A 72089-nucleotide genomic window follows, 5' to 3' on the forward strand; every position below is an offset into this window, starting at 1 on the left:
AAACATTTCACAATGCTATAGTATTACTCCAATCGCATGTGTGGAAATGTATATAAAACACAGGGAAATGGTGTTTTTGACTGCACTGGAACTTTAATATCGCCTGCTCTCCTGCTGTTTCAGTCGGCGATGCTACAGGACAGGGCAGGACCTCAGGGAGTGCTCCACCTGTCAGAAGACCGCTTGTATCGTCTACAGGTGAGACACAAGAAGCATGGTCAGATCGGTTTGACTCGTTCCTCCTGTTCTTGCTTTCCTCAGTTTTCACCCTCCCTCTATCTCTCTGTCGCTGCAGTGTGGAGTATGACTTCAGGCAGCAAGAGAGACGTTTCTTGGCGGTTCTGAATCCTCAGAAGGCTGACAACAACCCTACAACATTTCTCCCCTCCCTGCCTCACAACCCCACCTTGCTGACGAATGCCATCACTAAGACCATGACCAAGTCCAAGGTTAAAAGCAAAAAGTTGTGCAAGACGCTTTTCCGATGGCTGCCTAGGAAAATTCAGCGGACAAAGTCCTCCTTTCACCAACTCTCTCCAGATCATTTGAACTCCTAGCATGCTATCCATGAGGTATCCCCTGTAATATAAGATCTGATGTCCCTATTACAGCAAGCAGCGCTTGTCATCGTGGAAGACAATGCCACTTCCTGTTCACATGATAGCTGTTCTGAAATCTGATTTTCTCCTTTAAGGCTGATTGACACCCTACTGTCCAATCAGAACATAGCATGAACAGGACATCCCCAATAGTAACTAGAGACATTTGCCCAGTCGAGCAAGAGTATATCGTAAAACTTCATCCTTCAGGTGAAAATCATAAACCTTCATCCAAAGCACACGCCATAGTTTTGTTGAACTAGATGAGACTTCCAAAGGTTTGCTGGATTGCAATCACCATTTTTCAGAGTAAATGTAGATGAAAGTCCACTTAGTTATGTTCTATAGTGTCTTGTAGCTAAGTGTTGCCGTCCCCTTACAGATTCCCCTAACCAGCTTATCCCAGGGTAAATGTACCTACCTGATTTTTTGGAGAAATAAACCAAAGCTACAGCACATACTGTAAACATGCTCTCTTTCATATGTAAGTAACATTGCTTATTGCTATCCATCTGTCTATCTTAGCCTGTTAGTAATTTAATCACCTCCTCTTACAGACAGACAGACAGACAGACAGACAGACAGACAGACAGACAGACAGACAGACAGACAGACAGACAGACAGACAGACAGACAGACAGACAGACAGACAGACAGACAGACAGACAGACAGACAGACAGACAGACAGACAGAGTCACAGTCCAGGGACCCACACATGGTACTACACAGGAATCCTCCCACAAAACTCATAGATACTGTAGTCATCCAGGCCTGCTCTGTTCTCTCACCTGACACAGTTAGACAGTTCACAGCAGCCAGCTGTCCCTGAAAGTGGAGAAACTTTCATTCTCTTTTTCCCAGAAGGGAAAGGCTTGTGCAGAAGGTCTCTAAATCCCCAAACAATCTAAAGCCTAACAGGGTTTGTTAAAAGGCTTCAGAGTTAAACAATGGCAGGACGTATTGCTGCAATGAAGCATGAAAATCCCACAATGCAATTTTCCATGGTCATGTGCAGATTACACACCCATGCACATACACACACACCGTATATACGCGCGCACACACACACACACACACACACACACACACACACACACACACACACACACACACACACACACACACACACACACACACACACACACACACACACACACACACACACACACACACACACACACACACAACCTCCTACACTGAACCTAAAAGCACCCAATGGCAGGCTTCAACGAAGCATGAATAACTTAAGCTCATGCTTCTAGTTAATGTCTCTGATAAGTAAGGAGCTGCCTCGGGGAATATGCCATTTTGGAAAAGTCTGATCTCGACTCAGAGATCATGAAAGACAAGGAGAGACATCTTTTTAGAGTCGTCCTGTCAGACAAGGGCTGTGTATTGTTGTGAACTCTTTTTTTGGGAAGCCCTGGCAGCTATGCCAGCCTTGCTGCACGACAAGGACAAATCAGTGTGCCCTCTTACCCCTCTCATACTCTCTTTCACACACTCCCCCTGCACTGCTAGCACTGATAAAATGGGGTGTATTTTTTCCTTGTTCCTATCCCTCAAGTTGTTTACCCAGGACATCTACATAAGGAATACATGTCAACAGAAAAGGCAGAATATTCATCTATTCATTTTCCATTGTGTCTGATGGTAGAGAGAGAGAAAGAGGAAGTGACTCAAATCGCATGCAAGGGTAGAGAGGAACACATGTTATAATTGTGTGTGTGCTTCAGGCTTATGCAGTTACACAGGGAAGCTTGCAACTGTGTTGAAGTTTTAAGTGTTAAGGTTGTTCATGTCCTGTTAGACGTAAAGGCAGAGAACAGTGGAGGAAGCTCATCCCTGTCCGTTTCTGTCAGCACACAATGCCTACGAACCTCCAGTGAGTTCCAACTGGCTTTGAGATGAAAGTTTGGTAAAAAAAAAAAAAAAAACTTTCTACTGGAAACGAGACAGCTAGCAAAGAGAATGTAATTATCCTAGTAGGGGCAGAGAGGAAGCAGAGTAACGGAAACAGGGCCATGTCTCTTAAAAATAACTCGAGACTAAACTGATCCCCTACTTATTGCTTGTATTGCTTATTACTGCATCATTTCAACAGAACATGACTAGAGACACATTTATTTTATACTAAGTATCAGGAGGTCTGTGCATTTAATCCTGCCTATTCATGAGTGACTTTTAATCGCGTGTGCTGTGTTGTTTACAGCGATGGCCTTTTACTTAACTTCTGACGTCCTCACGTGTGAAATTGAATTGCATGAACTATTTGTTTGCTTGCATGGTGTGCTGTGATCCCCCAGATTGGAATGGACTACATTGATTTGAGACAGCAGTTGCCAATTCCCTATCACCACCTCCCTCTCCAAACTCCTTTCTTAACACGCCCTCAGAACTAGTGTTAGAAGGAACCAGAATGTACCTTCAGTGTGATCGGCTGTTCGCCTGCTAACACCTGGGACACGCCCGATATAACTGTGAGAGGCTACACACCCAATGCTACAACCCAGCAGGCCCGGCGCACAGCGAGAGACCGCCCAGCAAGCAGCCACCGACAACTGAGCCATGCTACCAAGAGCTCAATTCATCCAACACTCTCTATAGTGTTACTAAAGGAATTGTATGTTTTTTATCCCCTGCGACTATAGTCACTGGGGACATGCCCGACTCAGCTGCCAACGCGGAGAGGGTGACGGCCACCGAACTGCTATTGACAACCGAACCAGCCGGCGATTAACGACCCCCGATCGAGAGGAAGAGCCAATCCCTGCTCTGGTAGAGACTAACAAACACTTCTCCGAAGAAACCGAAAGGACATTGAGTGAATCAACTGTTGTGTTAATTTGCCCCGGCGCTCATAGTTAGTCTATAGCCCTAAATGCAAGCCATTTTATTGGGCCGTAGGAATACTGTGTATTGTCAATGTTGTAAAAGCTTGAATTTATAATAAAAAACATTTGTACTTTGGCATGCCTCTGTGGTGTTTGACGTGGGATTTTAGAACTCTGCTTGTGACACAATGCATGGGCAGTAAACACTGTGTGTAAAGGGCAATACTGTGTTTTACTGAGACACAAAATAATGATGGCTCAACAAAGTATTTCATTTATGACTTGCAGCCCCATCTGCGGCCCAGGTCAGGAGACTAGAGAATGTGTGTGTCTGTCTGGGGGTGATTGGTTTGGGGGTGCATGCACTTTCTTTTGTAAGATTTCGTTTCCCCCTGCCTTTTCTCTCCTGTCTTTTTCCCTACAATCTCGCAGCAGAATCTGATGAACTGAACAGACTCTTCCACTCATTCTCCCCTAAAAATGAAAACGGTGCTGCCGGTTTGATTCAGCTGGAGAGGACTAGCGACTCACTTTGACACGGAGAGCTACTGGCGGTCTTCCCTGGGGACAGCGGGGGGTGTTGAGGGGAGCTTCTGTCTGGGGAGTTGCGAGGTCGGCGTGCCCCGGGACGAAGATGCGTTCTGGCAGAGGAGAAAAAAGGGAGGAAGGCACCAGAAGAGAAATCATTAAGTTAGAACTGTGATATTCAGTGCTGCTGGCGCACAGCGACACACAGGGGATCAATAGGGACCATGGATCAGTGGTCAGGGGGGTGATGCTGCAGATAGTGGGAGTGGTGGGGATCTCCCAGGTAGCTCAAGATTCACACTCAGGGATTGGTTGAAGTACCACATTCAAAAAATAACTTTTTATACAATTTTGCATTATGAGCCATTCTGTTGATGTTGTTGGGTGTTGCATTCATGAACATCGTATTAGTGGTTTTTAACTCTCGGGGTCTGACTTAGCTAACAGCAAATATGAAAGAGAAAAAAATACATTTGTCTCCTGTCAGCACTTTCTTTTTTTCATATTTGCTGTTATATAAGTCAGGCCCCTAGAGATTAAAACTAATATGACGTGGTTTTAAACCACATCAAGAGATACAAATAAAGAGGGGTCTCAGCTTTGTGTGTATCAGCTCAACATCAACAAAAATGTGCAGGAGCGATAGTTACAACAGATGAGCTGTTTAGTGAAAATCACCTCGGCCAGCGTTTGTCCGTTTTTGGCACCGTTTGCATTCTGCCCATTGCAAAGCAAATGCCCCCTTTCCATTGTACGCTAAACCTGGTACTTGAAATGAGTTCCACGTGTTTGTCCATTGTGTTGCCCAAAACAGCATCCTTCACCTCTAAAACAGGGTTTATCCAGATCCGGATTATTTGATCAAATATATGTTTTGTACTGTTTAGGTTATGAATGTACTGATGTAAGAGGACGCCGTGGCAACCCGGCATCTTCCAGAAAAACAATTTCGGATCAGAGTTGTGCCTGTTCTTCACATGCGTATCTGCTCTCTCATTGGCTAGAAGGTTCCCCTCTGATCCCGCCACCTCTCCACCTCCTTTGTGGACATGTATTCCCATTGTTACAGTGGTCAGTCCAGTATTTTGTCAGTATATATGTAGCCCTAACCTTAGCAAGCAGTTGCTTATCAACAGACAGTTTGATAGTAGACCATTTGAATTTAGAGTTTGTGTATTTTATTAGGATCTCCAATGAGCAGCTGCATTGCTCTTCCTGCCGGGGGTCCAAACAGGAAATAGAACACAAATAAAATACATAATGCATACTATACATAACACTATAAAATACATAATACATACTATACATAACACTATAAAATACATAATACATACTATACATAACACTATAAAATACATAATGCATACTATACATAACACTATAAAATACATAATGCATACTATACATAACACTATAAAATACATAATGCATACTATACATAACACTATAAAATACATAATACATACTATACATAACACTATAAAATACATAATACATACTATACATAACACTATAAAATACATAATGCATACTATACATAACACTATAAAATACATAATGCATACTATACATACCACTATAAAATACATAATACATACTATACATAACACTATAAAATACATAATACATACTATACATAACACTATAAAATACATAATACATACTATACATAACACTATAAAATACATAATACATACTATACATAACACTATAAAATACATAATACATACTATACATAACACTATAAAATACATAATGCATACTATACATAACACTCTAAAATACATAATACATACTATACATAACACTATAAAATACATAATGCATACTATACATAACACTATAAAATACATAATACATACTATACATAACACTATAAAATACATAATGCATACTATACATAACACTATAAAATACATAATACATACTATACATAACACTATAAAATACATAATACATACTATACATAACACTATAAAATACATAATACATACTATACATAACACTATAACATATAATACATACTATACATAACACTATAAAATACATAATGCATACTATACATAACACTATAAAATACATAATACATACTATACATAACACTATAAAATACATAATGCATACTATACATAACACTATAAAATACATAATGCATACTATACATAACACTATAAAATACATAATACATACTATACATAACACTATAAAATACATAATACATACTATGCATAACACTATAAAATACATAATACATACTATACATAACACTATAAAATACATAATACATACTATACATAACACTATAAAATACATAATGCATACTATACATAACACTATAAAATACATAATACATACTATACATAACACTATAAAATACATAATGCATACTATACATAACACTATAAAATACATAATGCATACTATACATAACACTATAAAATACATAATACATACTATACATAACACTATAAAATACATAATACATACTATACATAACACTATAAAATACATAATACATACTATACATAACACTATAAAATACATAATACATACTATACATAACACTATAAAATACATAATACGTACTATACATAACACTATAAAATACATAATGCATACTATACATACCACTATAAAATACATAATGCATACTATACATAACACTATAAAATACATAATACATACTATACATAACATTCTAAAATATAATACATACTATACATAACACTATAAAATACATAATGCATACTATACATAACACTATAAAATACATAATACATACTATACATAACACTCTAAAATACATAATACATACTATACATAACACTATAAAATACATAATACATACTATACATAACACTATAAAATACATAATGCATACTATACATAACACTATAAAATACATAATGCATACTATACATAACACTATAAAATACATAATACATACTATACATAACACTATAAAATACATAATACATACTATACATAACACTATAAAATACATAATACATACTATACATAACACTATAAAATACATAATACATACTATACATAACACTATAAAATGCATAATACATACTATACATAACACTATAAAATACATAATGCATACTATACATAACACTATAAAATACATAATGCATACTATACATAACACTATAAAATACATAATACATACTATACATAACACTATAAAATACATAATACATACTATACATAACACTATAAAATACATAATACATACTATACATAACACTATAAAATACATAATACATACTATACATAACACTATAAAATACATAATGCATACTATACATAACACTATAAAATACATAATGCATACTACATATACCACTATAAAATACATAATACATACTATACATAACACTATAAAATACATAATGCATACTATACATAACACTATAAAATACATAATACATACTATACATAACACTATAAAATACATAATACATACTATACATAACACTATAAAATACATAATACATACTATACATAACACTATAAAATACATAATACATACTATACATAACACTATAAAATACATAATGCATACTATACATAACACTATAAAATACATAATACATACTATACATAACATTCTAAAATATAATACATACTATACATAACACTATAAAATACATAATGCATACTATACATAACACTATAAAATACATAATACATACTATACATAACATTCTAAAAGTATAATGCATACTATACATAACACTATAAAATACATAATACATACTATACATAACACTCTAAAATACATAATACATACTATACATAACACTATAAAATACATAATACATACTATACATAACACTATAAAATACATAATACATACTATACATAACACTCTAAAATACATAATACATACTATACATAACACTATAAAATACATAATACATACTATACATAACACTATAAAATACATAATGCATACTATACATAACACTCTAAAATACATAATACAATGTAAAATGCAATATAAGATATATTAAAATGTCTGTGTCTCTTCACAGTCCCCAAGGTGTTATTTTTGATCTGGTTTTATCACTAGCTTGAGTTACCTGGAGTGGTAAGGTTTCATGTAGTCATGGCTCTATTTAATACTGTAAGTTTCCCAGACTCTTTTCTGGACCTGGGGACTGTGAAGAGACCTCTGGCTGCATGTTTTGTGTGGCATCGATGAGGGTAAACTGTGTGCCAACTGCTTGAACAGACAGTTCGGTACCTTCAACACATCAACACCTCAAACAAAGACCAATAGTGATGCGGTCCATCTCACCTCCACTTTGAGCCAGGAGAGATTGACTTGCATACCACTGACATTTGACCTCTGTGTACTTCTAAATGCAAAACGTGCAGCTCTGTTCTGGTCCAACTGCAATTTTCTTGTGTCTTTCTCTGTCGCACAAGACCACACAACTGGGCAGTAGTCCAGGTAAAAAAACTAGGGACTGTAGGACCTGCCTGACTGAGTTAGATCAAGAAAACAGAGCAACGCCTTATCATGGACAGACCTCTTCCCATGTGTATTAAAATACGTGACAGCTTACTATATAGGGTTAGACCTTACAGTTTAATCTCCTCAACTTGCTCAATCGCCACATTATTCAGTAACAGATCTAGATAGGTTTAGGGTTGAGTAAGTGATTTGTCCCAAATATTATGCTACATGCATTTATTTTTTGAGATACGTAGCACCAACCTATTGCTAGTTACCCATTCTAAAACTACGGGAGCTCTATGTCAAGGGTGTCAGTTAATTATTTGACCATAATAGCACGTGTATAAAATGATAATCAGCATACATAGATACACAGGCTTAGTTCAAGGTCAGTGCAAGGTCATTAGTAAAAACAGAAAACAATAATGTCCCAAGCCAGCTGCCCTGTGGTACAACACACTCAACATAATATGCATTAAGCGGCTTCTATTAAAGAAAACCCTGTGTGTTCTATTTGATGGGTAACTCTGAATCCATGATAAGGCAGAGGATGTAAATCGATAACAGTGGTGGTCTAAGACACTGCACCTCAGTGCATAGAGGCGTCACTGCAGTACCTGGTTCAAATACAGGCTGCATACACATCCGGCTGTGATTGGGTGTCCCATAGGGTGGTGCACAATTGGCTGAGGTAAGGATGTTATATTTTAAAATGTGAAATGTCAGAATATAGTATATAGTACTAGAGAATGATTTATTTCAGCTTTTATTTATTTCATCACATTCCCAGTGGGTCAGAAGTTTACACACTCAATTAGTGTTTAAAATGGCCATGTCCTGTTATAATCTCCACCTGGCACAGCCAGAAAGGCATAATGCCACACCTCATAGCCTAGTTCCTCTCTATGTTTCTTCCTATACTTTTGGCCTCTCTAGGGAGATTTTCCATAGCCACCGTGCTTCTACACCTGCATTTCTTGCTGTTTGGGGTTTTAGGCTGGGTTTCATACAGCACTGTGACATCAGCTGATGTAAGAAGGGCTTTATAAATACATTTTTTGATACTGCCACCCCCATGCTTCACAGTTGGGATGGTGTTCACTATACATAACACAAGACTCCCCATAATTTTTCCTCCAAACATAACGATGGTCATTATGGCCAAACAGTTCTATTTTGTTTCATCAGACCATAAGGACATTTCTCCAAAACTATAAGATCTTTGTCCCCATGTGCAGTTGCAAACAGTAGTCTAGCTTTTTTATGGCAGTTTTATAGCGGCCTTTCAGGTTATGTCGATATAGGACTTTATTTACTGTGGATATACATACTTAAAATACCTGTTTCCTCCAGCATCTTCACAGGGTCCTTTGTTGTTGTTCTGGGATTGATTTGTACTTAACGCACCAAAGTACATTCATCTCTAGGAGACATAACGTCTCCTTCCTAGCGTAATGATACATAATCCAATGGTGTTTATACATAACACTATAATGTTTGTACAGATGAATGTGGTACCTTAACTTGGAAATTGCTACATAGCATAAACCAGACTTTTGAGTTTGAAGGTAGGCCTTGAATTACATACATAGGTACACCTCCAATTGACTCAAATTAAATCAATAATGCATAGCCTATACATAACTTCTAAAGCCATGACATAATTTTCTGGAATTTTCCAAGCTGTTTAAAAGGCACATCATACTTAATGTATGTAAACTTCTAACCCACTGGAATAATGTGATACAGTGAACTTTAAGTTAAATAATCTGTCTGTAAACAGTTGTTGTTAAAAATGACTGTGTTTATCACTAGCTAGATGTTCTACCTGACTTGCCAAAACTATAGTTTGTTCACAAGAAATGTGTGGATTGGTTGAACAATGTATTTTTCTCCAACCTAAATGTGAAGTAAACTTCTGGCTTCAACTGTTTTTTTCAGCAATGAGGTTCTGATCAATGTTATCAAAAGCTGCACTAAAATCTAACATAACGCCTCAAACAAAATTGTATTATTATCAGTTTGAGCCAGGAGCATGTTGAGTGCCCTTCCTATAAGCGTGCTGAAAGTCTGTTTTCAATTTGTTTACAGTAAAATAGCTTTGTATCTGGTCAAACACCATTTTTTCCAAAATAAAACAGGCTGATTGTCTTTTTGAGCCAGTAAAGACCACACTATTCTTGGGTAGCGGAAAGACTTTTGCTTCCCTACAGGCATGAGGGCTCACACTATCTAGTAGGCTTCGATTGAAGATATGAGTGGCAATATCATCCGCTATTATCCTCAGTCATTTTCCATCCAATTTGTCAGACCCCAGTGGCTTGCCATTGTTGATAGACAACAATACTTTTTCACCTCTTCCACATTTCGTAATTGTATTTCATAATTGAATCAGTTAGGTTTGGATGTGTAGTGGCAGTGTTTGTTCCGGCATGTCATGCCTAAGTTTACTAATCTTGCCAATTAAAAAAATCAGTAAGTAAACCGATATCAGTACCCATTTTATGATGAATGAGTCATCTAATTCAGTAAGTAATTGACGATATCAGTGGGTTTTATGATGAATGAGCCATCTAATTCAGTAAGTCATTGTAAAAACGATATCAGTGGGTTTTATGATGAATGAGCCATCTAATTCAGTAAGTAATTGACGATATCAGTGGGTTTTATGATGAATGAGCCATCTAATTCAATGAATGATGGAGCTGAGTTTGCCTTTTTCTCTAAATGTAATTCAAGGTGCTCCAAAGCTTTTTACTGTCATTCTTTATATGATTTATCTTTGCTTCATAGTATGTTCTTATTTTTTTATTCAGTTTAGTCACATGATTTTGAATTTTCAGTACGTTTGCCAATCCTCTATGAGGCCAGACTTATTTGTCATTTATTTTTTTCCTCATCCCTCTCAACCATACATTTTTTTTCAAGTTTCCTCATCAAACCATCGTTTTTACAGTTATTTTCTTAATGGGTGATGCTGTTAAGCCCAAATATAAAAAATGATGCTGTTAAGAAAAGTGTGCAGCGCATCAACTCTTCTTTTCACGGATTACAGTTTGAATCGGACAGCAGACAATCAAATTGTGCCAGCTGGGAAAAAGTTGTGCCTGGCAGTGCAGAGGAACGTCGGCGGGTGAATTCAGATGGAGCCCTTGGAAAGATGACACCCAAAATTTGTATTTTCGGATATGAAGATGACGCTGTATCAACAAAAACGGATTGTAACAAAAATTTTACCAAAACAAGTTGTGTTAGTAAATCAGTTTTAATCCCAAAACAGCCCTCCACTGATTGTTTATAAATTCAGTTGTTTTTTGAGGGGGGTTCCAGCTCCGGAGAGGTGTGGTCTCTCAGTCAGGTTTAGGATGCACCCTGAAACTACTAATTACAGTAATGACAAATGTGCTCAGTGATGATAACCCTGGGGTGCAGTACCACCGTGGAAAGGATTTAGGCAGCAGTGTGAGTTAAAGACAGGAGTGACAGAGCTGGTTAGTCAGAAACATGACGTGGGAGCCAGTCCACTAACAGCTTGTTAGCACACAGCAGAAGATGAGCATGATGGACAGAGACAGGATCTCAGTGCCAAGAGACCTTTTTCATCCCTGTTAATTGGGCCAGAAAGTCATACAGCCTGAATAATCTTAGTGACATGACATGTCCTCCCGAGGAGCACATAGCCTTCACACACAAAGACACCCTCACCGTGCTGGGACACTTACGCACAGAAACTATGTAAAACACACGGGGCAGGATACAGCTAAATCAGCGTATTCAACCGGGGGTCCTCGGACCCCTAGCTCTGCAAGAGGTCCACGAATATATATATACATACTTACATATATATACATACTTACATATATATATATATACTTACATATATTTATATATATATATAAGTATGTGGGCACCCCTTCAAATTAGTGGATTCGGCTAATTCAGCCACAACTGTTGCCAGTGGCGGAACTAGAGTTTTCTACATGGGGTGACCGGGGGGTGGCCCAGGCTACTTCAGGGGGTCCATAGATCATGACAGAAAACATGTGTGTCACGCTAACCTGGTATCTAAGGATCATGAACGAATCCTATGATTGCTTCATAAAATGGGTTTCCATGGCCAAGCAGCCGCACACAAACCTACGATCGCGCAATTTCAAGCGTTGGCTGGAGTGATGTAAAGCTCGCCGCCATTGGACTCTGGAGCAGTGGAAATGCGTTTTCTGAAGTGATAAACCATGCTTCACCATCTGGCCGTCTGACCGACTAATCTAGGTTTGGCGGATGCCAGGAGAACGCTACCTGCCCGAATGCATTGTGCCAACTGTAATGTTTGGGGAAGGAGGAATAATGGTATGTGGCTTTTTTTCATGGTTCAGGCTAGGCCCCTTAGTTCCAGTGAACATTTGCTGCTCTTAGCGAACATGTGCTTTGAGTTACCTTTCTATCTAATAGGCTAGAGGTTAGAGTTTATACTTCCTCTTCCAATTATAATGTGGGGAGCTAAACATATTGAAAAACTATTGAAATCTATTCATTTTAAAAGATTGATTACTTCTCCTTGCCATTATCATTCATCTGATGATGAGAAAAGAAGTGATGGTGCTTCTGTGATGATGGTGTCTCTGGGTCGCAGGTTTGTCCCTTTGCAAGAAAAGGTTGAAGACACTTGAACTAAACAAGCACATACAGTATGTACATTCTGGACACTGTGGTAAACTGTGGGGTGTTGGTTTGAGCGTGCTAAGATGGACTCAGAAAACATGACTTTATTATGCAACAAAAATAAACAACAAAATAACTTAGGGTTGGCTCGGTCCTTCTTCTCCTATTCGCCTCCGTGCCTCCGGGGATGTGTTCCCCTCTGTAGGCTCACTCCTTGCCTCTCTCTTTGTCCTCTTCATGGTGTGCCACAGTGCTCCATTTAAGTGACCTGCACATTCAGTTGGCACGCTCCACTAATTACCTCTACTTGGGGCCATCAGTGTCGGGGTGCCCAGCCCGTGTACCCCTAGCAGAGGGAGCCAACGTTGCGGCACGTACCTCCTCTCTATCACCAACTCCTGGGGTAGACCTCCCGGGATACCACACACCTCCCCCTTAGCCCTGACTGGGAGGAGGGTGTGCTCAGGCTTAGGTTTGCATTATTCATGGGGAGGGCATCCGCATTGCCATGCTGGACCCCCGACCTGTGGATGACAGAGAAGGAAAATCGCTGTAATGACAAGAACCAGCAGGTGACGTGGCCATTCGTGTCCTTACCTCCTGCCATCCACTCGAGGGGGCATTGTCAGTAATCAGAGTGAACTTCCTACCGAGGAGGTAATACTTGAGGGTGTCCAGCACCCATCCTCTCCCTCATCTCCTCCACCTGTTCCACCACTCTGTGAAAGGGGGTGGGTTGGTCCTCCCAGACCTCCGAGGCAAGGTCCAGCAGTCCGTGTGGTTGACGGCCATACAGGAGCTCAAAGGGGGAGAACCCAGTGGACGCTTGGTGTTTCTTGCGTACCGAGAACATCAGGTGTGGCAGTAGCTGGTCCCAGCTCCTTCCATCTCTCTCAATGACCTTCATCAGCATCTGCTTTCGGGTCTTACTGAAACATTTGACTATCCCGTCCATTTTTGGATGGTACCCACTGGTCCTCACCTGTTTGATTTGTAAAAGATTGCAGACATCTTTCATTACACAAGACATTAATGTGGTGCCCTGGTCCATCAAGATTTCCCGTGAAATACCCACCCGGCTGAATAAATGGAAGACGACCTGTGTTTTTCAAATATCTGTTCGATAATATATCAACCGGGACAGTTGGCTTTTCACTAGGACTGGGAGTAACAATGGCCGCCTTTCTCTTTTGCGCACAATTCACTCTGAGGGCCCCCACCTATCCACTTACGCAATGTGGTAGTTCACGCTCATTCTTCAAAATAAAAGCCTGAAACTATGTCTGAAGACTGTTAACACCTTGAGGAAGCGATAGGAAAAGGAATCTGGTTGATATCCCTTTAAACGGAGCATTGGGAGGCTATGGAACATGGAGTTTTCAAAATAGAAGCTATTTTTATACTTATAGTTATACTCACATACAATATTTTGACAGTTTTGGAAACTTTAGAGTGTTTTCTATCCTAATCTGTCAATTATATGCATATTCTAGCATCTGGTCCTGAGAAATAGGCCATTTACTTTACTAGCTTCAAGAGGCAAGGGAACCAAAGGGTTTCTATAATGTGCCCTTCGAGCTTTAAACTGGCACTCCGGGCAGGTATGGCAGTAGTGCTCCACGGTGCGCATGACTCCGGGCCAGAGAAACCAATTCCCAACTGGTTTTCTGCATCCCGGGTGTGCCCCGAGCAGGTGTGTGTGGGCGATCACCAACCCCCAGGGTAGACCTCCCAGGATACCCCAACACATACACACAAACACACTTTCACATACATAAACTCGCACACATTGGCATACACAGTTCAAAGACATGTCTATTTTAACTCTGGATGTCAAACGATTTTTAAAAATTAACTAGATAACATGAAGGATTTCCAAATTTGCTCAAAGTAAACTTGTGATTTTTCATTTGTGGGATGTGGCAGGGCTTGCAAACTATTACAGACTACAAACGGAAGGACAGCCACGAGCTACCCAATGACCCAAACATTCCAGACGAGCTAAATTACTTCTATGCTCGCTTCGAGGCAACACTGAAACATGCATGAGAGCACCAGAACTTTAAACAGGTCAACATTCACAAGGCCGCAGGGCCAGACATATTACCAGGATGTGTACTTTGAGCATGCGCTGATCACCTGGCAAGTGTCTTTACTGACATTTTCAACCTTCAACCTTTGAGTCTGTAATTACCAACATGTTTCAAGCAGACCACCATAGTCCCTGTGCCCAAGAACACTAAGGTATTGTGCCTAAATGACTAGAGGTCCTTCCTGCCGTCAAGGACCTCTATATCAGGCAGTGTCAGAGGAAGGCTACCCTAGTCATGGGCTGTTCTCTCTGCTACTGCACAGAAGGCAGTAGTGGAGCGCTAATTGAGGTCCAAAAGGCTTCTTAAGAGCTTCTACCCCCAACCCATAAGACTCCTGAACAGCTAATCAAAGGGCTACACAGACCCCTATTTTACGCTGCTGCTACTCTCTGTTTATTGTCTATGCATAGTCACTTTAACTCTACCTACGTGTACATATTACCTCAATTACCTCGACTAACTGGTGCCCCCGCACATTGACTCTGTACGGTACCCCCTGAATATAGCCTCGCTTGTTAATTTACTGCTATTGTTTAATTATTTGTTCATTTAATTCTCAATTTTTTTCATATCTATTTTGTACTTAACCCTTTTTGTCTTAACTTCTTAACTTCTTAAAGCATTGTTGGTTAAGGGCTTGTAAGTAAGCATTTCACTGTACGGCCTACACCTGTTGTTTTCGGCGCATATGACAAATTAAAATGGATTTGATTTGAATATGTACGCATGTGAATTAGATAGTTCTGTATTTAATTTCCAATAAATATGGTAACATTTTTTTTTTAAACACGGGTATTGTGTGTGAGAAAACAAATAATAATGCATTTTGAATTCAGGTTGTAAAACAACAAAAATGTGGAATTAGTCAAGGGTTATGAATACCTTTTGAAGGCATTGTACCAATCATTAGTCAGTGTGATGAATGGGGGCTGAGCTAGAGTGTTTTTTGTGAGACAAGGGCGGATCCCGAAGGGTCCCAGGGCCGGGTCTTCTCTCAAACATGTCTGTAGAGTCCAAATCTGTTTTCCTTCATAACGCTGACAAGCCAGACATGAGAAGTTAAACTCAGCAAAAAAAGAAACGTCCTCTCACTGTCAAACACGTTTATTTTCAGCAAACTTAACGTGTAAATATCTGTATGTACATAACAAGATGCAACAACTGAGACATAAACTGAACAAGTTCCACAGACATGTGACTAACAGAAATTGAATAATGTGACCCCGAACAAAGGGGGGGTCAAAATCGAAAGTAACAGTCAGTATCTGGTGTGGCCACCAGCTACATTAGGTACTGCAGTGCATCTCCTTCTCGTGGACTGCACCAGATTTGCCCATTCTTGCTGTGAGATGGTACCCCACTCTTCCACCAAGGCACCTGCAAGTTCCCGGACATTTCTGGGGGGGAATAGCCCTAGCCCTCACCCTCCGATCCAACAGGTCCCAGATGAGCTCAATGAGATTGAGATCCGAGCTCTTTGCTGGCCATGGCAGAACACTGATATTTCAATCTTGCCGGAAACTCGAGCAGAATGGCTGGTGGCATTGTCATGCTGGAGGGTCATGTTAGGATGAGCCTGCAGGAAGGGTACCACATGAGGGAGGGGGATGTCTTCCCTGTAACGCACAGCATTGAGATTGCCTGCAATGACAACGAGCTCAGTCCGCTGATGCTGTGACACACCTCCCCAGACCATGACGGACCCTCCACCTCCAAATCGATCCCACTCCAGAGTACAGGCATTGGTGAAACACTCATTCCTTTGAAGATTAACGCGAATCCGACCATCACCCCTAGTGAGACAATAATGTGACTCGTTAGTGAAGAGCACTTTTTGCCAGTCCTGTCTGGTCCAGCCACGGTGGGCTTGTGCCCATAGGCGATGTTGTTGCCGGTGATGTCTGGTGAGGACCTGCTATACAACAGGCCTACAAGCTCTCAGTTCAGCCTCTCTCGGCCTACTGCGGACAGTCTGAGCACTGATGGAGCGATTGTGCTTCCCAGGTGTAACTCGGGCTGTTTTTGTTTCCATCCTGACCTGTCCCGCAGGTGTGATATTCGGATGTACCGATCCTGTGCAGGTGTTGTTACACGTGGTCTGCGACTGTGAGGACGATCAGCTGTCAGTCCTGTAGCGCTGTCTTTGGCGTCTCACAGTACGAACATTGCAATTTGTTGCCCTGGCCACATCTGCAGTCCTCATGCCTCCTTGCAGCAGGCCTAAGTTCATGAAGATGAGCAGGGACCCTGGGTATCTTTCTTTTGGTGTTTTTCAGAGTCAGTAGAAAGGCCTCTTAAGTGTCCTAAGTTTTCATAACTATGACCTTAATTGCCTACCGTCTGTAAGCTGTTAGTGTCTTAACGATCGTTCCACTAGTGCATGTTCATTAATTGTTTATGGTTCATTGAACAAGCATAGGAAAAAGTGTTTAAACCCTTTACAATGAATATCTGTGAAGTTATTTGGATTTTTAATAATTATCTTTGAAAGACAGGCGACCTCCTGAAAAAGGAACCTTTCTTTTGCAGAGTTTACATAGAAGACCATAGGATCTTTTTTTATTTAACAATGCAAGTCAGTTAATAACACATTCTTATTTTTAATGATGGCCAAGGAAGAGTGGGTTAACTGCCTTGTTCAGGGGCAGAATGACAGATTTTTACCTTGTCACCTCGGGGATTCGATCTTGCAAAATTCCAGTTACTAGTCCAACGCTCTAGCCACTTGGCTACCTGCCACACCATCCCATGACCTAATGTCTATAATACTGTTTTCAGCTCACATAGGGTAGTGGCTGTCACAAACTACAAACTCCACACAGTTGTCTCTGACTAGTTGGATATTCATTTCCCACTGAGCAACTGTACTTCTGCAACTGTACTTCTGCATTCTTTTAAAGTCATTTTTATCAGGTGTTTGCATGGCGGACCTTTGTTTTAAATTTACATTTGTCAATAAAACTCATGTTTATGTGAAATTGTTTTGTGTTCTACTTGTAGGCTGTCCTGAAAAGAAATTAGTAAAACACTTTATTGTGATGCTAAATATAAGGGACATGAAGATTTTTCTGTTGATAATGTGCGCTGTCTATAAATACCCCCCTACATTAGAGTCCAGATGACAGAAGACTTCACAGCTGAGCACAACACATCATGTCACATTAGCATAGAGAGAGTGTGTGTGGTTGTGTGGTGTGTGTGTGTGTGTGTGTGTGTGTGTGTGTGTGTGTGTGTGTGTGTGTGTGTGTGTGTGTGTGTGTGTGTGTGTGTGTGTGTGTGTGTGTGTGTGTGTGTTTGTGTGTTTGTGTGGTTGTGTGGTTGTGTGGTGTGTGTGTGTGTGTGTGTGTGTGTGTGTGTGTGTGTGTGTGTGTGTGTGTGTGTGTGTGTGTGTGTGTGTGTGTGTGTGTGTGTGTGTGTCCTTGTGTATGCATGCGTATGTCAGTGCATGAATGTGTACCAGAATCTACAAAATTAGAGCAGCTGTGGCTTTCATTGCGTCAAAACACGGTGTCAAAAAGATGACTTCAGTACTACCAAAGGCCACCAGAGATCAGCAGAGAGTAATATTGCACTCCATTTGAATCTTTCTCTTTCCGTTGCTTTATTTAATCACACACACAGGCACAAGCATACACACACTGAAAACACACACACAGGCACAAGCATACACACACTGAAAACACACACACACACAGGCACAAGCATACACACATTGTAAGGCACATGTTTGTTATGTGATAAGGGTACAGCAAGTGTGTGGTTTAATAACACATGGAGAGCCCATCTACTGTATTATGTTTACCCTTGAGTCAGTCAGTAATGTCGTTTGACGCACTACCATGATACTGGCAGTGCATTGATCGGTCCCCAGTTATCAGCAACACTATCATTGATTTGTGTTAGGTCTGTTTGCAGAGTGGACGCCTCACCTCTGGACAACTCCCGCATGTACGCAGCAGACAATGAAGCTCATGTGTACTTTAACTCATAATCAGCCACAACAATGTATTTGTCAATAAGAGGGTGATAAAACCAAGAAACACAGAAGCAATCCACTTTCAAAAACGTTATTTTGGATCACGTCACTGTTCCGTGTACAATTAATAAGAATTGCAACATTTACCTGGAGCTAACTCTGCAAATAGTGCTGCTCGGTGATTTAAAAAAGGTGGTCAATCGATTTTTAATATGATAATACTTTTAGCAAAAAATGTTATCTTTAATTTACAGTCTGTTGAAACCATAACAATAGAAAGGTTAAACACTTTAGTGAATCATCACATTTGAAAATATGTGGAAAATAGAATAGAATAGAATATAATCAAAACTGGATGGTCTTCAGAGATATAGGGCAGGGGTTAAGGATAGCTGAAGGATGGAACTAAAAACAAACAAAGATAACTATTGTAAAATATACTGTGTCTGTAAAATGTATATAATATTTATACTCTGGAAGAAGTCCATTAGTTTATTCCAATTAGGGGTGGTAGGGTTAAGGGAAATAACAAAGGAGAATATATTTTAAATATATACATATTTTATATATATATTTACAACAACAAAAAAAGATATAGGAAATTGCAAATGAGGCAGACAATTCCATTGATGGAAGCCACAATCTGTCTGCACAATTAAAGCTGATTTGATTTTTTGAAATGAAGGAGCTAATCAACCTCGGTGGACTGGAACATAAATGATGCTACTGTTCACCGAGGGCCAGGAATTTCCTCAGTTGGTCAATTGTTAGAAATGTCATGGAAAATACAAGACAATGTGTAATATCTACTATAAGTCTGTGAGATGGATATTTCAGATGTTTCATTGTCCACTGGTTATATACTTGGGATGAACTGTTCTCCCATGGTGTACTTTGTCTCCTGGAAGATATTTCAATAACAATGCTTTTCAGGGATAAAAATATATGTCATGTTTCATTTCTATGAGGTTAGAAGAGCAGTGACACAGAAAGCTTGTTACTGTTTCAGATCAATAAAACTGTATTGTAGACAGCTTGTCCACATCACACTACATTCTCATCATGTTCTGAAGGATATTCTCTAACCCAGTCAGCCTTTTTAGTTACATTCAACTTACCTATGCCTCTGGTGGTTCAGAACAGTTCTCTGCCAGCACCATTCGTCTCTGTCCTCCCCTTGACTAGGTCGGTTTTACGGAGCCTATCACGCCACTATTTCTGGTTAAACATACAGACCTTTCTGATTCTCATGCGTCCTCATCAGGGTTGGGGTCAATTCTAAATTCATTTCAAATGAATGAAGTGGTGAAAAAAACGTTGAATTCTATTCAAATGTAAATAATGTTTGAGTTATGGAATTGAAATTAAATTGTAATTAGACTTGACTGTTTGAATTGGGATTGAATTGGAATTGTAAAAAACTCAAACAAATGTACATTTCCCAGATAATTGAATGAATGAACTTAGTATCGAAAATGGACTGCAGGATTTATTTTCAATAATTTAAACTTGTATTTCTATATTTCCAGTATAGCTAGGCTATCTGTACAGTGACATGATCAGACTGAAAGCCTGAGCGAATTGAGTTCTAATTGGAATTTGTGGAATAGTTGGGGATAATATTGAATTGGAAATTGAATTATTGGAATTTACATAACATTGGAATTGAGAGGAATGTGTTATCTCTCAATTCAAAGACTGACCTGGAATTTGAATTCAATTTAATTTAAAGGGAGAGGGAGGGAGTTTAATTACAGCTCGAGCTGTTTTGCAAGGAGGAATGGGGAAAAAAATTCAGTCTCTCGATGTGCAAAACTGATAGAGACATACCCCAAGCGACTTACAGCTGTAATCGCAGCAAAAGGTGGCGCTACAAAGTATTAACTTAAGGGGGCTGAATAATTTTGCACACCCAATTTTTCAGTTTTTGATTTGTTAAAAAAGTTTGAAATATCCAATAAATGACGTTCCACTTCATGATTGTGTCCCACTTGTTGTTGATTCTTCACAAAAAAATAAAGTTTTATATCTTTATGTTTGAAGCCTGAAATGTGGCAAAAGGTCGCAAAGTTCAAGGGGGCCGAATACTTTCGCAAGGCACTGTATATTGAATTTGTGGAATTAACTTGTAAACTATTTAGTGCAAAAAGGGTCAATGCAGATAGTCCGAGTAGCTATTTGTAAACTGTTTAACTATTTAGTCTTATGGCTTTGGGGTAGACGCTATTCAGGGTCCTGTTGGTTCCAGGCATGGTGCACCTGTACCACTTGCCATGCGGTAGCAGAGAGAACAGTCTATTTAGGGCCTTCCTCTGACACCGCCTGATTTAGAGGTCCTGGATGGCAGGGAGAGAGGCTTCAGAGATGTGCCACGCTGTACGCATTACCCTTTGTAGCGTCTTGCGGTCAAATGCCAAGCAGTTACCATACCAAGCAGTTACCATACCAAGCAGTTACCATACCAAGCAGTTACCATACCAAGCAGTTACCATACCAAGCAGTTACCATACCAAGCAGTTACCATACCAAGCAGTTACCATACCAAGCAGTTACCATACCAAGCAGTTACCATACCAACCAGTTACCATTCCAAGCAGTTACCATACCAAGCAGTTACCATACCAAGCAGTTACCATACCAACCAGTTACCATACCAAGCAGTTACCATACCAAGCAGTTACCATACCAAGCAGTTACCATACCAAGCGGTGAAGCAGACAGTCAAGATATTCTCAATAGTACAGCTGTAGAACTTTTTAAGAATTTGAGGGCCCATACCAAATCTTTTCAGCCTCCTGAGGGGGAAGATGTGTTGTCGTAACCTCTAGCCTTTAGCTCAGTGCGGATGTTGTCTGTAATACATGTCTTCTGGTTGGGATATGTGAGGATGAAGACTTCGATGTACTTATTCATTAATGAAGCCAGTGACTGATGTGGTAAACTCCTCAATGCCATCAGATGAATCCTGGGACATATTCCAGTCTGCGCTAGCGAAACAATCCTGTAGCTTAGCATCTGCTTCGTTGGACCACATCTGTATTGTGCGGTTCTGGTTCTTCTTGTTTGAGTTTCTGCTTGTATGCAGGAATCAGGAGGATAGAGTTATGGTCACATTAACCAAAAGGAGGGTGAGCTTTGTATGCTTTTCTGTGTTTGGAGTAAAGGTGATCTAGCGTTTTTTCGTCTGTAGTTGCCAGAGGTGTGGACTCGAGTCACATGACTTGGATTCGAATCACAAATATAATGACTTGCAACTCGACTTTGACTTTAACACCAATGACTTGTGACTTGGACTTGAGCCTTATGACTTGGCCTGACTTGAATCCCTCCCCAAGCCCAAATATTAAAAATGATGCTATTAAAAACAGTGTGCAGAGTATCAACTCTTCTTTTCACGGATTACAGTTTTAATCAGACAGCAGCCAATCAAATTGTGCCAGCTGAGAAAAAGTTGTGCCTGGCAGTGCAGAGGAACGTTGGCAGGTGAATTCAGTCTGTGCGGGAACGTGACCATTGCACCCAAGATTGAGCTACAACTGGCTAGGCAGTTGGTAGCCTAAATCCTGCCTGATGTTACTGCTGTTCCTAAAACCATTAACTTATGTTAGCCTACTGTAACCACACACAGAGTGTGTATGTTAAGGTTGGGCGATTGTGTACAAGCCTACATCGCCCGATTGCATCCCATTGTCGATCACTATTGGGGGTGTGTCTTTCTCATGGCTACCCATGTATTTCCATGGAAATATAACATTTATTTGGAAAGTAATAATACATAGATATTTTTAAAAACATTCATGATTTGCGTAAATGTAATATACTAACTATTACTCTTGTTAAAAATATGAAATGGTGAAGAGCATACTTGCCTTGACTTGATACTTGCCTGTCTTGACTTTGGGACTTGACTTGGGACTTGAGTGCTAAGACTTGAAACTTACTTGTGACTTGTAAAACAATGACTTGGTCCCACCTCTGGTAGTTGCACACCTGGCATTCTAGTAGAAATTAGGCAAGATGGATTTCAGTTTTCCTGCACTGAAATCATAGGTAACTAGGAGTGTCTTCTCTGGGTGAGCATTTCCTTGTCTGTTTATGACCCTACATTGCATTTGGAAAGTATTCAGACCCCTTGACCTTTTCCACATTTTGTTACATTGCAGCCTTATTCTAAAATGTATTAAATAGTTTTTTCCTAATCAATCTACACACAATACCCCATAATATTTGCAAATGACTTAAAAATTACAAATAAAACGTACATTTACATAAGTATTCCCGAGCCTTTACTAAGTACTTTGTTGAAGCACCATCGACAGCAATTACAGCCTCAAGTCTTCTTGGGTATGATGCTATAAGCTTGGCACAACTGAAATTTTGGGAGATTTCTCACATTCCTTTATGCAGATCCTCTCAAGCTCTGTCAGGTTGGATGGGGAGCGTCGCTGCACAGCTTTTTTAAGGTCTCTCCAGAGATCGGGTTCAAGTTCGATCGGGTTCAAGTCGGGGCTCTGGCTGGGCATCTCAAGGACATTCAGAGTCTTGTCCCAAAGCCACTCCTGTGTTGTCTTGGCTGTGTGCTTAGGGCCGTTGTTCTGTTGGAAGGTTAACCATCCCAGTCTGAGGTCCTGAGCTCTCTGGAGCAGGTTCTCATCAAGGATGTCTCTGTACTTTGCTCCATTCATCTTTCCCTCGATTCCTACTAGTCTTCCAGTCCCTGCTGCTGAAGACAAGAGAATCTTGTTTCTGAGGCCTTTTGGCAAACTCCAAGCGGGTTCTCATGTGCCTTTTACTGAGGAGTGGCTTCCATCTGGCCACTCTACCATAAAGGCCTGATTGGTGGAGTGTTGCAGAGATGGTTGTCCTTCTGGAAAGTTCTCCGATCTCCACAGAGGAACTCTGGAGCTCTGTCAGAGTGACCATTGGGTTCTTGGTCACCTGTGTGCCTTCCAAATCATGTTCAATCAATTGAATTTACCACAGGTGGACTCCAATCAAGTTGTAGAAACATCTCAAGAATGATCAATGGAAACAGGATGCACCTGAGCTCAATTCCGAGTCTCAGCAAAGGCTTTGAATACGTATATTAAATAAGGTTTTTCTGTTTTTTATAATTAATACATTCGCAAAAATTTCTACAAACCTGTTTTTACTTTGTCATTATGCGGTATTGTGTGTGAATTGATGAGGGACATGCTTTATTTAATCAATTTTAGAATAAGGCTGTAACATAACAACATTTGGAAATAATCAAGGGGTCTGAATACTTTGTGAATGCACTAGCTTGTTGCGGTTTTAGTGCCAGCATCAGTTTGTCGTGGTAAATAGACAGCAATGAAAAAATATAGACAAACACTCGCTTGGTAAATAGTATGGTCTACAGGTTATTAATGAGGTATTCTAACTCAGGCAAGCAGAACCGCAAGCCTTGCTGAACATTAGAGATTGTTCAACAGCTGTTGTTAACAAAGAGTCACACACCTCCCCTCTTGAGCTTACCTGACGCTGCCCCTCTGTACTGCCGATGCATAGACAAACCAGCTTGATGTACATTATCCATGTCTTTATTCAGCCACAGCTCCGTGAAACATAGGATATTACAGTGCTTTAGGTCCCGTTGATAGGATAGTTTCGAACGGATCTCGTACAATTTGTATGTTCACCAATAGAACGGAGGGCAGACAGGGTTTATGTACTCACCTACGTAGTTCCGTCAGGGTGCCGGCTCATCGGCCTCTCTTACCAACGTGTGGGCTCGCGATGGGATATTAAGTTAACAAATAATGATTGACTGCTTCTGGATGTTCAGTTCCCATCAAATATTAGCACCGGTAGAGGAGTGTTGATGCACAATAATCACTAATCCCAGTTAGAGTTCTGTGTTTGTACAGTATGAGTATGTGAGTACAGTACATGGGTGCCTGCGTGCGTACGTGTGTGAGTGTGTGTGAGAGACAGAGAAACGACAGGGAATAGAGATAGGGACAGAGAGAGAGAGAAGAGTTGTCATTTCATTGTTTTATACGATTCATTTCTCATCCTATTTATGTAACTACAATCCAATTGAATGGGAGGATGTAAACAATAAACAAATAAATATGGCAATGACGAACACCAAAAGGAGGAGGAGGGAGTAAGCAAACAAAGGACAGGAAGAGAGGGAGAGAGCGGGAAAGAGTGATAGGGAGGGAGAGGGAGTAGACACCAGATGGAAACCGAAATTACATTTATAACCTGAGCAGAAGGTTAGGTTTGGCGAGAACACTGTCGTCATTCTGACTCCCATCAGCCAGTGTGAGGTGAGCTTCTCCTTCTGTAACTCCTTCACAGCTTTTGGCACTTTGGTTGTCTTTAAACTCGTTGCGTTTGCTGTGATTAATGTAAATTGTGAATGTGTATTTCTAAGTTTGTGTAGATGTCAGTCTAGGACGTTGTAATAGTTAACCACATTACCGTTGTGTGTGCTTTAAGTGGTTTCCTGGGGGGGGTCTTAGTCTCTTGCTGTATTCTGACAATCGTAAATAAATAATAGTCTCGAAAACCCGATCCTAGGCAACACTGTGACCAGGGTCCGGTTTCAATGATGGACTATTTTGGCATGGAGGAACTACTGCCTACGTCGTTACCTGCATCATTACTTTATACGCTTAATTAAAATAAAAAATAGTTTAAAATAGTAACTAGCAAGATGGAGATCACAGAGGTTCTTTTTAAAGAGTGCTTTTCTCAAGTGGCTCGTTTGCATCAACTACCTTCACTATAACCACTGCAAAAGTTCTGCAAACTTTGGTTTTGAATTGTGATGTTCTGGCATGTCTGCTTGGTTATTGGTCGGGAGGGTCCCACCATTTTTTCTCTCTCTTATCAATGTAGGCATGACAGAGTTCCTCTATGCCTATAGTGTCCATAATTGAAACCAGCCCCTTGTCACTGTGTTGCCTAGGGTTGGGTTTTCATGACAACGCAAATACACTGTAACAAAAAATGTGAATGATGCTATGTTTTGAACATACTGTGTATTTGGCTGGTCTTCTGCAGTTCGGAGAAGTCTCAGGCTCACATATGTACTGTTCCTTTGTGCGTTTGTGTGCCTGGGTGTGTGTCCGTCACAGGAGGCTGCTGAGAGGAGGACGGCTCATAATTAGTGTAGTGTAGTGAGTGAATGGTATGGTATGGAAACCATGTGTTTGATGAGTTCGATGCCATTCCAACTACTCCATTGCAGCCTTTGAGCCCACCCTCCCCAATTAAGGTGCCACCAACCTCCTGTGGTGTATGTGTATGTGCATGTTTGTTTACATGCACACTCTGTAACATATATGGAGAGGTTGATGTGTTTGCATAGTGATCCATCTGGGTTTTGCCGTCATTGGTTAGCATGATAATAGGTGGTTGTAGCTTAGCGGTGCTCTGTTCTGTTCTACTGTTCAATGATTTATCCTGCTGTTGGGATGGGCCCAGACTTCTGACTCTAGGCAGTGACTATAAAAACATACCGGTTTATACCTAACCCTGAGGAGATGTCTTATTTACCCAGCATTGACATGTGGGTATTCAGTGGGCAAGGTAGGCACAGGCTAGCCTACACCAAGCTCTCACCAGCCCAACATGGGCTAGACCAGCATCACCAGCCAAATCCACAGCATCACCAGCCAAACACATCAAGCCAACACCAGCCCAACACGACCCAGCCTAACCCCGGCCAATACAAGCTAACCCGCACCAATCCCACATCAGCCTAACATGGGCTAGCCATCACTAGCCCAAAACAAGCCGGTGTTGGGCTGATGTGGGATTGGTGCAGGTTAGTTTGTGTTGGCCTGGTGTAGGCTGGCCCGTGTTGTGCTAGCCCACACCAAGCCCAGCTACTTCATAATGTAGAGGTGGGGCTCATTTGAATATTTGGGGGCATAGTTGTACACACTCGTATGCACTTTTCGTGCAACTGTTTCTTTCGTGCTTCTACACCTGCATTGCTTGCTGTTTGGGGTTTTAGGCTGGGTTTCTGTACAGCACTTTGAGATATCAGCTGATGTAAGAAGGGCTATATAAATACATTTGATTTGATTTGATTTGATTCTTCCTTTTTTTGTACTGTACTGCATCGAACTACTCCAATGTACTGTACTATACTGCACTGTACTCTACTGTGATGTAGTCTGCTGTACTGTACTCTACTGTGTTCTACTTTGCCATACTGCGATGTCTAAAGCTGTAAAACATAAACGTCTATGATTGGTTCAGATTTGGTCTGGTCCAGAACAACCACATTTGTACTTGTTTGAGGGCTGAGCTCATATGAATATGAGCAAGTGTGTAGAATACCAATAATGATGATATTGCATATTGCTGCCTTTGTGTACCTGGTCAGGGTACATCACCATGAAGAGAATGACATTCCTATCCATAATTATGTGTTACTGAGTTGTACAGATCTTGTACCCGTGATGTTATTCCCATTACAGTAATTCTGTTACCTGATGTAAATCCACTTTACTTACTGTAGTTCAATAACCAAAATATATGTTTTTAAACTCAAGGTGTCATGTAATCCATTGACAATCCATTGTTTCTGCACAAATATTTTATGCGAGCACGTTTTTAGAAAACGTTGGGGTGGCAGGTTGCCTAGTGGTTAGAGTGTTGGGCCAGTGAACCGAAAGGTTACTGGACTGAATCCCTAAGCTGAGGTAAACATTTGTCGATCTGCCCTTGAACAAGGCAGTTAATCCACTGTTCCCTGGTAGGTTGTCGTTGTAAATAATAATTTGTTCTTAGCTTAATTGCCAAGTTAACTAAGAAAATAGTCAATAAACAACTTCTCTGATAGAAAATGGCTTATGTGGTATTGATATTAGTCTGAAACGTTTCAAAATAGCCTACAATGTGTAAATCTGATCCTTTTGGTCATAAAGGCCAACAAAGTCTCATGTAGAACAGAGTTTAGTAAGTGAGATCGTCATGACTTTTAATTACTTTTTTATTTTTATGAAGGTAAGGGTCAAAATGATTGAAATCCCTGTTTTCAATACCTCACCTTGGAAGGATAATGACACTGAGCCTTTTTCTAAAATGTTTATGATACTGGAGAACACATTGGGAGCTATCTTAGACCAAACTGTCATCAAGGCAAAGGGTGGTTAATTTGAAGAAACTCAAATATAAAATATATTTAGATTTAACACTTTTTTGGTTACTACATGATTCCATGTGTTATTTCATAGTTCTGATATCCTCAGTATTATTCTAATGTAGAAAATAGTCAAAAATAAAGAAAAACCCTCGAATGAGTAGTTGTGTCCAAACTGTTGACTGGTACTGTATGTGTCCTAGAACACATTTAATTTGTTCTTTAAAAGTTCTCAGAATATTTTCTTAGGTTGTGGGAACAGTCTTGTGAGAACAATGAGTGGACATCACAAAAGATACAAGAATGTTCCCAAAGCACATTTAATATGTTCGTTAAAGGTTCCCAGAATGTTTCATTGGGTTCTGGAACTGTCTGGTGAGAACATTGTGGGGACATCACAAAATATATGTTCCCAAAACACAGAAACTGTCCAGTTGTGCAGATGATCACCTGATGTTACAAGGACATTTTCAGAACACATTTAATCTCTTCTTTAAAGGTTCGCAATATATGTTATTAGGTTGTGGGAACAGTCTGGCGGGAACATTGTGGGGACATCCCGAAAGATATGTTCCCAAAATAGAAAAACTGTCAAGTTGTACAAATTATTCCAATGGTTCTTTTAGGGTACAAAAAACATTCACCTGATGTTGTAAGAACATTCCCGGAATACATGTTCTATGTTCTTTAATAAAACATTTCTTTAGGTTGTGGGAACATTGTGGGGATATGGTTACCTAAACACTAAAACTGTCCCGTTGTGCTGACATTCAGATAATGTTTGTATCGGACTGCTCAAAACATTCCTTTGATGCTGCAAGAATGTTGACAGGACAGCCTTTAAGTTACGTGAAGGTTCCCAGAACATTTAAATAGGTCGTGGGAACAGTGTGGGTACATTACAAGAGATTCCCAAAACACAAACTATGCTCAGTTGTGATGACATCCATACAATGTTTAGGTTAGGTTGCACAGGACGTTCCCTTAATGGTCTTAAAAATGAAATAAGTCAGTTTATATGACGTTCACAGGGTATTTGTTTTAGGTTAAACAAAATATTCAATTGATGTTCATGCAATTTACATTTGACCTTGTCTTGGACGTCCTCAGAGCAGAATATTTAGAAAATGTTATATTTAAGTTTGACCTAATATTACCACAACGTTCTCAGCACGCACATGAGAAAGCAGGTTGGAATAAATCCGCATTATGTTTCTCTCCAGATTTGCTTATTTTTTCCCCCATATGTTTATGTACCCTGCACGTGTGACATAACTCCACCATTCATGTCATTATCAAAGATAATAGCATTTTTAATCATATTTTGAACATGGTTTCCGATCTGAATTAACCGAAAGGAAGAGGTTGTAGTGTGGATAAAGGGGAAAGGGCAATAATTTAAACAAGGGGTGAGCCATTCGTACTAATCTACAGGAGAACCCATTCAGGTTTAAGAATAACTTTTCAACGACTGAAGCTTTTAGTGAGATGTTTAATGCTTTAGAATGTAATACGTTTAGCCCCCAGAACTCATATTCATTATAAAAATAAGCATGTTTAATTTTGTCTGGCAAGTTGTCTGGAGTAAGCAGGGCCATAAGTAAATATGTAAGTAAACTTTGATATCGCAAGTCCGACTCCACGAGGGGCTAAATGGGGCTTAGCCTGCGTTCCTACAAGCTGGCTTTAAGTTTACAGTCACCATGGTACACAGAATCCTCAACGAGTACGAAGTCATTTGGGCACAGTGCAGTGCTGGTGGCATTGACACACCACCAGCTCCAAGCAAATGACAATGTTATGTACATACAAATTTCCAGCAATATATGGTGGACAGTACAGTAGGCCAGCAGGACCGAGGAAAAGAGACAATGGAAAGTACTGTTTTTCAGCGTGTTAGATACTGTCATTGGTAAAATGGCAGAACGATTCAGCGAAAGCAACAGCCAACTGGTGGAGACGTTGTGTGCCCTTGACCCGGAGAGCCATGACTTTCTAGATGTGAAAAATGTCAAACCACTGCTTGAACCAAGCAAAACAGATTTGATGGAAGCTGAGTTTAGTGTCACTCACCGGTTTTTGCTGGTGAGCGATGGTCCTCTCTGGCTCCAATGAGGACAAATAGACCCCACTTGAAATCCAGCAATGATCCTCTGGGTATCTCTCCACCATCCTGACCATGCTTACTGCACTGAAACATGGACTGACTTTTGGGGCATCCATGGCTACCTGCGAAAACAAATGTTCTGCATTGACAAATGTGTTCAGTCAACACAGAAGAGGCATGCTACACCCGAGGAAAGCTGAACTAATCCAACTGGCATTTGAGGGATCTCTTACAGGCATATTTCAGGGAGAACGGAGTAATTTACTACTTAGGAAGTTCCACAAAGCATCCAGGAAGCTGCAACTCTTTGAAAATTGTTTCAAGAAGATTGTTTCAATCTAGCTGGTTGGATTTGATCAAAATCTTGCTTTAATCTGTAGTCGGACACGGAACCACGAAGGCTAAAGGGGATTCAGCCCCTTCAGTTCAAACTTTAGCTCCTGCAGATTTAGTTTTATGTCCCTACAAAAAAAAATATCAAAAAAGTTAAAAGATTGAGTGACAGGCACCGTATCAACACAATGGACAAGGTGCTCTGCTGTATGTGTAGACAGGCTGGTCTCATAGACTATACATAACAAAGTAGAGTGCCTTGCAAAAGTTTTCATTCCCCTTGGCATTTTGTCCTATTTTGTTGCATTACAACCTGTAATTTAAATTGATTTGGTCTTGTAATGTAATGGACAAACACAAAACAGTCCAAATTGGTGAAGTGAAATGAAAAAAATAACCTGTTTAAAAAATGTAAATAAAATAATAATTGAAAAGTTGTGCGTGCATATGTATTCATCCCCTTCGCTATGAAGCCCCTAAATAAGATCTGGTACAACTGTCCATAGGACATAGGACAGTATCTGTCCATAGGACCACTTTAAGCCATACACTCCACAGAGCTGGGTTTTACGGAAGAATGGCCAGAAAAAAGTCACTGCTTAAAGAAAAAAATAAGCATCTCTCATCACGCCGAGAATAGCATCCTCACAGTGAAGCATGGTGGTGGCAGCATCATGCTGTGGGGATGTTTTTCATTGGCGGCGACTGAGAAACTGGTCAGAATTGAAGGAATGGTGGATGGCGCTAAATACAGGGAAATTCTTTTGGGAAACCTGTTTCAGTCTTCCAGAGATTTGAGACTAGGACGGAAGTTCACCTTCCAGCGGGACAATAACCCTAAACATACTGCTAAACCAACACCTGAGTGGTTTAAGGGGAAACATTTAAATGTCTTGGAATGGCCTGGTCAAAGCCCACATCTCAATCCAATGTGGAACCTGTGGTATGACTTAAAGATTACTATACGTCAGTGGAACTCATACAACTTGAAGAAGCTGGAGAAGTTTTGCCTTGAAGAATGGGCAAACATTCCAGTGGCTAGATGTGCCAAGCTTATAGAGACATACCCCAAGATACTTTCAGCTGTAAAGGCTCTACAAAGTATTGAACAGCTATGCACGCTCAAGTTTTCAGTTGATTTGTATTATTTCTTGTTTGTTTCACAATAAAACATATTTTGCATCTTCAAAGTGGTGTTGTGGAAATCGAATGATACAAATCCCCAAAAATATGTTTTAATTCCAGGTTGTAAGGCAACAAATAAGGAAAAATGCCAAAGGGGGTGAATACTTTCGCAAGCCACTGTAAACATAAATCTGGGAAACTCAAATTAGTATCATATGTTACGTTTGGTACAGTTACATAAGACAGAAGGTTACTTAAAGGTGCAATATGCTGAAATCACTCCTCCAGTTCCTGGTTACTAAAATTCAAATAGTTTGCCTAATTTCTATAAGGACAAGGTAAGACCCAGATGCAGACCGTGTCGAAGTAACGTTTATTGCAGAAACAGAGGCAAAGGTACAGGACGGCAGGCAGGCTCAGGTCAGGCAGTTGTCGGAAATCCAGATGGGGCAATGGTACAGGGCGGCAGGGAGGCTCAGGGTCAGGCAGAGTGGTCAGGCTGGCGGGTTCAGGGTCACAACAGGCAAGGGTCAAAAACCAGGAGGGTGTGAAAAAGAGAGGCTGGGAAAAGACAGGAGCTGACAGGACAAATGCTGGTAAGCTTGACAAAACAAGACGAACTGGCAACAGACAAACAGAGAACACAGGTATAAATACACAGGGGATAATGGGGAAGATGGGCAACACCTGGAGGGGGGTGGAGACAATCACAAAGACAGGTGAAACAGATCAGGGCGTGACAATTTCAGTTTATGTGACAGAACAAGCAATCATTGTGTCGATAATCGTAATCTATTATGATTTCTGTTTTCTGATGTTCCTAGCTGCAGATTCTCCCACCCGTATACAGCGTGCTCATGATTACCACATTTCTGCCTTTCTTTGGAATGCAGGATACTGGGGATGTGTCGGCCACAAACACAAACTTAGAGGAATTGATAGGCCTGTTCCGTGTATTCTGGCTTGTTTTTTCATACTGTTCCTACCATCGTCAGCTTCCTGTTGAGGAGCTCTTGTCCCAGCTTGTGGGAAGTAAAAAAGTGGGAAGTAAAAAAGTGATTGCATGTGGTGTTATGGACACGGAGTCCCTGTGTCACATCCACGAAAACCCATATCCCTTGGTTCTTGTCAAGGGCTCCTCCACCTGGCTTCCCTGTAAACACTTGCAAGTTCCACTCATATGATGAAGCAGCAACACAGGCAGCCTAGATCTTGATTCCATTTTTTGTGGGTTTAGACGGTATGTACTGCCTGAAGGGGCAGTGGCACATAAATGGCATAAGCTGCTCATCAATAGTAACGTTGGGCCCAGGGTTGTAAAACAGGGGAAGGCGGTCCACCCACTTGTCTCACACTGACCCGAATGCAGCTAGTTGGTCTCTCTGCCGCCAAGCTGGTCTGGTGTCTCCGTTATCGAAGGGGAAGATCCTAGAAATAATGTGGAGGTTTTCAAGAGACATTGTTGCATAGACATGTTCTCTACCAGTTTCTGCATCCCACAGGGATTCTGTGGATTCCCCATTGGATCTGAAAACACAAGCAAGGATAAGAAGTATGCATGTAAATGAATTTGGTCCATCCCCTTACATCTCTCTCCAAAAACACACCTTCCCTCCAAATTAGTGCGGTTCAGAATGATTTTCTGAACACTTTATGTCCTGCACATGAGTAACCGACATCCACGTTGGCCCTGGTTGCATCCCTATCACATTGGCAGCCATGCGGGGTGGCTCATTCCTTGGGCAAGAAGACCATTCAATTTCAACTTTTTTTAAATAATGGCCCATCTGTTCTGTTGTCTATCTACCATTGATCTTGAGTGCTGTAGAGTGGAGTACATGCACTTAGGGTGACCAGACGTCACTCACTCAGCTGACCTTTGCTGATAAACGTACACAGGTGGATTCCCTAAGATCAATTCAATTCTCTTCTCTCAAAACTGAATAATAATTTCATACACCATATTGAGGGATACATCACATCTACTGCCTCAAATTGACTTACCAAGTCATACTAACCAGGTCTGTCAGTAGAAATATTTGACAAAGGGTCCCGCCACACGAGAACCTCAGTAGTCATAATAGTACTTCTGAGCTGGTAAATAGAATAGGACAGTGTCACACGTGATTGTGTCACTGCTGAAATACTGTGACCAAAGTCATTTTCTTGAGCTATCATGACTGCCTAAGAACTGTAGTTCCATGCGTGCAGCGTGGGTGAAATGTAAAGGTAGAGATGACAGCTCATGAGTTGGTTCAACAGTCTAACCAAACCACTTTAGTCAACAACACCCTGTTATCTTTGTCCCCTCCCTGACAGTACCCAGAACCCTGCTCAGGTGGGCATGAAGACAACGCTGCCTGTTGAAATCACCAGGGAGAGCACAGACTTGCCACTCATGGCTATTAAAGTCTCCATGGAAACGGACAAGAGTTCACACCACAGAGGAATCTATATTGACTTTGTTTCACTTGGTTGCTCCAAAGGGCAGAACGCAAGTGAGACATTTGTGGTGTTCTTATACAGTGAGGCCATTATGATAATCAATTTCGATACCACTTTTCCACTGTCGTTGTTGTAAATCATTGTCTGTATTGCAGGGTATACATGTACATTATCTCTCTCATTCTCTTGGTCTCTCACAAACACTCTCTCTCCCCCTCTCCCTTTCCTTCTCTCTCTCCCCCTCTCCTTTTCCTTCTCTCAGTCCCCTCTCCCTCTCCTTCTCTCTCTCCCCCTCTCCCTTTCCTTCTCTCTCTCCCCCCCTCTCCCTTTCCTTCTCTCTCCCCCTCTCCCTTTCCTTCTCTCTCTCCCCCTCTCCCTTTCCTTCTCTCTCCCCCTCTCCCTTTCCTTCTCTCTCCCCCTCTCCCTTTCCTTCTCTCTCCCCCTCTCCCTTTCCTTCTCTCTCTCCCCGTCTCCCTTTCCTTCTCTCTCCCCCTCTCCCTTTCCTTCTCTCTCTCCCCGTCTCCCTTTCCTTCTCTCTCCCCCTCTCCCTTTCCTTCTCTCTCCCCCTCTCCTTTTCCATCTCTCTCTTGCCCCCAGTCCCTTTCCTTCTCTTCCCCGTCTCGATTTCCTTCTCTCTCTCTCCATCTCCATTTCCTTCTCTCTCTCCCTCTCCCTTTCCTTCTCTCTCTCCCCCTCTCCTTTTCCATCTCTCTCTTGCCCCCAGTCCCTTTCCTTCTCTTCCCCGTCTCCCTTTCCTTCTCTCTCTCTCTCCATCTCCATTTCCTTCTCTCTCTCTCTCCATCTCCATTTCCTTCTCTCTCTCTCCATCTCCATTTCCTTCTCTCTCTCTCTCCATCTCCATTTCCTTCTCTCTCTCCCCGTCTCCCTTTCCTTCTCCCTCTCCCTCTCCCTTTCCCTCTCCCTTTCCTTCTCTCTTCCCCTTCTCCTTTTCCTTCTCTCTCTCGCCCCATCTCCTTTCCTTCTCTCTTCCCCTTCTCCTTTTCCTTCTCTCTCTCACCCCCTCTCCCTTTCCTTCTCTCTTCCCCCACTCCCTTTCATTCTCTCTCTCCCCCTCTCCCTCTCCTTCTCTCTCTCCCCGTCTCCCTCTCCTTCTCTATCGCCCCCACTCCCTTTCCTTCTCTCTCTCCCCGTCTCCCTTTCCTTGTCTCTCTCCTCTCCCTCTACTTCTCTCTCCCCCTTCTCCTTTTCCTTCTCTCTCTCCCTCTCCCTTTCCTTCTCTCTCTCCCCTCTCCTTTTCCATCTCTCTCTTGCCCCCAGTCCCTTTCCTTCTCTTCCCCGTCTCCATTTCCTTCTCTCTCTCTCCATCTCCATTTCCTTCTCTCTCTCCCTCTCCCTTTCCTTCTCTCTCTCCCCCTCTCCTTTTCCATCTCTCTCTTGCCCCCAGTCCCTTTCCTTCTCTTCCCCGTCTCCCTTTCCTTCTCTTCCCCGTCTCCATTTCCTTCTCTCTCTATCTCTCCATCTCCATTTCCTTCTCTCTCTCTTCTTCTCCATTTCCTTCTCTCTCTCCCCGTCTCCCTTTCCTTCTCCCTCTCCCTCTCCCTTTCCCTCTCCCTTTCCTTCTCCCTCTCCCTCTCCCTTTCCCTCTCCCGTTCCTTCTCTCTTCCCCTTCTCCTTTTCCTTCTCTCTCTCGCCCCCTGTCCCTTTCCTTCTCTCTTCCCCCACTCCCTTTCATTCTCTCTCTCCCCCACTCCCTTTCCTTCTCTCTCTCCCCGTCTCCCTCTCCTTCTCTATCGCCCCCACTCCCTTTCCTTCTCTCTCTCCCCGTCTCCCTTTCCTTGTCTCTCTCCCTCTCCCTCTCCTTCTCTCTCCCCCTTCTCCATTTCCTTCTCTCTCTCCCCGTCTCCCTTTCCTTCTCCCTCTCCCTCTCCCTTTCCCTCTCCCTCTCCTTCTCTCTCTCCCTTCTCCTTTTCCTTCTCTCTCTCCCCGTCTCCTTTTCCTTCTCTCTCTCTCTCCATCTCCATTTCCTTCTCTCTCTCTTCTTCTCCATTTCCTTCTCTCTCTCCCCGTCTCCCTTTCCTTCTCCCTCTCCCTCTCCCTTTCCCTCTCCCTTTCCTTCTCTCTTCCCCTTCTCCTTTTCCTTCTCTCTCTCGCCCCCTCTCCCTTTCCTTCTCTCTTCCCCTTCTCCTTTTCCTTCTCTCTCTCACCCCCTCTCCTTTCCTTCTCTCTTCCCCCACTCCCTTTCCTTCTCTCTCTCCCCCCCTCCCTCTCCTTCTCTCTCTCCCCGTCTCCCTCTCCTTCTCTATCGCCCCCACTCCCTTTCCTTCTCTCTCTCCCCGTCTCCCTTTCCTTGTCTCTCTCCCTCTCCCTCTCCTTCTCTCTCCCCCTTCTCCTTTTCCTTCTCTCTCTCCCCGTCTCCCTTTCCTTCTCTCTCTCCCCCTCTCCTTTTCCATCTCTCTCTTGCCCCCAGTCCCTTTCCTTCTCTTCCCCGTCTCCATTTCCTTCTCTCTCTCTCCATCTCCATTTCCTTCTCTCTCTCCCTCTCCTTTCCTTCTCTCTCTCCCCCTCTCCTTTTCCATCTCTCTCTTGCCCCCAGTCCCTTTCCTTCTCTTCCTCGTCTCCCTTTCCTTCTCTTCCCCGTCTCCATTTCCTTCTCTCTCTATCTCTCCATCTCCATTTCCTTCTCTCTCTCTTCTTCTCCATTTCCTTCTCTCTCTCGCCCCCTCTCCCTTTCCTTCTCTCTTCCCCTTCTCCTTTTCCTTCTCTCTCTCACCCCCTCTCCCTTTCCTTCTCTCTTCCCCACTCCCTTTCATTCTCTCTCTCCCCCTCTCCCTCTCCTTCTCTCTCTCCCCGTCTCCCTCTCCTTCTCTATCGCCCCCACTCCCTTTCCTTCTCTCTCTCCCCATCTCCCTTTCCTTGTCTCTCTCCCTCTCCCTCTACTTCTCTCTCCCCCTTCTCCCTTTCCTTCTCTCTCCCCGTCTCCCTTTCCTTCTCTCTCTCCCCCTCTCCTTTTCCATCTCTCTCTTGCCCCCAGTCCCTTTCCTTCTCTTCCCCGTCTCCATTTCCTTCTCTCTCTCTCCATCTCCATTTCCTTCTCTCTCTCCCTCTCCCTTTCCTTCTCTCTCCCCCTCTCCTTTTCCATCTCTCTCTTGCCCCCATTCCCTTTCCTTCTCTTCCCCGTCTCCATTTCCTTCTCTCTCTCTCTCCATCTCCATTTCCTTCTCTCTCTCGTCTTCTCCATTTCCTTCTCTCTCTCCCCGTCTCCTTTCCTTCTCCCTCTCCCTCTCCCTTTCCCTCTCCCTTTCCTTCTCTCTTCCCCTTCTCCTTTTCCTTCTCTCTCTCGCCCCCTCTCCCTTTCCTTCTCTCTTCCCCTTCTCCTTTTCCTTCTCTCTCTCACCCCCTCTCCCTTTCCTTCTCTCTTCCCCACTCCCTTTCATTCTCTCTTTCCCCCTCTCCCTCTCCTTCTCTCTCTCCCCGTCTCCCTCTCCTTCTCTATCGCCCCCACTCCCTTTCCTTCTCTCTCTCCCCGTCTCCCTTTCCTTGTCTCTCTCCCTCTCCCTCTACTTCTCTCTCCCCTTCTCCTTTTCCTTCTCTCTCTCCCTCTCCCTTTCCTTCTCTCTCTCCCCCTCTCCTTTTCCATCTCTCTCTTGCCCCCAGTCCCTTTCCTTCTCTTCCCCGTCTCCATTTCCTTCTCTCTCTCTCCATCTCCATTTCCTTCTCTCTCTCCCTCTCCCTTTCCTTCTCTCTCTCCCCCTCTCCTTTTCCATCTCTCTCTTGCCCCCAGTCCCTTTCCTTCTCTTCCCCGTCTCCCTTTCCTTCTCTTCCCCGTCTCCATTTCCTTCTCTCTCTATCTCTCCATCTCCATTTCCTTCTCTCTCTCTTCTTCTCCATTTCCTTCTCTCTCTCCCCGTCTCCCTTTCCTTCTCCCTCTCCCTCTCCCTTTCCCTCTCCCTTTCCTTCTCCCTCTCCCTCTCCCTTTCCCTCTCCCTTTCCTTCTCTCTTCCCCTTCTCCTTTTCCTTCTCTCTCTCGCCCCCTGTCCCTTTCCTTCTCTCTTCCCCACTCCCTTTCATTTCTCTCTCCCCCTCTCCCTCTCCTTCTCTCTCTCCCCGTCTCCCTCTCCTTCTCTATCGCCCCCACTCCCTTTCCTTCTCTCTCTCCCCATCTCCCTTTCCTTGTCTCTCTCCCTCTCCCTCTACTTCTCTCTCCCCTTCTCCCTTTCCTTCTCTCTCTCCCCGTCTCCTTTTCCTTCTCTCTCTCTCCCTCTCCCTTTCCTTCTCTCTCCCTCTCCCTTTCCTTCTCTCTCTCCCCGTCTCCTTTTCCTTCTCTCTCTCCCTCTCCCTTTCCTTCTCTCTCTCCCTCTCCATTTCCTTCTCTCTCTCCCCGTCTCCTTTTCCTTCTCTCTCTCTCTCCATCTCCATTTCCTTTTCTCTCTCTTCTTCTCCATTTCCTTCTCTCTCTCCCCGTCTCCCTTTCCTTCTCCCTCTCCCTCTCCCTTTCCCTCTCCCTCTCCTTCTCTCTCCCCCTTCTCCTTTTCCTTCTCTCTCTCGCCCCCTCTCCCTTTCCTTCTCTCTTCCCCTTCTCCTTTTCCTTCTCTCTCTCACCCCTCTCCCTTTCCTTCTCTCTTCCCCACTCCCTTTCATTCTCTCTCTCCCCCTCTCCCTCTCCTTCTCTCTCTCCCCGTCTCCCTCTCCTTCTCTATCGCCCCCACTCCTTTCCTTCTCTCTCTCCCCGTCTCCCTTTCCTTGTCTCTCTCCCTCTCCCTCTACTTCTCTCTCCCCCTTCTCCTTTTCCTTCTCTCTCTCCCTCTCCCTTTCCTTCTCTCTCTCCCCCTCTCCTTTTCCATCTCTCTCTTGCCCCCAGTCCCTTTCCTTCTCTTCCCCGTCTCCATTTCCTTCTCTCTCTCTCCATCTCCATTTCCTTCTCTCTCTCCCTCTCCCTTTCCTTCTCTCTCTCCCCCTCTCCTTTTCCATCTCTCTCTTGCCCCCAGTCCCTTTCCTTCTCTTCCCCGTCTCCCTTTCCTTCTCTTCCCCGTCTCCATTTCCTTCTCTCTCTATCTCTCCATCTCCATTTCCTTCTCTCTCTCTTCTTCTCCATTTCCTTCTCTCTCTCCCCGTCTCCCTTTCCTTCTCCCTCTCCCTCTCCCTTTCCCTCTCCCTTTCCTTCTCCCTCTCCCTCTCCCTTTCCCTCTCCCTTTCCTTCTCTCTTCCCCTTCTCCTTTTCCTTCTCTCTCTCGCCCCCTGTCCCTTTCCTTCTCTCTTCCCCCACCTCCTTTCATTCTCTCTCTCCCCCTCTCCCTCTCCTTCTCTCTCTCCCCGTCTCCCTCTCCTTCTCTATCGCCCCCACTCCCTTTCCTTCTCTCTCTCCCCATCTCCCTTTCCTTCTCTCTCTCCCTCTCCCTCTACTTCTCTCTCTCTCCCTCTCATTTTCCTTCTCTCTCCCCCTCTCCTTTTCCTTCTCTCTCCCCCTCTCCTTTTCCTTCTCTCTCCCCCTCTCCCTTTCCTTCTCTCTCCCCCTCTCCTTTTCCTTCTCTCACTCCCCCTCTCCTTTTCCTTCTCTCAGTCCCCCTCTCCTTTTCCTTCTCTCTCCCCCTCTCCTTTTCCTTCTCTCTCTCCCCGTCTCCCTTTCCTTCTCTCTCCCCCTCTCCTTTTCCTTCTCTCTCCCCCACTCCTTTTCCTTCTCTCTCCCCCACTCCTTTTCCTTCTCTCTCCCCGTCTCCTTTTCCTTCTCTCTCTCCGATTCCCTCTACTTCTCTCTCCCCCTTCTCCTTTTCCTTCTCTCTCTCTCACCCACTCCCTTTCCTTCTCTCTCTCTCCCCCACTCCCTTTCCTTCTCTCTCTCCCCCTCTCCTTTTCCTTCTCTCTCCCCCTCTCCTTTTCCTTCTCTCTCCCCCTCTCCTTTTCCTTCTCTCTCCCCCTCTCCTTTTCCTTCTCTCTCTCCCCGTCTCCCTTTCCTTCTCTCTCCCCCTCTCCCTTTCCTTCTCTCTCTCCCCCTCTCCTTTTCCTTCTCTCTCCCCCTCTCCTTTTCCTTCTCTCTCTCCCCCTCTCCTTTTCCTTCTCTCTCCCCCTCTCCTTTTCCTTCTCTCAGTCCCCCTCTCCTTTTCCTTCTCTCTCTCCCCCTCTCCTTTTCCTTCTCTCTCCCCCTCTCCTTTTCCTTCTCTCTCCCCCTCTCCTTCTCTCACTCCCCGTCTCCCTTTCCTTCTCTCTCCCCCTCTCCTTTTCCTTCTCTCTCCCCTTCTCCTTTTCCTTCTCTCTATCGCCCCCACTCCCTTTCCTTCTCTCTCTCCCCGTCTCCCTTTCCTTGTCTCTCTCCCTCTCCCTCTCCTTCTCTCTCCCCCTTCTCCTTTTCCTTCTCTCTCTCACCCCCACTCCCTTTCATTCTCTCTCTCCCCCTTTCTCTATCTCCCTCTTGTTTTAAGGATAATTTTGCTATTTGATTTAGAATTGTTTAAAACAAATAATTTAATTGATAGACAGATTCACTACATGGAGCAACATATAATCCCCCCAAAAACAAATCTAAAGGAAGTTTGTTTTGAAGTGTCTATCATATATATTAATCTTGTTAACTGGTCCCGGGGGACCTTCAGACGAGTATTGTGAGTACTGGGGGCATCATAGAGACCAGTCGAAAGATTGGACACGCCTACTCATTCAAGAGTTTTTTTCTTGATTTTTACTATTTTCTACATTGTAGATTGCATGAATCAGGCCTTCAGGGTTGAATTGCTGCATAGAAACCACTACTAAAATAAGAAGTGACTTGTTTGGGCCAAGAAACACAAGCAATGGACATTAGACTGGTGGAAATCTGTCCTTTGGTCTGATGAATCCAAATTTGAGAGTTTTGGTTCCAACCGCCGTGTCTTTGTGAGACAGCGAGTAGGTGAACAGATGATATCCGCCTGTGTAGTTCCCACCGTGAAGCATGGAGGAGGTGTGATGGTCTGGGGGTTCTTTTCTGGTGACACTGTCAGTGATTTATTTAAAATTCAAGGCACACTTAACCAGCATGGCTACCACAACATTCTGTAGCGATACGCCATCCCATCTGGTTTGCACTTAGTGGGACTATCATTTCTTTTTTGACAAGACAATGACCCAAAAGACACCTGTGTAAGGGCTATTTGACCAAGAAGGATAGTGATGGAGTGCTGCATCAGATGACCTGGCCTCCACATTCACCCAACCTCAACCCTATTGAGATGGTTTGGGATGAGTTGGAATGCAGAGTGAAGGAAAAGCAGCCAACATGTGCTCAGCATATGTGGGAACTCCTTCATGACTGTTGGAAAAGCATTCCTCATGAAGCTGGTTGAGAGAATGTCAAGAGTATGCAAAGCTGTCATCAAGGCAAAGGGTGGCTACTTTGAAGAATCTCAAATATAAAATATATTTTGATTTGTTTTAACACTCTTTTACTACATGATTCCATATGTGTTATTTCATAGTTTTGATGTTTTCACTATTATTCTACAATGTAGAAAATAGTTAAAAAAAGGGAAAAATATGAGTAGGTGTGTCCAAACTTTTGACTGGTACTGTACGTATTCGTGAGAGTCTCATCTTTCCATAGAGTGGTTTGTAGGCTAAACCGTACGGAGGCTACAGATGATTGCATGAGAATACTGATTTTTGGATGTCTCATGGTCTGACCAACATTGCTCACACTCTGTCACCTTTCACTGCAGATGCAGAAGTGTTTCATACAGTCGGCGGTAGGGGTGGATTGAGATCCATCCAATGCAAAAAAATAGATACTCTAGTATCGCCTCTAGTTTAAACTGATTGATTTTTATGGGGATTTTTTTATTGTGCTAATTAGATTTCAGCGGGGTGCAGACATCGACCTGAGGTTAAGAAATAATTGCCCCTAACAGTATAAAAGTGTCTTTTGTCCAAGCCTACTGAAAATGTCTGCGGGTGTTAATGCCATGTCTAGACTATGGAGGACGGTTTTTGTCAAATTAAAGTTTATGGAAAATGTTGGCATTTCCACTGAATAGATTTGTGTTTATACCACTCCCACATGAAACAATATTATAGTTAAAAAGCTGTAGTGTTTTTGTGGACTATATTCTTTTTGCAGACTGTGGTATACTGTATTTTTTTCCTATAGAGTTTTTGCAGATATTACTGTAATAGACTATAGTATTTACAGTTTAATATAGTATAAATACTGTAGTATTACTGTAGTTAATAAACTGTAGTATATTATATAATACTTACTATAGTGTTTTGCGGGCTGTACTACAGTATACTGTAATATTTACTGTTGTGTTTTTGTCGACATTATACTGTAGTTTTACTATAGTGTATTATTTTATTATCTTTTGCATAGAAAAGGAGGGCTTTCTCCTTGAGGAAACCTACTTGGCAAATACTAAAAGAGCAAATTTTCCATAACCTGTAGGTAGCCAGGTATCCTTGTGGTTAGAGCATTGGACCAGTAACCGCAAAGGTTGCTAGATCAAATCCTTAACTGACTTGCCTAGTTAACTATAGTATTACTATAGTTAAACTGTAGTGTTTTTGCAGACTGTAGGATACTGTAGTATTTACATCTCATCGCAATATTCTATAGTAATTGCTACACACGATCGAGAGACACTACATTGTGTAGTATAGTATTCTACAGTATACTACAGTTTACTACAGTATTCTACAGCAAACTGTAGTATTTTTTTCACGTGGGACTGCAGTCAAAGTCGTACACAAACTCATATGGATGATATTATGCGAGAAAGAAAACAGAATGACACAATTTCAAGAATATTTTATGAATGGTCTAGAGACCCTTTATGTTATCTAAGGAGAAGTGTGAAGCCATTGAGCTTTTACACAATTACTGTTCATCGTTATACTTTGTGTTCTGCATGTCTCTGTGTTCTCTGTAAGTGTGTGTGTGCATGCATGCACTGTGTGTGTGTGTCTCCAACATCGTGACCTTCCATTTTAAAGCTTTGCTTTGGTGTGGATTGATGCCTACACATTCATATCAGTTGTGTTCCCACATTGTATTCATCGTTCCTTATTTCTATTGTGGATCGTGTTTATGTGCACCAATGGAAAGTCTACAAAACTATGAGCAAGCCAGCCTATGTATTGAATACATGGATTCGGATTGTGATGACATTGATGAATGAATACTACACACAATGTGCTTATTTGTATTCTCAATGTTATGTATTTATAATTAGGAAGAATATTTGATTTGATGTGTATGAAAGTGCTGGTGAAATATTAATAAAAAAGAGAGTAATATAATTCTGCACCTTTGGATAGTTCTACTGTCACACTTGCTATTGGCACATTTTGTCAGGTGTGCTCCCTCTCCAGCCTCTAGGTCACCAGGCTGCTCATTAAGGCGCACACCTGTCCCCATCGTTACGCGCATCAGCGCATAATGACACTCACCTGGACTCCATCACTTCCTTGATAACCTGCCCTATATATGTCACTCCCTTTGGTTCCTTCCCCAGGAGTCATTGTTTCTGTTTTCTGTTCTGGTTTATGTTCATTAAATGTTTCACTCTCTGAACTTGCTTCTAAGCAAACACATTACAGAATGACGCCTCACCATAGGGAAGCATCAGGGAGTTTTCTTTTGTGTTGGAGGTGAAGTCGGGTCCGAGTGTCCGAACCGGAGCTACCTGGGAGGCCTCAGCCGGTTTGTCAGGCTCCCCTGCCTCAGCTGGGTGAACAGGTTCCCAGTGCCTTGACCGAGGCAACCGGGGAGGTCTTAGCTAGCTCATTAGGCTCTCACACCTCAGCCGGTTCATCATAATGACACTCACCTGGACTCCATCACCTCCTTGATTACCTGCCCTATATCTTTAAGGCAGGGGAGCCCGTCAAGCCCACTGGGGTGTCAGGTAGCCTAATGGTTAGAGCACTGGACAAGTAACCAAAAGGTTGCAAGATCAAATCCCCAAGCTGACAAGGTAAAAATCTATTGTTCTGCCTAGTTAAATGAAGGGGGGGAAAATGTAATATGTCACTCCCTTTGGTTCCTTCCCCAGGTGACATTGTTTCTGTTTCCTGTCTGCGATGTTCATGTTTCTTGTTTTGTATTATGTTCAATTTATTAAATGATCCACTCCTTGAACTTGCTTCCCGACTGATCATGATTTACTGACTGCAAAGAAAATGTATTGACCTACTTGGATTTTTAAAACACAAACTAACTTCCTGTTTTGTCTGCTCGGACTCAATAGATAAGCATGGTTGTGTTTTTGCAGGCAGTCGTTCTTTTGATGAATGTATTTGCAATTTTGACAGCTCAATATAGTTTTGATGAATGTATTTGTTTTGAGATTTGGAAAACCCATTTACTGTTTTTCAAAAACTTGTGGACTCTGTTTTAAAAATCGACAACATTGTTCCAAAAAATGCTTGTCTGTGATTGAAAAAAAAACATACGGCCAGCTCTACAGTGCATATCTCTGCCCGCAGTTATGCATGGGGACTGCCTTTTCTTTGAGTTGCAGGATAGAAATGTTTAGAGCCTTTGCATACCTTGTCACACCCTGATCTGTTTCACCTGTCCTTCAAATCAAATGTATTTATATAGCCCTTCGTACATCAGCTGTACATCAAGTGCTGTACAGAAACCCAGCCTAAATCCCCAAACAGCAAGCAATGCAGGTGTTGAAGCACGTTGGTTAGGAAAAACTCCCTAGAAAGGCCGAAACCTAGAGAGGAACCAGGCTGTGAGGGGTGGAACATGGCCAAGATGTTCAAATGTTCATAATTGACCAGCATGGTCAAATAATAGGTCTGGGACAGGTAGCACGTCCGGTGAACAGGTCAGGATTCCATAGCCGCAGGCAGAACAGTTGAAGCTGGAGCAGCAGCACGGCCAGGTGGACTGGGGACAGCAAGGAGTCATCATGCCAGGTAGTCCTGAGGCATGGTCCTAGGGCTCAGGTCCTCAGAGAGAGAGAGAGAAAGAGAGAATTAGAGAGAACATACTTAAATTCACACAGGACACCGGATAAGACAGGAGAAGTACTCCAGATATAACAAACTGACCCTAGCCCCCCGACACACAAACTACTGCAGCATAAATACTGGAGGCTGAGACCGGAGGGGTCAGGAGACACTGTGGCCCCATCCGATGATACCCCTGGACAGTGCCAAACAGGAAGGATATAACCCCACCCACTTTGCCAAAGCACAGCCCCTACACCACTAGAGGGATATCTTCAACCACCAACTTACCATCCTGAGACAAGGACGAGTATAGCCCACAAAGATCTCCGCCACGGCACGACCCAAGGGGGGGTCAGAAACTGTTGTTTCCAGGCCCACCCCTCTCCCCTGTCTCATTGACGGCCCACCGGCGTACATGATGAGACGTCTCCTGAAGGCTCGACCTGTGGGCAGGGGATTCCAGTACCTGGTTGACTGGGAGGGTTATGGCCCGGAGGAGAGGTGCTGGGTCTCCGCTAGGGACGTCCTGGACCCAGGCCTCATCTCTGAGTCCCAGCGCCGGCACCCCGCTCAACCAGGTATGGGCCCAGGTAGGATGCAGGGGAGTGGGTGGTACTGTCACGCCCTGATCTGTTTCACCTGTCCTTATGCTTGTTGCCACCCTGTGTTTTCTGTCTGTTTGTGCCAGTTTTGTCTTGTTTGTTTAACTTTTTGCGTCGAGCCATCCCGGATCCGGGATCGTGACTACAGCCTCAAGCCCATTACCATAACGCAACGTTAACTATTCATGAAAATCGCAAATTAAATGAAATCAATATGCTAGCTCTCAAGCTTAGCCTTTTGTTAACAACACTGTCATCTCAGATTTTCAAAATATGCTTTTGAACCATAGCTAAACAAGCATTTGTGTAACAGTATTGATAGCCTAGCATAGGATTATGCCTGGCATTCAGCATGCAACATTTTCACAAAAAACAGAAAAGCATTCAAATAAAATCATTTACCTTTGAAGAACTTCAGATGTTTTCAATGAGGAGACTCTCAGTTAGATAGCAAATGTTCAGTTTTTACAAAAAGATTATTTATGTTGACAAATCGCTCCGTTTTCTTCATCACGTTTGGGTAAGAAAAAAAACAAAAATTAAGTCATTGAAACGCAAACTTCTTTCCAAATTAACTCCATAATATTGACAGAAACATGGCAAACGATGTTTAGAATTAATCCTCAAGGTGTTTTTCACATATCTATCGATGATAAATCCTTCGTGGCAGTTGACTTTCTCCTCTGAAGAAACGGAACGCGCATGGACCAAGAGATTACACAATAATTTTGACACAGGACACCGGGCGGACATCTGGTAAATGTAGTCTCTTATGGTCAATCTTCCAATGATATGCCTACAAATACGTCACAATGCTGCAGACACCTTGGGGAAACGACAGAAAGGGCAGGCTCATTCCTGGCGCATTCACAGCCATATAAGGAGACATTGGAACACAGCACCTTCAGAATCTGGGGCATTTCCTGTATGAAACTTCATCTTGGTTTCGCCTGTAGCATTAGTTCTGGGGCACTCACAGATAATATCTTTGCAGTTTTGGAAACGTCAGAGTTTTTTCTTTCCAAAGCTGTCAATTACATGCATAGTCGAGCATCTTTTCGTGACAAAATATCTTGTTTAAAACGGGAACGTTTTTTATCCAAAAATGAAAAGAGCGCCCCCTATCTCGAAGAAGTTAAGCCTAGCATAGTTTTGTCTCAGCTCCTGCTTTTTCCAGTCTCTTTTCTCACCCTCCTGGTTTTGACCCTTGCCTGTCCTGACTCTGAGCTCGCCTGCCTGATGACTCTGCCTGACCATAAGTCTGCCTGCCGTCCTGTACCTTTTGTCCCGACTCTGGATTACCGACCTCTGCCTGACCTGACCCTGGACGTGCCTGCCGTCCTGTACCTTTGCCCCACTACTCTGGATTATCGACCCCTGCCTGCCTTAACCTGCCCCTGTTACAATAAACATTATACTTCTACACAGTCTGCACTTGGGTCTTACCTGATATACCTGTCATATAGCTCCCTCCTTTTCATCAGGTCCCTTTGGTGGGTTTTGCTCTGTTGAGGAATTTATCCAGGCCCACTTCACCATTACTAGATATGAAGTGCATAGTCGGCCCTCAACAAAGATCTCTTTCCTGGCTGACTCCTGATTGACTGTGCATATTTTCTCTAAATTACAGTCAATCTTTCCTTATATTCAGACTATGGTTAATTCATGATCTTGTGAGGAAAGTACTGTATGTTTGGCCTGTGCTGACTGGGCTGGCTGCCTGCTGTGGATGTTGCCTGCGTAGCGCCTCATGCCTCTGTAATTTGATTGGCGTTTGGATAGCACAGTATAATCGCATCAACTGGGAGCTTTCATAGCTCCCCTATGTCGGTGTCATCCATCCTTAATGATTGTATTGGATCAGCCCTGTTCAGGCCAGGTTTCATCTGTCTGTAATGGGAACACTAGCTACAGTACTTCACCTGGGTTAGGGAGTTGTAGAGGGAGGGCAGCTAGTGGAATTATATCATATCCCCATAAGAACATGGATATTTTCACTAGTCTGGACATTTTCAGTACCTTGGACAAGTCCAAGCTAATGTTAGAGCCCAAATGTGATGTGGCCTTCTAAGAAGTACTAATGATGTCTCAACATGGTTTATCAAACAATGCCTTGTCTGGTGGCAATTTCCTAATATTCAATGTTAGATTTTAAATGCACATTTTGAGCAGGCCTTTAGGTCATCTTTGACTCCTGGGTTCTGGGTCCAATATGTAAGCTGCATAATCAAAAGGCCTGCAGATAGACTTTAGCGAAGCTTCAAGCTAATGCTGGTGGAATGTTCTTGTGTTCTTCCAGAACAAACAGCACCACACTGCATCAGAGGCAAGTGCATTCATTAACATTTCTCCTTCACATGATGTGCAATTGAATTACCATCATGAAAGAAAACAATTATTCAATGAAGTGAAGGACGACCTTTGATATTTCAACCATGTACTGTATATTAGACACCAAAGGGCCATTGTTTCAGTTCTGTAGTCTAAGAGACGTGAATTTTCATACATAAAAAGTATATATATTATATATTTGCGTAATGAGAATTTTCTCATGGGTCAATGTCTTTTTTTACCTTTACCTAAAGGCTGTTATCTTATCCAACACAGCCTTAACCTCGTACCACTTAACATCAGTCTACTAATGCACTATCATGTTGAAATCAACACAGCCTTAACCTCGTACCACTTAACATCAGTCTACTAATGCACTATCATGTTGAAATCAACACAGCCTTAACCTCGTACCACTTAACATCAGTCTACTAATGCACTATCATGTTGAAATCGACACAGCCTTAACCTCGTACCACTTAACATCAGTCTACTAATGCACTATCATGTTGAAATCGACACAGCCTTAACCTCGTACCACTTAACATCAGTCTACTAATGCACTACCATGTTGAAATCGACACAGCCTTAACCTCGTACCACTTAACATCAGTCTACTAATGCACTATCATGTTGAAATCGACACAGCCTTAACCTCGTACCACTTAACATCAGTCTACTAATGCACTATCATGTTGAAATCGACATAGCCCAATGGCCATTGTTTTGTTTTTTTGTACACCAGGGCAGCTTCAAAGAGGACATCTTCTGTGAAATTATTAAACAAGAGATGGCTGCAATACAGCATCCCCCGACAGTGTGAAGCCCTCATTAATCTGATGGATACTGACAGCTGAATTGACAGGACCCTGTCATTATACCAAGTCCTCAACAAGCTTGTTAAGCAGAGGGCTGGATTCTATGCAGTAGTCCTGTCTGTAGTCCTGCCTGCAGGAGAAGATAAGCTGACAGAAGCAGTAGGTCTGATGTGGAGGCAGGGCCGGACCTTGTGACCTAGTGCAGGGGGAGGCACACCATGATCTCCACGGTACTCCGTTGGCTGTTTCTGGTGTCCTTCATCGTGGTGACCATCGGCGGGAACGTGCTGGTGTGTTTGGCCGTGGGGCTCAGCCGCCGCCTGCGCCGCATTGCTAACTGCTTTGTTGTGTCACTAGCTGTGACGGATCTGTTGCTGGGCCTGCTGGTGCTTCCCTTCTCTGCCACCCTGGAGCTGCGGAGTGGACACTGGCCCCTGGGGGGCACCCTATGTAACATCTATGTGTCTCTGGATGTGATGTTTTGTACGGCCTCCATTCTGACTCTGCTGGCCATCAGTGTGGACCGTTACCTGGCCATCTCAGCCCCACTCTGCTACCCCCGCAGGGTCACCCCTCCCCGAGTAGCCCTGGCCATCACCACCATCTGGGTCACTTCCCTGGCCATGTCCTTCCTCCCCATCCACCTGGGCTGGAACACGGCTGACTTCAGGGTGCAGAACCTGGACTGGGGCATTTGGGACGAGGTGGAGGAGGGACGCACCTGCCGCTTTGAGTGGCATAACAACTACGTGCTCCTAGATGCCTTTGGCACCTTCTACCTCCCACTACTGGTCATGTGCGGGATGTACCACTGCATCTTTCAGATAGCACGCAAACAGGTTCATTTTATTCCTTATATTTATTTGTTGTGTGGTAGTATCATCAGTGGTAGTAGTGATAACAGTAATTGTGACTGGAGCAGCAATAGTAGTATTGGAATAATTAGTAGTAGCTACTATAGTTCCATCCATTTATTAATGTCATCATTTCAGTCATCCATCTGCTGACCCTCTTTCTCTTTAACCTGTCTTTATCCATCCATTCAGGTACGGCGTATCCGAGCTGCCACACCCTCATTCGCCCCCACAGCATCAGCGGCGGCCACAGCGCGGGAGCACAAGGCCACAGTGACTCTAGCAGCAGTCCTGGGGGCCTTCATTATCTGCTGGTTCCCCTATTACACCTTCTTTACCTGCATGGGCATCGGGGCAGAGACTAACCCCCCTACTACTGCCCACTCTGTGGTGCTGTGGCTGGGCTACTTTAACTCCGTTGTCAACCCCATCCTGTACCCAGCCTTGAATAGGGACTTCCGCAGAGCCTATGGGGAGCTGCTGTGCTGCAGGGGGCCACGGTGGAGACACATATCCACAACTATCTGTGTGTCCTTGCAGAAACAAGTGCCCCTCTCTAGCGAACACAGAGACACTGATCTGACCAATGGCCACACAGACACCCTCCCTAAAGACAATTAGCCAGAGGGAAAGAGCCTCACCTCTCAGAAGAGCAATGGCAGCAGCATTGCTGACCAGACCTGGTAAAATACAATACACACTGGATAGGGACTAGGTAACACATGCAGGACACTTTATAAAGGTGAATGAGGGACAGTTGTGCAGGAGCTAGTACAGTATGATATAAAATGGCTGATACGTTATCTACCACCTGCTTATAAAACAAAGGAGAACAAACCCATACCAAGAAGATAAAGAGAACAGAGAGCCGAGTCAATATTAACTGTCTAAATAGCTGTGTCTGTGCTGATCATTTCCCAGCTAACTGATGGAGACATAGGCAGTTACATGTTTTGGTGATCCTCTCTGTTGCAGACCCACTTGTGGTGAATTAGTGACTAACCTGGATGGATTTACTTGAATGTATATGTGTGTTCATCCCTAAAAGGTACAGAATGTCCAGTCAGAGCTACAGTATGTTGGATGGCTTCCAGGAGGTTGACGGAGGGGACACAAGGACATCTGGATGTGTCATCCAGGCATCCCGGCCCCATATGGGATACCTGTCCACCTTTAAATAATGTACCCCTGCATCAACAGCCAGTTGATGTAGTTCCACTGGGCATAGGTTCCCTCACATCAGTGGTTTCTAAACCTTTTGGTGTCGTGACATCTTCCTATGGTCCTCAGATTAACATAACTGTTTCCTGCCACAGCCGACAGCCCAATCTGTGACGCAGTAGAAATAACTGACCTACTGTTTGACAATTATTATCTCACATCAACCCAACAACCCCCACATTCACATGTGCTGCCAAGAAACACTCACCTGTGCTGCTATTATATGGCATGTGACATTCACACCATGAGACGTTACTGTTGACTGTTTATCAGAATGTAGTGTAATTTGCCCACTGGATTTGTAGACTTTGTTTCTGTCTGGCCATGTGACCTCATATTGTACATACAATAGTTCATAATATAAGTGAATGACATTTTTCAAAAAGTCCCCGCACAATCAAATACTCTCATTCACACTCAGACACTTGCAGACTATGTACTTTGTCTGCAATGACTTCTATAAATGACGTGTCCCTGCCCTCTAGTGACCAGATGTGTCATCACACTCACCCTCACAAGAAGAGGTGACAAAATCAATTGTATCAGTATCCGTGTGTACAAATCATTGTTACAGACATATGTTTATCTATAATGTATTATACATGTACATACGACCAATTATAATGACCTAATATGTCCTGGTTATTGTTGAACTGCAAAGCAAGAAATAAAATTCCAATCTGAAAATGGAATTTAAACATCACCTGACAATTTATTTTCACTAAGCACTTTCAGGCATGATACAGTACAGTACCTGTACTGTAATTAAAATCTGGAGAAACAACTACCAATTCTCCACTCTCACACTCTGAACCCTCTCCAGCAACCAAATCCTTCTTCTGGAAACTCTTGTTGCTCTTGCTCTCAGTGACGAACCACTTCATATCTGAAGACAGACAGCAATCATATCCTCAATATCATACACAACTGTTTTTGACATTATACCTTTACGTGAGGATATTGTTTCTTCTTGTTATGTGTTTTTTTTATATATCTGTAGTAGTAGTGAACAACTTCTCCCTCCAGGGAGAAGTTGTCTGAGCTCCAAGGAGACTCCTCAGCTCCACGCTTCTCTCCGGGCCCACTCTCTGAGTTAGGGACATCCTGACCTCCATCTGACACACGCACCAGATATTCATATCCAAGAATCAGATTCCTAATTGTACATTTCTCTGACATCATTTGCATATTTCTGCTTCTGACAAATTTGCGAGGAGATGTGGCCTGATAGGCCTGCATTTTGCAACACTGCTTTATGATATACCAACAGGGATTATTATTATTAAGTTTATAAAACAATACATAAAAGATGAGTCTTGGGTCAAGGGAATGCATCACAACAAGTCTTACCAGTTGTGTCTTATAACCACAGAAGCAAGGAAATAGCATTGAACAAATAGCAGAGAGGTGTTACCTGATAATTCATTACCTGTTAGCACCAAGGTGGAAAACGTGAAACAAACCAAACCAAACAATGTTGGTAAATCCATTTAAATTCTCTTTTTGACAGCACCTCTTTTGATTTGAACGAAACCTTTCGTTGTAGAAGTGGCCAGAAAGGGACTTTTTGGACCTGAATGCGTTCAAGAGATAAAGGTGCTCAAATTGTATCTATTTTGCATACCCCACCATACCATGAGACATCCATGTCTTCGTCAGTGGAAAAGATAAATGGTTTGGATTGATATCATTTAAAAAACAACCCATTTTATAATTTAGTTTTTTTTTAAATAATGTACGTCTTTTTTTTATTTTTACATTAAACGTCAATTATCTAAAATCTCGTAAACTCCAATATTTTTCATATTTGTATATATTGCCGCTTAGACCCTCTTTTACATCATCTGAGGTTTTTGTGTTGTGCCTGTCATCGGTTGGAGACACAACATGCTCTTTCTATGATTTCAATAGGTTACTAGCCAACACTTAACCGCTAGGCTTCCTGTTTACAACAAGTGATGGTAGACGAGGCATCTGTTACAGCATTCCTTATTTTGATTTAGACAAACACATGACTAACTTAATTTTGGCGTGACAACAAATGGTCAACTCATGCACAATTAGGCCTAATCTGTGCTTCAGTCTGTAGCCTACTGATAACAACCACAGCTGCAGGTAGCCTGTTAACTCTGATCCCATCTGGGCCAGGGGTAACATCATGTCATGTTTTTATAGGCCCATTTATTTTTGTTCTGAGAAAATGTGATCAAATGGGGTTTATATTCACACTTCGGGTGGCTTGGCTACCAAGACCTTTTTAATCCAGAATTATTGACTGGAATGAATCAATCAACACAATAGTGATGACTCACTATATAAGTATCTTTTTAATTACAGATCCAAAGGCCTACCCGATGCAACCCTGCATACAACCATCTCAGCCCTGTAAATTCTATTGTCCAATCAAAGTTGTTTTTTTAAACCATATAACCTGATTAGAAAAAAAATAAAGCAGATGTATTACTGTCATACCCTACAACTAGGGTCTGGAGCTTTACCTGGTGACATTAGCCTACCAGATCAGGAAAAACTCTGGTCCCCAGGAAAACTATTCCCCCCACCACACCACTCTTGGATACTACCTCTGAAATCACCACACAATGTTACAAATGAAGAAGCATACGCTACATAACATGTAAGTACGGTCTACTATCTTGACGTTTTGGTGGCAGGAATGTGCTTCCATAAGTTATCACTCAGGGGGATAGATATGGACCTTACAGGAAGGACACATTTCCCCAGCAGGTGGCACTATGTCTCGGATAATAACTTTACTCAAATGTTCATGTTTAATTCCAAAATAACCGCATGGAGCCTATGCCTCATTAGGAAAGCATGTGGATCAGTTAGCCCTACGGGGCTACTTTACAAAGTTCACAAGGTCCAGCAAGGCACATTAACAGGGCAGTCATATGGTGTATTTTGTTAGGATGTATTGGCATTAACAGATGCCATTGGAATTATTGGCTTCTCCTGACACTGAGATGCGCTGCCTGTCTGATCTAGTGGATCATCATTCTCACAAATAACAGAAAAATACGTTTCATCATGGCCACACATTTCTCTGGCGCAGCCAATATTGGAATCCTGGCACCGCCCGTGGCTGGCTGCAGCTTCTGTTGAGAGAGAGCAGCAGTAAAAGGTATGCACACAAGCACGAAACCCGCCCTGCCCGAATCAATTCTCAGAATTTGAGGCCCAGCCCAGTATAAGCCTCGAGTGGAAGAGGAAGGCAAGATAACAGAGAAATGTTGTTGATTTTTTTCGTACCTTTTTTTTCTTCTCAGGTGGGACCCCTGGTGTCGTGAGGCCCCAGGCAATTGCCTTTTTTGCATAATGGTAATTCTGCCACTGCTGGCAGTAAACAGTCTGTAGTCTATCAAGTCACTGGTCTAAGACTACCTGATAACGCGCAGAAGGGAAGATGGCACAGGATAGAGAGGTACAGCAAGGGCTAGGCCTGAGCTAAGACTGGGGCCTGGTGCTGGGCCTGTGTCTGTTGCTGCTCAGGACACTTGACAGATATACTGACAGACGGCATTATGTATATGGACAGATGCCACTTTCCCTGAGGACAGCACACATTCTATCAGGATGTTACACGCATTGGATAACTTGCTTTATTGAAACCTGTCCCAGAGATCACTTTCAAATCGATCTCTAGTTGTGTACAACCACATTACCAGGCAAATGCGTACCTACTGGATGTGATCCGATCTGTGATTTAATCATGCTCGTCCATAAGAGTGATTCTGTGGAAAAGTCAACCTGAAGCATGAACAAATAAAGTTTGTCATTTCCAAATGAAAGCACGGAGGGCTATATGTTGGAGTTCAGGCTTTTGACCATTACAGAGTACGAGGCCAAGTCTCAAATAAGGCTTTTCATATTTCATGGCTTTTAGAAAGGGCTCACAGAGCTTGTTTTTGTCCAACTCACAGCTGTCTCCCAGTGTTAGTTATTGAAGTTGAGATGTTCATGGAGCAATGCAGATCAAACTGAAGCATCTTGGGTTTTGTTTGTGTGTTCTACAACCTTGTAAAGATCAGGGGGTGACTGGGACAGGCAATGTAACTTTCATCAAGGTTTAATATGGTCTAAAAATGTTAGAATCTCTTTTCATTGTCAGTGTCCTTTTTCAGCGTTATGATATGCGTAACATCCGTAATAGTTGTGGATGTTATGGATATTGATGTATCAATTCTTAGCCTCAGAATCTTGTGCATTCACCACGTTTTGAGTGCTTGTTTCTGATAAGTATTCTTCAGATTTTAATAGGAGCAATTGTTGATACCTTGAAACTGATGTGTTCGAGCTAAGATTAGGCCTGCTGAAAAAAGAGCATAGACCAGCTAGACATTTTTGCTGGTCTATGATCTTTTTTGCTGGTCCTTACTGGTCTATGCTGCATCACCAGCATCAAAGCGTCCAAAATATAACAAAGACTGGTCACCAGCAAAACCAGCACTATGCTGGTCTGTGTTGTTTTTATTTCTGAAAGGGAACTTAGAAAATATATGCTGAAATGCATTTATTATACATGTCAGTTTGTTTTAGATAGAGAGATATGGAAAGAGTTTATTAACTATCTGTGAATAGTCCTGGAGTGGTGGTATACTGTCTCATTTGCATTTTTTTTATTTGATATATTTCAGAAAAATGTTAATACAAAAATAAAATGGTTATACTTATAAAGGTTATATTTAGGGTGTGATGCCAGGCCTTGTATACTATTCAGGCTACCTGAAATTATGCAATCAATGCCTTCCGCTGATATTTTAACTTCTTCGAGATAGGGGGCGCTCTTTTAATTTTTGGATAAAAAAGGTTCCCGTTTTAAACAAGATATTTTGTCACGAAAAGATGCTCGACTATACATGTAATTGACAGCTTATAATTCCACTCATGGATACAGGTTTTTTTCATAGCCAAACGTGATGAACAAAATGGAGCGATTTCTCCTACACAAATAATATTTTTGGAAAAACTGAACATTTGCTATCTAACTGAGAGTCTGAAGTTTTTCAAAGGTAAATGATTTTATCTGAATGCTTTTCTTCTTTTTGTGAAAATGTTGCATGCTGAATGCTAGGCTTAATGCTATGCTAGCTATCAATACTCTTACACAAATGCTTGTTTAGCTATGGTTCAAAAGCATATTTTGAAAATCTGAGATGACAGTGTTGTTAACAAAAGGCTAAGCTTGAGAGCAAATATATCTATTTCATTTCATTTGCGGTTTTCATGAATAGTTAACGTTGCGTTATGGTAATGAGCTTGAGGCTATAAATAGGATCCCGGATACGGGATTGCTCGTCGCAAGAGGTTAAAACATTCCAAATGACAACAAATGAGTTACGATAGATTTTTATCAAGGAATCTTTAATATTTGAATGTCCATTTCAGACTCTGTAACGTCCATAATGGAGGGTGTAACATCCATAACGAAAGGTGTAACATCCATAACGGAGGGTGTAACATCCATAACGGAGGGTGTAACATCCATAACGGAGGGTGTAACATCCATAACAAAGAGTGTAACATCCATAACGGAAGGTGTAACATCCATAATGGAGGGTGTAACATCCATAACGGAGGGTGTAACATCCATAACAAAGAGTGTAACATCCATAATGGAGGGTGTAACATCCATAACGGAGGGTGTAACATCCATAACAAAGAGTGTAACATCCATAACGGAGGATGTAACATCCATAACGGAGGGTGTAACATCCATAACAAAGAGTGTAACATCCATAATGGAGGATGTAACATCCATAACGGAGGGTGTAACATCCATAACGGAGGGTGTAACATCCATAACGGAGGGTGTAACGTCCATAACGGAGGGTGTAACATCCATAACGGAGGGTGTAACATCCATAACAGAGGGTGTAACATCCATAACGGAGGGTGTAACATCCATAACGGAGGGTGTAAAGTCCATAACGGAGGGTGTAACATCCATAACGGAGGGTGTAACATCCATAACGGAGGGTGTAACATCCCTAACGGAGGGTGTAACATCCATAACGGAGGGTGTAACATCCATAACGGAGGGTGTAACATCCATAACGGAGGTTGTAACATCCATAACGGAAGGTGTAACATCCATAACGGAGGGTGTAACATCCATAAAGGAGGGTGTCACGTCCATAACGGAAGGTGTAACATCCATAACGGAAGGTGTAACATCCATAACGGAAGGTGTAACATCCATAACGGAGGGTGTAACATCCATAAAGGAGGGTGTCACGTCCATAACGGAAGGTGTAACATCCATAACGGAAGGTGTAACATCCATAACGGAGGGTGTAACATCCATAACGGAGGGTGTAACATCCATAATGGATGGTGTAACATCCATAACGGAGGGTGTAACATCCATAACGGAGGGTGTAACATCCATAACAGAGGGTGTAACATCCATAACGGAGGGTGTAACATCCATAACGGAGGATGTAACATCCATAATGTAGGGTGTAACATCCATAACGGAGGGTGTAACATCCATAACGGAAGGTGTAACATCCATAACGGAGGGTGTAACATCCATAAAGGAGGGTGTCACGTCCATAACGGAGGGTGTAACATCCATAACGGAGGGTGTAACATCCATAATGGAAGGTGTAACATCCATAATGTAGGGTGTAACGTCCATAACGGAGGGTGTAACATCCATAACGGATGGTGTCACATCCATAACGGAAGGTGTAACATCCATAACGGAGGGTGTCACATCCATAACGGAGGGTGTAACATCCATAATGGATGGTGTACCATCCATAACGGAAGGTATAACATCCATAACGGAGGGTGTTATATCCATAATGTAGGGTGTAACATCCATAATGGAGGGTGTAACATCCATAACGGAAGGTATAACATCCATAACGGAAGGTATAACATCCATAACGGAGGGTGTTATATCCATAATGTAGGGTGTACCATCCATAACGGAAGGTATAACATCCATAACAAAGAGTGTAACATCCATAATGGAAGGTGTAACATCCATAACGGAGGGTGTAACATCCATAACGGAGGGTGTAACATCCATAACGGAGGGTGTAACATCCATAACGGAGGGTGTAACATCCATAACGGAGGGTGTAACATCCATAACGGAGGGTGTAACATCCATAACGGAGGGTGTAACATCCATAACGGAGGGTGTAACATCCATAACGGAGGGTGTAACATCCATAACGGAGGTTGTAACATCCATAACGGAAGGTGTAACATCCATAACGGAGGGTGTAACATCCATAAAGGAGGGTGTCACGTCCATAACGGAAGGTGTAACATCCATAACGGAAGGTGTAACATCCATAACGGAGGGTGTAACATCCATAACGAAAGGTGTAACATCCATAACGGAGGGTGTAACATCCATAACGGAGGGTGTAACATCCATAACGGAGGGTGTAACATCCATAACAAAGAGTGTAACATCCATAACAAAGAGTGTAACATCCATAATGGAAGGTGTAACATCCATAATGTAGGGTGTAACGTCCATAACGGAGGGTGTAACATCCATAACGGATGGTGTCACATCCATAACGGAAGGTGTAACATCCATAAAGGAGGGTGTCACGTCCATAACGGAGGGTGTAACATCCATAACGGAGGGTGTAACATCCATAATGGATGGTGTAACATCCATAACAAAGAGTGTAACATCCATAACGGAAGGTGTAACATCCATAACGGAGGGTGTAACATCCATAACAAAGAGTGTACCATCCATAACGGAAGGTATAACATCCATAACGGAGGGTGTTATATCCATAATGTAGGGTGTACCATCCATAACGGAAGGTATAACATCCATAACGGAGGGTGTAACATCCATAATGTAGGGTGTAACATCCATAACGGAAGGTGTAACATCCATAATGTAGGGTGTAACATCCATAATGGAGGGTGTACCATCCATAATGGAAGGTATAACATCCATAACGGAGGGTGTAACATCCATAATGTAGGGTGTAACATCCATAATGGAGGGTGTAACATCCATAACAAAGAGTGTAACATCCATAATGGAGGGTGTAACATCCATAACGGAGGGTGTAACATCCATAACAAAGAGTGTAACATCCATAACGGAGGATGTAACATCCATATCGGAGGGTGTAACATCCATAACGGAGGGTGTAACATCCATAACAAAGAGTGTAACATCCATAATGGAGGATGTAACATCCATATCGGAGGGTGTAACATCCATAACAAAGAGTGTAACATCCATAATGAAGGATGTAACATCCATATCGGAGGGTGTAACATCCATAATGAAGGATGTAACATCCATAACAAAGAGTGTAACATCCATAATCAAGGATGTACCATCCACGATCAATTTTATCTCTAAAGTAATAAAGGAAATTACAATACTTTCAAAATTATAATTTTTGTGAAATCTTTCCTTCAAAACTGCTGTGTTTTGACCGAAGACTTAAAACTCGCAGACTTTTCCTAATATGTTCTGTCTTTGCAAAACGCTTGTTCATTTCATGTAACATCCATAATGTCTCTTATTTTATTTATTTCTCTAAAAAGCCAATATTTAGACGTCCGCTTTTTAGGGTATAGACTCCCCCAAGGGGCACTATAGACAAACACATTATATTCTGTTTGTCCATTCTGTGAGACGTTAAAGTTGTGATTTTGCATTCAAATGAAATGGTCGTAACGCTGGATTCGCCCATATCTTTGCACATGTTGACCCATACACACTCTCAACTCACATGTTGACCCATACACACTCTCAACTCACATGTTGACCCATACACACTCTCAACTCACATGTTGACCCATACACACTCTCAACTCACATGTTGACCCATACACACTCTCAACTCACATGTTGACCCATACACACTCTCAACTCACATGTTGACCCATACACACTCTCAACTCACATGTTGACCCATACACACTCTCAACTCACATGTTGACCCATACACACTCTCAACTCACATGTTGACCCATACACACTCTCAACTCACATGTTGACCCATACACACTCTCAACTCACATGTTGACCCATACACACTCTCAACTCACATGTTGACCCATACACACTCTCAACTCACATGTTGACCCATACACACTCTCAACTCCCATGTTGACCCATACACACTCTCAACTCACATGTTGACCCATACACACTCTCAACACAACGTGGTCCTTCTGTGGCTCAGTTGGTAGAGCATGGCGCTTGTAACGCCAGGGTAGTGGGTTCGATTCCCGGGACCACCCATGCGTAGAATGTATGCACACATGACTGTAAGTCGCTTTGGATAAAAGCGTCAGCTAAATGGCATATATTTATTATTATTAATTCACATGTTGAACCATACACACTCTCAACTCACATGTTGACCCATACACACTCTCAACTCACATGTTGACCCATACACACTCTCAACTCCCATGTTGACCCATACACACTCTCAACTCCCATGTTGACCCATACACACTCTCAACTCACATGTTGACCCATACACACTCTCAACTCACATGTTGACCCATACACACTCTCAACTCACATGTTGACCCATGCACACTCTCAACTCCCATGTTGACCCATACACACTCTCAACTCACATGTTGACCCATACACACTCTCAACTCACATGTTGACCCATACACACTCTCAACTCACATGTTGACCCATGCACACTCTCAACTCCCATGTTGACCCATACACACTCTCAACTCACATGTTGACCCATACACACTCTCAACTCACATGTTGACCCATACACACTCTCAACTCACATGTTGACCCATGCACACTCTCAACTCCCATGTTGACCCATACACACTCTCAACTCACATGTTGACCCATACACACTCTCAACTCACATGTTGACCCATACACACTCTCAACTCACATGTTGACCCATGCACACTCTCAACTCCCATGTTGACCCATACACACTCTCAACTCACATGTTGACCCATACACACTCTCAACTCACATGTTGACCCATGCACACTCTCAACTCACATGCTGACCCATACACACTCTCAACTCACATGCTGACCCATACACACTCTCAACTCACATGTTGACCCATACACACTCTCAACTCACATGTTGACCCATACACACTCTCAACTCACATGTTGACCCATACACACTCTCAACTCACATGCTGACCCATACACACTCTCAACTCACATGCTGACCCATACACACTCTCAACTCACATGTTGACCCATACACACTCTCAACTCACATGCTGACCCATACACACTCTCAACTCACATGTTGACCCATACACACTCTCAACTCACATGTTGACTGTATGCAAAATAAAGCATCACTAAAGCTTCCAGTATCTTAACTTACCCCAAAATAATTCTTACTGACCTCAAAATAAAGAAAAGGGAATGGAAACAGAGGTGATAATGGATAGATAAAGAGAGAGCATCAAAATGCAGCTGTAACTTTAGCACCTGTCTGCAGAGCCCCTAGGGTAAATGGATAGCTCAATGGGGGAAGATCTGAATACACTGTACCTCAGTTGACAACCGCAAATTTAGTTTGGAGACAATTACTCTCCTTCTCTATCCAACTCTCTGTCTGTTTTTATCCATCGGTGTTTTCCAATCTGTTGAACTGACATGGTCTTCCCAGGTAAAAGTCTGTACGGATCAGATAAATCCTGTATATTGAAGATGTATTTCTCATGTGAATAAAATGCACCACAAACATGTATTACTCCCAGAGTCGGTAATACGGTCAAAGAAAAGCAACAACACTGCATCAGAGAAAATCTAGCATGAACACACAGTCCTACAGAGAAGTCTGGAAAAGGAATTGATCAGAGATCATTTCCAACACCAGGGAGATGGAGACTGTGTATTCCTCCAGAAGCCAGACAGAGGGAGAGGAGGAAAGCAGAATGTAGCGACGTGATATTGCAGCAGAGATTGCATGTTTTGCTGAGCTGTTTCATTACTTTTCCACTCATTCATACCTGTCCCTGTTATAGCCTTTATTTGTTGTTCTCTATTTAACACTCTTTCTTTACTCCTCCTGAGGCTATTGTTAGTTTTTGATTCCCTCTTTTTATAGTTTTGTTTCTGTTGAGCTGGAGGGGGCTCCAATTCCCTGCATTACCGCTCCCCTCACATTTCAAGTGCTATCATTCACACTGCTGCAGTACAGAGAGAGTGGGGGCAGAGAGACAGGGAGAGGGGATAGAGAGAGGGAGAGCGGGCAGAGAGACAGGGAGAGGGGGTAGAGAGAGGGAGAGAGACAGGGAGAGAGACAGGGAGATGAGGCAGAGAGAGGGAGAGGGGGCAGAGAGACAGAGAGAGGGGGCAGAGAGACAGGGAGAGGGGGTAGAGAGAGGGAGAGCAGGGAGAGAGACAGGGAGAGGGGGTAGAAAGACAGGGAGAGGGGGCAGAGAGACAGGGAAAGGAGGCAGAGAGACAGGGAGAGGAGGCAGAGAGAGGGAGAGTGGGTAGAGAGACAGGGAGAGGGGGCAGAGAGACAGGGAGAGGAGGCAGAGAGAGGGAGAGTGGGTAGAGAGACAGGGAGAGGGGGCAGAGAGACAGGGAGAGGGGGCAGAGAGACAGGGAGAGGGGGCAGAGAGACAGGGAGAGGGGGCAGAGAGACAGGGAGAGGGGGAAGAGAGACAGGGAGAGGAGGCAGAGAGACAGGGAGAGGAGGCAGAGAGAGGGAGAGTGGGGAGAGAGACAGGGAGAGGGGGCAGAGAGACAGGGAGAGGCGGCAGAGAGACAGGGAGAGGAGGCAGAGAGACAGGGAGAGGGGGCAGAGAGACAGGGAGAGGAGGCAGAGAGACAGGGAGAGGGGGCAGAGAGACAGGGAGAGGCGGCAGAGAGACAGGGAGAGGAGGCAGAGAGACAGGGAGAGGGGGCAGAGAGACAGGGAGAGGGGGCAGAGAGACAGGGAGAGGTGGCAGAGAGACAGGGAGACAGAAACAGAATGGGGGAAAATGAGGCATGAGTACAGTGCACAGTGTAAAATTATTTCTTCCTCTGCCAGTCTGCCTGTGTCTGTCTCTTTCTTATGCCCCTAATAAAGCATGGTGTTTCTCTCTTAACCAGAGTAGGTGTAGGAAAAACAAGAGTCAGAACTGTGAGCGCTGCGTTAGCTGCAGTATCGTGATGGGGAGGGAGCAGCTAAATAAATTATTATTGCTGCTGTTTATAGCTGCACAGTGCAAAGGGCTATTCTAAATCTGCTACACAAGCACTGTGCAATGATTACACCCCTCAGTGTAACACAGGCATGGGCACCTTATTACATCCTACTAATCACAGACACACAATTATCACAGTGGGGTGCGGTTACTATTACTGAATTATGCGACTACACACACACACTCTCATTAAAAGTGACCCCAAAAAATCAGTGCGGAGGGTATATCTGGAATGATATATTCTAGTATTAGTTGATCCAGACTCATTCTTTTGACTCATGTGCTCAATATAAAACAAATCAATATGACTTGACGTCCCTCCTGTATTTTACATGAATCCTCCAGTACACCTGGGATGCTTCACCAGTGGCCCCCTCACTGCCTTCATTCATGAATGGGATGGGATGGCGTGACAGCATTGATACTCACTAGGTGAGCCATTTCTCCACGTACATACATACATGCTGATGTCTCACTCCATCTGTTGATGAATAGAGTATACTTGGCTAGTTGTTTTCCCCTCGTAAAATATTGACTGAATTAAAGGTACCCCCATCCTCCTCTGTGCGACGACTTCCCTGATAGCTACCTGACTCCACCAACCCCATCTCCAACCATAGCAGAAGGAACTACCTTCTCAGACAGGCAGAACGACATAGACTGTGGGAGGCCTTGGTCCAGGAAAGACAGAGAATGAGATTAGGGCAGATAAAGAGAGATGGGAGTTAAGGAGTGAGATCTGCGGTGATTTAGGCACGGTAATGTTCAACACTGTAGTCATTCTCTGACAAATTCTCATTGACACAGTACGGAGTGTGATAACCGATTAGCCTGCGCTGGGTTTCAGTACTGGAGTTTTTGCAGTACAGGCCTGTACTTGTGGGATTAAAGAGTTGTACTGTGTTGCAAGGTAGTGTCAAGTGTAAGTGCAAGTGTTAAGTGTGTCTTGCAATAAACCAGGTCTCTGTAATGTTTTTGCTGCCCCAGATATCCCTCTTCTCCCTGGCCTCCCACTGTCACAGACCATAATGCCACACACAGTTAACTGCTAAACTCGCGGAGGCGTCTGGAGATCCCAGGCAGGTTTAGCATGTACATGCTGACTACACCAGTCACATGCGTTTTTTTTTTAACCTTTATCTAACTAGGCAAGTCAGTTAAGAACAAATTCTTATTTACAAAGACAGCCTACCGGGGAACAGTGGGTTAACTGCCTTGTTCAGGGGCAGAACAGCGTTGTACCTTGGGGATTTGATCCTGCAACCTTTCAGTTACAGGCCCAACACTCAAACCACTAGGCTACCTGCCACCCCCAAAAATGTTTTTGTCTGCCCCCACCAGATGTGATCAGGACACGCAGTTTGAAATATCAAAGCAAACTCTGAACCAACTGTAATAATTAAATATGAGGACAGGTCGAAACACATGAAACATTCATGGACATTTAGCTAGGTAGCTTGCTGTTGCTACCTAATTTGTCAGGGGATATAAATATTGGGTTGTTATTTTTTCTGAAATGTACGTCCTTTTTTTTAGCTGGATCTTTGTAGAATATCAACCCATTTTGAGTCATACAAAACCGTGTGTTCTCTGCTCCAACAATGAATCGACAGAGTTGGTTTCTAGTAATCTCTAGAGTTTTAATCTTCTGTGGATTTTATGTGGTGGTTGTCCACCAACTTTAAGGTGCTTTACTGCCACCAACTGGACCGGAGTGTGGACCTCGTTCATCTTTCAATCACCCACATGGTTCTATGCTCCTAAAAACCAACAATGAGATGGGAAAGGCAGGACTTGCAACGCATCAAGCATTTTACCGTTTTTTTTTTCAATTGTTTAAGCACAATTTTGAAAACAGGGCCCGGTTTGTCAAAACACGACACACAATTAGCACAACCCTACACCAAAGTAGCACAACACTTCAGATCATGTGCTAAATGGAACACTTTTGTCAAAACTATACACGACTTCATAAAAATTATATTTTGTTACCATACGAAACCCACACATTTCATATGACTTCAATCTTTTTGAACCAGTTACACACTGCTGTTGCCAACCTAAAACACTTTTAGCAAGTCTAATTGTCAGTGAGTAGAGTGCAGTAAATGAAGTACACAGAGAAAATAAAACTACACAAACACTACACAAGACCAATGCTGCAGACTGAGGAAAACATCATCTATTTCTCTCCATGTACCCAAATCAGTCAACATGGAGAATCACAACTAAACATGTCCCAGTGTTCATGCTACTACAGTAGTGTGCATAACACTTTTAGCTCAGCAAACAGACAAACGTAAAATACTGTATCCAGTACAGGTTACAATTACAGTAAATAACAACAAACAAAACATCATCTGAAAAAAAACGGATAATATTGTACAGAAAATACTACAGTAAACATACTATACATTATCTCTTCGCCTTGCTGGATCTGGCCAAAGAATTTCATCAACATCACAAGCAATATCATCATTAGCAAGACAAAGCGGGAAGAACCGTCTTGAATGTCGAATCCATCCTTGCACAGCTGCGGCATCGACTTGGTCACAGGCGTCCTCCATGGCCTGAATGAGAGGTACCTGAGCCTGGGGCTGGAGATTGTAAACCTTCCACCGCCATGCAGAGAAAACTATTCGATAGGGTTTAGAAACGGAGAGTATGGTGGAAGGTATAGTACTGTCAACTGTGGATGGTGTTGAAACCAGTTCTGGACCAAAGCAGAGCGGTGGAATGACACATGGTCCCAGATGACCGTGTATTGGAAGACAGCACGAACAGATGATCATCCTCGCAGTGGCAGACCACGTATAACAACACCTGCACAGGATCGGTACATCCGAACATCACACCTGCGGAACAGATACAGGATGGCAACAACAACAGCCCGAGTTACACCAGGAACACACAATCCCTCCATCAGTGCTCAGACTGTTGGCAATAGGCTGAGAGAGGCTGAAATGAGGGCTTGTAGGCCTTTTGGAAGGTGATGGTCGCCGGACCAGACAGAACTGGAAAAAAGTGCTCTTCACTGACCAGTCGCGGTTTTGTCTCACCAGCAATGCCACCAGCCATACTGCTTGTTCTGTGCATGATTTCCTGCAAGACAGGAATGTCAGTGTTCTGCCATGGCCAGTGAAGAGCCCGGAACTTGCAGGTGCCTTGGTGGAAGAGTGGGGTAACATCTCACAGCAAGAACTGGCAAATCTGGTGCAGTCCATGAGGAGGAAATGCACTGCAGTACTTAATGCAGCTGGTGGCCACACCAAGTACTGACTGTTACTTTTGATTTTGACCCCACCCTTGTTCAAGGACACATTATTCAATTTCTGTTAGTCACATGTCTGTGGAACTTGTTCAGTTTATGTCTCAGTTGTTGAATCTTGTTATGTTCATACAAATATTTACACCTGTTAAGTTTGATGAAAATAAACGTATTTGACAGTGAGAGGATGTTACTTTTTTGATGAGTTTATATGTATGTTCAGTCTCTACTGTGTCATAGATGTTTTCTTCAGTGCCATTCAGACTAGTGTCCTCATGGTTGTAGTGTCACGCCCTGGCCATAGAGAGGCTTTTTATTCTCTATTTTGGTTAGGCCAGGGTGTGACTAGGGTGGGCGTTCTATGTTCTTTTTTCTTTGTTTTTGTATTTCTGTGTTTTTGGCCGGGTATTGTTCTCAATCAGGGACAGCTGTCTGTCGTTGTCTCTGATTGAGAACCATACTTAGGCAGCCTGTTTTCCCACTATGGGTTGTGGGTAGTTGTTTTCTGTCTTTGTATTAGTTACTAGACGGAACTGTTTCGGTTGTGCGTTTTATTTACTTTGTATTGTAGTGTTCAGTTCAGGTTAATAAAATGACGAACACTTACCACGCTGCATATTGGTCTTATCCTTCCTACTCCTCCCCAGAAGAGGAGGAAAACCGTTACATGGAGACACTAAACTCTACATCAGTTATTGTGACAGTTTTTTTTTACTTTTATGAAAGTTGAACACCGAATTTCAACTCTCAAACGTTGAACTGTGATGAACTATCGTGTTATCTGACGCTCTCTCATGTGTATCGTCTCCCTCCTTTTGTACTTTACTATTCAAGCTCTACCTTTCATTGGAGACATTCCCTCTCGCCTCCAGCTCTTTGCTCTCATGCAGTTGTACAGAGCTGGCTGGGGCAGTTAGTGCAGTTGATAGATATTGGAGAGAAGGGTGTACTGTTGGCTGTTTGCCAAATCTTCTCACTGATGTGGATGACCTTACTCTCTTTTGAAATGTTGTTTAATAATAGGGACATGGTTTTACTCTACACAAACCTCCACTGTTTATATTGCTCTCACTACTTTATGCGAAGACTCATCATCATTTAGATTCCTATCTACGTCTTTCTATCTTCTTGACTCATTTAATGACCTCTAACTGCTCTAATTTACACTCATTTTACTTTGATCTACTTTTTTATAATAGTTGCTTAAAGCAAACATCCAAAGAGGAGGTTTGACTGGATTAGTGATATACTGTATGATATGCTGATAGAGGTTCTGACAGTGCTGGCTGTCTTTGGGTTACTATTTTTACCTTGCCACTCTCTGGGTGAAGTGCTCCTCTCCTGGGAGACTGAAAGTATTGTGTAAACCACCTCAGGTCACAAGAGCATCATCCTCCCTGTGTGTGTGTGTGTGTGTGTGTGTGTGTGTGTGTGTGTGTGTGTGTGTGTGTGTGTGTGTGTGTGTGTGTGTGTGTGTGTGTGTGTGTGTGTGTGTGTGTGTGTGTGTGTGTGTGTGAGTGCCCATTTGTGTGGTGTTATAAATAGAATATAAGCACTTTATTTTTTATTTTTTATTTAACCTTTATTTTAACTAGGCAAGTCAGTTAAAAACAAATTCTTATTTACAATGACGGCCTAGGAACAGTGGGTTAACTGCCTTGTTCAGGGGAAGAACAACAGATTTGTACCTTGTCAGCTCAGGGATTTGATCTAGCAACCTTTTGATTACTGGCTGAATGCTGTAACCACTACGCTACCTGCCGCAACTTAGTAGAAGCAATCTTTAGCAGTGATCACTAATTCCACACCTGGATTGTGCAACATTTGCCCATTATTATTTTCTAAATCCTTCAAGCTCTGTCAAATTGGTTGTTGATCATTGCTTGACAACCATTTTCAGGTCTTCTTGGTAAGCGACTCCAGTGTAGATTTGACCTTGTGTTTTAGGTTATTGTCCTGCTGACAGGTGAATTCATCTCCCAGTGTCTGGTGGAAAGAAGACTGAATCATTTGGCCTCCTTTACGTTTATTTTTTAAAGGGGAAAAACTCCCAAGCCCGTAACGATTACAAGCATACCCATAACATGATGCAGCCACCACTATGCTTGAAAATAGGGAGAATGTCACTCAGCATTTGCCCCAAACATAACACTTTGTAATCAGGACAAAAAGTGAATTGCTTTGCAACATTTTTAGCGGAATTACTTTAGTGCATTGTTGCAAACAGAATGCATGTTTTGACATTCACTGCTCAGCCGTGTGGGGGAAAAAGATGGGGTAGTCTTTCAAAAATAATTTCAAACACTATTATTGCTCACAGATTGTGTCCATGCAACTTATTGTGTGACTTGTTAATTGTTTCCTCCTGAATGTATTTAGGCTGCCATAACAAAGGGGTTGAATACTTATTGACTCGAGATATTTCAGCATTTTTTTATTCATTTATTTTATTTATATTAATTTATTCATATGTTTTAAAAACATTAAAAACATAATTCCACGGACATTATTGGAAGTGTGTAGGCAAGTGGCAAACAAAATCTCAATTGAATCCATTTTAAATGCAGGCTGTAACACAACAAAGTGTGGAAAACGTCAAAGGGTGTGAATAGATTCTGGTGGCATTTGTGAGTGACAAGAATGGAAGGTTATTGTTGGGCTAAAATAGTCTCTGAGCAATAATTGTCAGCCCTTCTTGACAGAAAAAGGGTGGAGGTAGAAATAGAGCCTCCTGCATTGACTGACTGAGCCAGTTCAGTGGAGTGAGCAACAGAATGATGTCTGAAAGCTCTGTGTGCATACAGCACCAGCTTACGTAATGGTTCCCAATCCAGTGTCTGTATCTGTCTCTCTGGGCGTATTGTGAATGTGGATATGCATGTTTGTGTGAATGTCTCCCTCGGGTTTTGTGTGTGTGTGCGTGTGCGTGTGCGTGTGCGTGTGTGTGTGTGTGCGTGCGTGCGTGCGTGCGTGCGTGTGTGCGTGTGTGTGTGTGTGTGTGTGTGCGTGTGCGTGTGTGTGTGTCTGTGTGGTGATGTATAGGTATGTTCAGTCTATACCGTGTCATAAATATTTTCTTCAGTGCCATGCAGACTAGTTTCCTCATGTATGAATGTTTTTGTGCATGGGACCTAGGGCTGTGGCGGGCATGAAATTCCGTCAGATGGTAATTGTCATGCAAATGACTGCCAGTCTCACGGTAATCAATTGAATGTAGCCTACACCATTAAAATACATTTATTGTGTTGTGAGAGGCCTATAAACCTGGGAATGTCTGATAAATCAAAGCATATGGGCTCATGATGCGACTCTATATTGCTGATTTGAAAGAAAAACAACGCTAAAAAAGCTCTGATCCTTGTGTATCCAGCGGAGAGAGAGATAATAGCCGGGACAAAGTGTATATGTGTGTACATCCTCAGTCCTCAATGACCAACATCCCCAGCCTCTTTCCCGTTAGTAAGGCCTTGCCAGCTCTACTTGCTGTCTGAATACAGATGTACGATCTTAATTTGATCACTCTTTTGTTGCTGAGAATGCAAACTTGCAGTGTTTTTGAGATCTAAAAAGGCATCTAAAGTTTGTGATTTCTACTTTTTTTTATGATTATCAAACCTTACGAAATGTTTATTATAATCCAAATAATGTTTCACAATTCCTGTTGCTGCCCCATTATTTTCCTGCTGTAGCAAATTGGCACAAACTAAGATCCTACATCTCTAGGCAGAGATGTGCATTTAGGACCTAAGGGGCAGCCTCTTATGACTCATTGTATTTGTGAAAGCCTGCATTATTAATGATTGTAAAACTCACTGCTCTGCTGTTTCAGGAGAAAAATTTTTTTTTTTCACCCAAAGTCCATTTTCTGGTCAAGGGCTATTTTCACTGAGACTGTGCCATATTACGTCACAAATGTCCACAATCATCTGACCTCAACCCAAATGAGATGATTTGGGATGAGGTGGTCCGCAGGGTGAAGGAAGAACAGCCAACAAGTGCTCAGCAGATGTGGGAACTCCTTCATGACTGTTGGAAAAGCATTCTTGAGAGAATGCCAAGAGTGTGCAATGCTGTCATCAAGGCAAAGGTTGGCTACTTTGAAGAACCTCAAATATAAAACATATTTTGGTTTATTTAACACTTTCTAGTTAATACATGTTTCCACATGTGTTATTTCATAGTTTTGATGTCTCCACTACTATTCTACAATGTAGAAAATAGTCAAATATAAAGTAAAACACTGGAATGACTAGTTGTGTCCACACTTTTGACTGGTACTGTATATATATATTAGTGTGTTTGTTTTCTGTATTTGTGTTTCCAAATTGATGTGTATGCATTGGGAGTAAGTGTCTGTGTGTGGATGTAGATGTGTGAATGTGGGTGTGTATTTGTGGATGTGGGTGTTTGTGCGTATGCATGTTCAGCTAATGCTGTAATACTCCATTATGGTGATTGCATATCCTTTGGGGAACACCGGGGAAAGGCAGCAGCAAACAGAACAGAGTCGCTCCATAAAGATTCTGCTCCCAAATTGCTTCACTGAATGGAAAACAATGACCCACTAAAAGTACCCCTGCAATGGTGCACTAATAAGTTCATTTACCGAGCAACCCTAGGCTTACTACCTGACTCAACACAACCATCCCGTAGGCCTGAGTTTTAGTTAGAGGGATGGAGGGGTTGGACGGAAAACTCTTGATGTCAAAAACATATTTTAAGGTTTTTAGAAACGAGGAAGAATTAGAAATGTGAGCGATAGGAGAGAGAATAGAGGAGTCCAGAGAGGTTCACTAGGAAGAGAAAATATCGACACAATGTTATACCAGAGATATGTAAGAGGATATGCGGAGTCATTGTAACAAGGGACAGATGGAAATAGAGTCATCATAAAGGGGTATAGTTGCATTTTAGTGCAATGTTAGACTTAGTGGGTTGTTTCAGTAGGTCTAGGACACCAACTGAAACACTGAGGTGATAGTCTTGTTTTGGGGATGAGTCACAAAGGAACTCAATTATCTTTAATTACGGATCGATGAGTGGCACCAGGTAGAGAAGAAAAGTGCAATAGATCCTCACAGTATTTTCTCTACAGTATGACTCCTGCGCTTAAAAGAGGCTTGTTCGCACGAATGTGTCGAAGGAAACATCTTCCAACTGACCACCGAAGTCAGCATGCATGCGCCTCACGCTGCCGCAAGGAGTCACTACAGCGTGATTGGACGACGCTGGGCCAATTGTGCACCGCCTCATGGGTCACCCGGTCGCAGCCGGCTGCAACGTAGTCCGGGATTGAACTCGGATCTGTAGTGACGCCTCTAGCACTGCGATGCAGCACCTTAGGCCGCTGCGCCACTCGGGAGGCCCAGAAGAACTTAGAGCTAGAGCAGAGGCCCAGAAGAACTTAGAGCTAGAGCAGAGGCCCAGAAGAACTTAGAGCTAGAGCAGAGGCCCAGAAGAACTTAGAGCTAGAGCAGAGGCCCAGAAGAACTTAGAGCTAGAGCAGAGGCCCAGAAGAACTTAGAGCTAGAGCAGAGGCCCAGAAGAACTTAGAGCTAGAGCAGAGGCCCAGAAGAACTTAGAGCTAGAGCAGAGGCCCAGCTGCAG

At 42.7% G+C, this 72089-nt stretch overlaps 1 protein-coding gene and 1 non-coding gene across 2 annotated transcripts; one reads left to right on the top strand and one right to left on the bottom strand.

Annotated features, from left to right (window-relative positions):
* The first annotated feature begins 25359 nt into the window (after window positions 1-25359).
* LOC118390744 (histamine H2 receptor-like) lies at window positions 25360-52077 on the top strand. Its single transcript, XM_035781462.2, has 3 exons — window positions 25360-25466; window positions 48876-49787; window positions 49995-52077. The coding sequence occupies exons 2-3, from the start codon at window positions 49167-49169 to the stop codon at window positions 50421-50423; spliced, it is 1050 nt and encodes a 349-aa protein (XP_035637355.1). The 5' UTR covers window positions 25360-25466; window positions 48876-49166; the 3' UTR covers window positions 50424-52077.
* Window positions 42609-42663, bottom strand: LOC118390822 (U7 small nuclear RNA). The gene has a single exon (XR_004827021.1). It is a non-coding gene; the product is annotated as a U7 small nuclear RNA (small nuclear RNA).
* Window positions 52078-72089: the final 20012 nt, after the last annotated feature.

Source organism: Oncorhynchus keta, chromosome 11 (assembly GCF_023373465.1).
Source record: "Oncorhynchus keta strain PuntledgeMale-10-30-2019 chromosome 11, Oket_V2, whole genome shotgun sequence".
NCBI lineage: Eukaryota > Metazoa > Chordata > Actinopteri > Salmoniformes > Salmonidae > Oncorhynchus > Oncorhynchus keta.

Coding starts and splice junctions, on each gene's coding strand:
- LOC118390744 (XM_035781462.2), top strand. CDS start 49,167: ATGATCTCCACGGTACTCCGTTGGCTGTTTCTGGTGTCCTTCATCGTG. Junction 49,788..49,994: donor TTCAGATAGCACGCAAACAG/GTTCATTTTATT, acceptor CCATCCATTCAG/GTACGGCGTATCCGAGCTGC.